Source organism: Hippocampus guttulatus, chromosome 14 (genome assembly GCF_054856545.1).
Source record: "Hippocampus guttulatus isolate MCC_2025c chromosome 14, RoL_Hgut_1.0, whole genome shotgun sequence".
NCBI lineage: Eukaryota > Metazoa > Chordata > Actinopteri > Syngnathiformes > Syngnathidae > Hippocampus > Hippocampus guttulatus.
This window is the reverse complement of record NC_141274.1, coordinates 17,298,199-17,370,287: the sequence shown is the minus strand read 5'-3', so window position 1 is coordinate 17,370,287 and position 72,089 is coordinate 17,298,199. Positions and strand designations below refer to the sequence as shown.

Here is a 72,089-nt window from a genome sequence, read left to right as displayed (position 1 = left end):
GCTTCCTGATGAAATCTGAGACTCACAGGAGCCCGAATCGATTTGTGTTGCGTTGCGATAAACTGAAGAAAAGACGACGTGGTGTTGGGTCTTCTTCCACCTTATAGAGAGATAAAAGAACCTGTGTCCAAGGAGGGCCAAAAGCAAATTGACAGCTCCCCCTCCTCTACAGTACGCTACAATACACACAGCAGCTTTGAGGCTGTGACTGCCACATTGTTTAAATTGTATTTTTTTCTGTCCTATGGAGATGGATATTTCATATAAGACACTCAGTGAAAGTAGTCTGTTTGTATTTACACTACAGCAACAGCTGTGAGTCTCAGGTGCCAAATTGTTTACATTTTCTTTGCACAAAACCCAATTGTGAAAGGGCTTAAATAAGTTGTTTTACACGTTCTACTGTTTATAAGGAATAAAGTGTTATACTTTTTGCAATACCATACTGAATTCCATCTTTTTTAAAACTTTTTTTCTTTGCTTATTTGCATCATGTTTAATTGCACAATATCGCAACAAATTGCATTGTATCGTATCGGATCGCATTGATTTGAACTAAATATGTATCGCGTCGTATCACATCGTGAAGACAGTGAAACGTATCGCATCGTGTCGCCAGAAAATTCCATGTATCGTTTAAGTATCGCATCGCGGGTAGTGCATCGAGATGTGTATCGAATCGTCCTCAGTGCTGAGATTCACATCCCTAATACACACACACACACACACACACAAATATATGTATATCAGTGTCAGATGCTGGTCTGTCAAGGAGGGGAACCTCAATTTCGGCCTACATCATAAAATGTGTCCGTTTATTTATACGTGAATTCTACTCTCCGTTCCTTTTCAAGAAAATGATCTGTGACCCTGTGGTGATATATGTCAGTCTGCGAACACAAGCAACTACAATAAAACCCACCAAAAATAAAAGATTAATTTGTCGCTAGTCGTTTTCAAGAAAGAGAGTGTCGCATAGATGATTAGAAGAAGTCTCCCGTTCAACTCAGAACAGAATGAGAATTGAAAAATGCTCCAATGGATGCCTACACTAAAAGATCAGTGATTGGCTCATTTTGCTGTCAATCAAAAGAGCTTCAGATTCAGACAGATAATCCAATCATCATGCAGAAAAGGTCAGTGTCCGCAGAGCGTCCAATGGGCGGGACAAAACCAGCATTTATCCAATGACTCGTCTCGTTTCAATGCATTGGGACGACCCTCGAGACACGCAGCGTCCGCGTTGCTGACGCTCAGCGTCCACATAGTTTAAAGCACAGTGAAGCTGCGGGAATGAATGACAAGAGAGTTGCATTGTAATCAGCAATAAGAAGCTGATTCGGAACAAAAGTTGAGCGCGTTGTTGCGCATATTTAGTCAATGACATGTACACACAATTGTATGTACACACATATATTTGATCACTTATTTTTTGACATAGGGGAAGCTGAGCTTCCCTAGCAGTCTTAGAGCAATCGCCTCTGATATATATACTGTGTGTATATATATATAAATTTAATTCCTCGTCTCACCCCCCTTCGGGTGGTGTCCGTCCCTCATTCAGCTCGGGTCCTCTACCAGAGGCCAGGAAGCTTGAGGGTTCTGCGCAGTATCCTTGCTGTTCCCAGCACTGCACATTTCTGGACTGAGATGTCCGATGTTGTTCCCAGGATCTGTTGCAACCACTCATCTAGTTTGGGGGTCACTGCCCCAAGTGCTCCGACCACCACAGGCACGACTGTCACCTTTACCTTCCAGGCTCTCTCCAGCTCCTCTCTGAGCCCTTGGTATTTCTCGAGTTTCTCGTGTTCCTTCTTTCTGATGTTTCCATCACTTGGGACCGCTACATCCACTACAACGGCTTTCCTCTGCCCTTTATCTATGATCACGATATCTGGTTGGTTCGCCATTACCATCTTGTCAGTCTGGATCTGGAAGTCCCACAGGATCTTCGCTCTGTCATTCTCCACCACCTTCGGAGGTGTTTCCCATTTTGACCTTGGGGTTTCCAGTCCATACTCCGCACAGATGTTTCGGTAGGCTATGCCAGCCACCTGGTTATGGCATTCCATGTAGGCTTTCCCTGCCAGCATCTTACACCCTGCAGTTATGTATTGGATCGTCTCAGGTGCCTCTTTGCACAACCTACACCTTGGGTCTTGTCTGGTGTGGTATATCTGGGCCTCAATGGCTCTGGTGCTCAGGGCCTGCTCTTGAGCAGCCAGGATGAGTGCCTCTGTGCTGTCCTTCAGGCCAGCCCTCTCTAGCCACTGATAGGACTTCTTGAGATCGGCCACTTCAGTTATGGTCCGGTGGTACATCCCGTGTAGGGGCTTGTCCTCCCATGATGGTCCCTCTTCCAGCGCCTCATCTTCTGTTCCCCATTGTCTGAGGCATTCTCTGAGTACGTCATCCGTTGGGGCCTTCTCCTTGATGTATTCATGGAGCTTGGATGTTTCATCCTGGACAGTGGCTCTCACACTCACTAGTCGCCGGCTTCCTTCCTTTCGGCTTGCGTACAGTCTCAGGGTGCTGGATTTGGGATGGAACCCAATTGGGATATGTATATATACTGTATATATATTGTAATGCCCTTCAGTAGCGGAGAGAAGGATGCTCGCAGTCGCTGATACTATTCATCATTTTTAATAAACAAAATAAGTAATAAACACACACATTCAAAGGAGTTGCTGTTAGCTACAACTCACACCCATGCGCTCCTCACTCAGACTAACTACGGGAGCCAATATTCCCCCAACCTGGCTCCTCCCCTCTCTATGACGTCACACAAATACAAGAAACAGATATTACACTGCCTTCCCCTTTATGAAACCCTCGCCCCGAGGGTTCAACAAAAAAAGTCCTCCAGCCTTCGTCTCCGTCTCTGTGGTCGGCCTGGCTCTGAGTCAATACCACCTTCAGCTGGCTGGCTCGGGACAACATTGGTGGGATCTGGGGAACATGGATCCACCACATGTTCTGAATTGGCGGATGAAGCGGACCCCGCCTCAAATACAGGAACACCGCTGCCCCGGTAGGGGGCCAACTTGTCCCGATGTAGGGACCTTTCTGCCCCTGGGGGGGACTGCCACCCGATAAACTACCTCCGCCACCCGCTCAAGTACCCTACATGGACCGTCCCAATGGCTGTCTAGCTTGGGGCAGCGCCCTTTTTTTCTTTTAGGTGTATACACCCAAACCAGTTCCCCAATCTGGAAGTTCCGCCCCTTGCTCCGCACGTCATAGTTTCGCTTTTGACGTGCACCGGCTTTCTCCAGCTGGTCCCGTGCGAACGCGTGCGCTGCCTCCAGTCGATCCTGCAGTCTCCGGGCATACTCCAGCCCCGGCTGGTCCTCTGAGCTGCCGGGAGGTCTTCCAAACGCCATCTCTGCCGGTGTCCGAATTTCCCGGCCCAGCATCAGCAGAGCAGGAGTACAGCTCGTGAAACTTTGGACCGCTGAATGATAAGCCATCAATACCAGCGGAATGTGCTGGTCCCAATCACGTTGGTGTTTGGAGGTGAGGATGGCGAGCTGCTGCTGCATGGTGCGGTTAAATCGTTCCACAAGACCATCGCTCTGCGGATGCAACGGGGTGGTGCGTGTTTTCTGCATGTCCAGGCGTTTACAAAGAGTAGCAAAAACTTTGGACTCAAAATTTCTACCTTGGTCACTGTGGAGGATATCTGCAGTCCCAAACCGGCAGAACATGCCCTCCAGTAGCGCATCCGCCACTGTCTCCGCCTCTTGGTCTGGCAGTGCGTATGCCTCGGGCCACTTAGTAAAATTGTCCATCGCACATAGCACGTAACGGTTCCCTCTGTTCGTCATGGGGAAAGGGCCCGTAATGTCCACAGCAACCCTCTCCATGGGCGCCCCAACCCTCTGTTGCTGAAGCGGTGTGTGTGATTGGTCTTGAGGTCACTTGTAGGCCGCACACTCATCACAGCGCCGGCAGAAGTCCTCTACGTCGATGCTGACCCCAATAGAACCCTTGGCGCAGCCGTCGGAGGGTCTTGGTGCTGCCAAAGTGTCCTGAGCCGGTGCTCCCATGGCATGCTCTCAGCACCATCTCTTTAAGAGCTCCGGGCACTACCACCTGCCATCTCTCTTCCCCGGTGGCTGGTTTCTTCCAGGCACGCTGCAACACGCCGTCCTTCATGCGTAACACAGCAAACTTGCTCCAAAAGCCTTTGGTGGCAGCGGAGAGTCCCATCACTCCTTCCCAGGGTGGCCTCCTGCCACTCTGGACCCACTGTCACACAGGGTTGAGATCACGGTCCTCTTCCTGCTTGGCAGCCCACTCTGTAGTGTCCACAGCCTCCAAGGTGCAGCATGACGGTCTAGCAGCAGTCGCTTCCCCACGCAGCTCCAACTCCCTGGCATCCCACCGGTCGCAGGAGCTGCAACCACTAACAGAACATGGCCGCCGGGAAAGGGCGTCCGCATTGCCGTGTTGAGCCCCAGCCCGATGTACCACAGTGAAGTGGAACGCCTGCAGCTCCTCCAGCCACCGTGCTACTTGGCCTTCGTTCCTTGAATGACATCAGCCACTGTAGTGCGGCGTGATCTGTCCTGATGGTGAAAGGCACGCCACACAGGTAATACTTGAAATGGCGTGTAGCCAAAACAACTGCTAGCAGTTCACGTCTGGTAACACAGTAGCGTCGTTCACTCTTGTTGAAAGTGCGGCTGAAATAGGCCACCACTCGCTCACCTTCCGGCGCCACCTGTGACAACACCGCCCCCATGCCGACATTACTTGCGTCCGTGTCCAGCACAAAAGGCAAGGCTGGATCTGGCAGGGTGAGAACAGGAGCGTTCATGAAGGCTCTTTTTAGGCTGCAGAACACCTCCTGACAATCCGGCATCCAGTTGGTTGTCTTTAAGGAGGTGGAACAAGGGCGCCTCGATGCAAGAGAATCCCTTCACGAACCGTCTCTAGTACGAGGCCAGCCCCAAGAAGCTTTTCAACTGCTTCTGGTCCCTTGGTACTGGCTAATCTTTAATGGTGCGGACCTTCTCCTCCAGCGTGCTGATGCCCTCACCGTTCACTCGGTGGCCCAGGAACTCCACCTCCCGCTGCATAAAGTGGCACTTTTCTGGGTGCAGTTTCAGCCCAGCCGCTGCAATTCTTCCCAGCACCAGTCTCAGAGACTCCATTGCAGTCTGAAAAGACCCACCATGGACGAGGACATCATCCAAATACACCAGGCACCTTTGCCTCGGAATGTTTGAGAGCACTGTGTCCATCAAACGCTCAAATGTTCCTGGTGCATTGCATAGTCCAAAACTCATGACCTTAAACTGCCAGTGTCCTCGGGTGGTGCAGAATGCCGTCTTGGGTCTGGACTCCGTGGTGATGGGGACTTGCCAGTAGCCACTGCGCAGGTGGAGTGATGAGAACCACGCGGAGCCTGAGACCAAATCCAATGTCTCGTCTATCCGTGGGAGCGGGTAGCAGTCCTTTTTTGTCACCTTATTGAGCGGCCTGTAGTCCACACAGAACCGTGGTCTGGTGCTCTTTTTCCGGGGGACCATGACCACGCCAGACGCCCACGGACTATCGGAGGGCTCTATGATCCCTGCCTCGAGCATGGCACGGATCTCCTGATCCGCGGCCTCCTGCTGGGCCAGAGGCAGGCGTCGGGGCCGAACCTTTACTGGTCGCGCGTCACCGGTGTCGATGTGGTGCTCAACCAAGTGAGTGAGGCCCACCTCATTCTCACTGAGGGCAAAGATGTTCTCAAAGTCCCACAGTACCTGCCACAGCTGCTCCCGCTGCTCGACATCCAAGCCGTCACAGTTCTTCTCCCAAATGGATAGCCCCGGTCCGGTTCTCTGTTGGCCGACCCAACAGAGAACCGGTTCTCTGACGTGGCTGGGCTGGATGTCATTGGCCCCGCCAGTGAGCAGTCCATCACGGGGCGAGTGGACTCTACCCGGTCTACCGTCGATGAGCAGTCCATCACGGGGCGAGCGGACTCTACCCGATGTACCGTCGACTGTCGAGGAGTCAGCGCTGCTGCTGCCTTGGACAGGCTGGGTCGGGTCATCCGCACATCTGTGTTCTCCGCTGCAGGGTCTGCATTGTTGACGGCCACCCCCGGAGTACCCTGCCTAGACGCCAGGATCAGCCCTACATGCTGACCACTCGGCAGGGTAAGCACCCCAGCTCCCAAGTCCACCACACATTTCGCAGCTTTTAAAAAGTCCCGTCCAAGAATGAGTGGGTTGTCGACACACCCCCCAGGACGAACAAAAATGTCCCTTTGCCTCTCATCTCGGCTGTTTCACCGGTCACGGTCCTCAGTTTTGTAAAGGTCGATGTTAAGACGGTCCCCACTGGAACAACGTCAGGCCTCACAATTGTGGCTGAAGACCCAGTGTCCACCAGGGCTGTACAGGAAACGTCCCCAATCTGCACACAAACATGACCCCACGTCCGTCCAGCCCACCGTTACAGCTTTCTCTCCGAATGCGGGTTGCAGTTCCCGGTTAACAACTGTAGGGGTCCTCGTTGTCGGGCCTACACGGACCCTTTTCCATTTCCCTGCTGGTTCAATATCTTTGGGCAGCGCCGCAGCAGATGACCTGGCTGTCCACAACCCCAGCAGACAGCGGGGCGTGCATGATGCCCGCTTCTTTCCTCCTGCTGTGCTGGGCAGGTCTTTATTGCGCACACCAGCTCCTCCACCCACGCTGGCCTGGGCTCCTCCCCTTCCGACAACGAGGTGGCCAAAACGGGGAAGGCTGATGTCTGTAGCGCCCCCTTGGTTGCAATGTCCCACTCTGTAGCGAGAGAGAGTGCCTCTCCCAGGGCTGCCGGGTGGGCAAGTTGGACGTGCAGGCGCAACTCATCCGGTCTGAGAGCTTGAATGAACTGATCGCGTATCAGTTCATTTTGGATCTCATTTGGCATTCCAGCATATGCGCGCCGACCCAGGCTCTCGATCTCATGAGCAAGACAACGGAGCGGCTCACCGGGATGTCGATCACGCTGCTTGAACTCACAGCGGAAAGAGTCTCTCAAATTAAACTCCCCAAAGCGCCTCTGCAAAGCACCCACCAGGGCGCTGTAATCGAGTCTCTCTCCGGGGCTCAGCAGCAGCAGACACGATGTAGCCTCCTCCGTCAGCGAAAACGCTAACTGCACCGCTTTCACCTTGTCCGACCAATCCGCTGCGTCGGCCACCAACTCGAACTGTGCTCTATAAGCCTCCCAACTCCCTTTCCCGGAGAATTTAAGAGCTTTCATGGAGGGCCACGCGAGCCCAAGGGCGCCGCCATGCATGTTTATGTTCGCTGTGATGGCGGCGGCACCTGCCGCTACTTCATGGCGTAACCCCGTTTTGGCGGGCCCGCGCTCATTTTGGCGCGAATCACCAGCTTCATGACGACGCGCCCGTTGCAACTCGACTCAGGCATATCAATCACGCACGGTACGGCTTCATCCTTTACCGTCCGCCGGGTAACGGGATCGCCGCACGGAATGGCCTCTTCCTTCACCTTCTGCCGAGTACCGGAGTCGCCGAACATCCTTAGGCAAAAACGGGAGTGCGACGGGTGAATCCAAAACTTCTGACACCAATGTAATGTCCTTCAGTAGCGGAGAGAAGGATGCTCGCAGTCGCTGATACTATTCATCATTTTTAATAAACAAAATAAGTAATAAACACACGCATTCAAAGGAGTTGCTGTTAGCCACAACTCACGCCCATGCGCTCCTCACTCAGACTAACTACCGGAGCCAATATTCCCCCAACCTGGCCCCTGGCCCCTCCATGTATATGTGTGTATGTGTGTGTGTGTGTGTGTGTGTGTGTGTGTGTGTATATATATATATACACACACACACACACTCTCTGGATAGCTCAGAGCGGCTGGATAGCTCAATTGGTAAGGCATCGGTTTGGCATACGGGAGACGGTGGTTCGAATCCCGCTTGGGGCAAAAAATGAGCACATAACACCATCCAGTGTGGGTCCTTGGGCAAGATCCTTCACGCTAATGCCTACCTCATACAATGATGAGAGACAGTAAAATGAATGACATGCCCGCTCAGACGTCGCCCGGCCAAACAAGGTCTGCGTCAGGTGCTGGGGAACCAGAGCACCTTGATGAAAAATGGGCTACTGGAACAAAGCGGAGATGGGCGAGGTGCGATAACATGGCTCTGTTGGAATGCTACTACTCAAGCAACCCTAGTCAGAGGGGTTACATGCAGAGAATGTGGGCTAAATGGTTACTTCGAAACCCACAGTCACGGTTGACCACGAAACAACGAGTAGCTCAGTGTTCCAACATCCACAAACGGCAACTGCTGTCACAACTTGAGATTGATGAGGTACAATGCAGGTTCTATGGTGAAGGGCCCCAGGCTGCCAGATCAGAGGAGGAGGTCATACCAGAGAAGTATGCAGATGATGAGATTGGGAGGCCAGCCCCAATGAATGAAATGCTGAGCGAGGCAGCAACTGACCTGAAAGTTAAGATCATGGCGAGAATGAAAGCTGGGCAACCTAGAAACCGATTGCAACGGCTATGTGAAGGACCACCTGAAAGTCTCATGGAAAGTGTGAATGCAGCACTGAGGGCGATCCCTACCGTAACTATCACGGAAACCAATGAGCTGATATATGCTTCAGCATCAGTGATCCTTGAGATGCTTGGCTATAAGAGCAACCATGGAAGCCATGAGATACGTTACCCACCATGGAAAAGACGGTTGGAGGCTAAGATCAAGGCGGCTCGGAAAGATGTGAGTCAATTGACTGAGGCCCAGAGAGGTGTGATGAAAAGGCCGATACCCGAGAGGTACATCCAGATGACCATACCTGAAGCACTCGAAACTGCCAAACAAGCCTTGTCCAGCCGCCTAAAGCGGTACACGAAAGAGAATGAGGCCAGACGAATAAACAGGCTGTTCGCAACACAACCTGCGAAAGTGTACGCCCAGTGGCAGGGTCCTAACAACAGAGCTGACCCACCAAGACTGGAAACTGAAAGGTACTGGAAAGGCATATGGGAGAAGGAGGTTGCACATAACAGCAGTGCACAATGGGTGGTGACCCTGAGAGAGGAGCACAGCAACCTACCTGAACAGAACCCAGTTACCATAACAGTGGCAGACATACAGGAAAGAGTCTCAGAGATGAAGAACTGGACAGCACCAGGCCCGGACATGGTCCACACCTACTGGCTAAAGAAACTCACAGCACTCCATGAGCGCCTAGCAGCACAAATGAACCAGCTGCTGAGGGATGGGACTCACCCAGGATGGCTAACCGAAGGGCGAACGATCCTGCTCATGAAGGATCCCTCAAAGTTGCAGTCCCATCCAACTATCGGCCAATAACCTGTCTCTCCACAACATGGAAGCTCATGTCAGGCATCATTGCGGCTAAGATAAGTGGACACATGGATCAATACATGAGCGAAGCATTGGTAGAGATACCAGAGGAGCCAAACATCAGCTCCTGGTTGACAGAACAGTCGCACAAGACTGCAGGTCCCGACGTACCAACCTGGATTAATTACAAGAAAGCCTATGACTCGATGCCACATACATGGATCACTGAATGCTTGGAGTTGTATAAGGTGAACAGGACCCTAAGAGCCTTTGTTGCGAACTCGATGAGGATGTGGAAAACCACACTTGAAGCCAATGGCAAGCCACTTACCCAAGTGTCCATCAAATGTGGCATATACCAAGGTGATGCACTCTCCCCACTGCTGTTCTGCATAGGACTGAACCCCCTAAGCCAAGTAATCACCAAGACAGGCTATGGATACCGCCTCAGAAATGGAGCTACAATCAGTCACCTCTTCTACATGGATGACATAAAGCTGTATGCTAAGAGCGAAAGGGACATAGACTCCCTGATCCACACAACCAGGATCTACAGCAGCGACATCGGGATGTCATTCGGGCTTGAGAAATGTAGTCGGATGGTGTCTAAGAGAGGAAAGGTAGTCCGCACTGAAGGGGTCTCACTCCCTGAAGGAACAATAGCAGACATTGAGGACAGCTACAAGTACCTCGGTATACCACAAGTCAATGGCAACCTCGAACTGGCAACAAGGAAAGCGGCTACAGCCAAATACCTCCAGCGAGTGAGGCAAGTCCTAAGAAGCCAGCTCAATGGCAAGAATAAGACCCGGGCAATAAACAGCTATGCCCTGCCAGTGATCAGATACCCTGCAGGAATAATAAGGTGGCCAAAGGAAGAGATTCAGACCACGGACGTTAAGACCCGAAAGCTCCTAACCATGCATGGGGGGTTCCATCCCAAATCCAACACCCTGAGACTGTACGCAAGCCGGAAGGAAGGAGGCCGGGGACTAGTGAGTGTGAGAGCCACTATCCAGGATGAAACATCCAAGCTCCATGAATACATCAAGGAGAAGGCTCCAACGGATGACGTACTCAGAGAATGCCTCAGACAATGGGGAACAGAAGATGAGGCGCTGGAAGAGGGACCATCATGGGAGGACAAGCCCCTACACGGGATGTACCACCGGACCATAACTGAAGTGGCCGATCTCAAGAAGTCCTATCAGTGGCTAGAGAGGGCTGGCCTGAAGGACAGCACAGAGGCCCTAATCCTGGCTGCTCAGGAGCAGGCCCTGAGCACCAGAGCCATTGAGGCCCAGATATACCACACCAGACAAGACCCAAGGTGTAGGTTGTGCAAAGAGGCATCTGAGACGATCCAACACATAACTGCACGGTGTAAGATGCTGGCAGGGAAAGCCTACATGGAACGCCATAACCAGGTGGCTGGCATAGTCTACCGGAACATCTGTGCGGAGTATGGACTGGAAACCCCAAGGTCAAAATGGGAAACACCTCCGAAGGTGGTAGAGAATGACAGAGCGAAGATCCTGTGGGACTTCCAGATCCAGACTGACAAGATGGTAATGGCGAACCAACCAGATATCGTGATCATAGATATAGGGCAGAGGAAAGCCGTTGTCGTGGATGTAGCGGTCCCAAGTGATGGAAACATCAGAAAGAAGGAACACGAGAAACTCGAGAAATACCAAGGGCTCAGAAAGGAGCTGGAGAGAGCCTGGAAGGTAAAAGTGACAGTCGTGCCTGTGGTGGTCGGAGCACTCGGGGCAGTGACCCCCAAACTAGATGAGTGGTTGCAACAGATCCCGGGAACAACATCGGACATCTCAGTCCAGAAATGTGCAGTGCTGGGAACAGCAAGGATACTGCGCAGAACCCTCAAGCTTCCTGGCCTCTGGTAGAGGACCCGAGCTGAATGAGGGACGGACACCACCCGAGGGGGGGTGAGACGAGGAATTTTTTTATACACCTGTATAAACTACCAAAAAAATCCTTATAAAGAGCAAAAAATCCTTATAACATACCAAAGCATTTTATATGTCAAAATAACGGCAGAAAAAAACCCACGAAATTTTCAATGATATTTATTGTAGATCTCCATAATACAATGTCTGGTTAATGTCTAATCATCATTCTACTTAGTAGCATTACTGTGTTCAGAGTTGTATTCCTGCGTTACTTTTTTGGAAAGTTGCCGGAAATGAAAGCATTCGAGTAGACTAGCACCATTCTGGGCAAAAGCAAACGGAACTACCTGTTAGGGGAAGAAAAAAACCCCGTAATTTTTTAGAATCCGTATGATTTGTGCGATACGGCCATATACGTAAGATTCACCACAAAATCCGTATGAACTATGGCTAAACCGTATGAGTTGACAGGTATGTGTATATACACAGTATATCTAGGACATTCCGACTTCCCACGTTCCCCAAATGCAGCATGAGACTGAGCGAAATCAGTTTTCACACTCCATTTCAGTTGGTGGCGGTAGTGGACCATTAAGTTGTTTACCAACCACCACAACGAATTCAAAAGAGGTAGAAGAAAAAGCGGAAAACGCAACAGCTATAGAAGAAGAAGAAGAAAAAGAAGAAGAAGAAGAAGAAACAACAGCAGCAGTCGCAGTCGAAGAAGCAGCAGCACGCGAAGAAGTCGTTGTACATCATCATGATATGATTAAATTCCGTGTCTTCTGCGACATATTCGCGCTAGGTTTATATCTTAACATAGCTGGTTTAGACAAGGCTCTACTGTAATTTTTCGCGAAAAAATGCGAAATTTGGAGTCGACAGCTATCCTACCGTGAAAACATAATGGATCACTGGTGTCAAGCTTAGACGTACACAATTTGAAGTTATCCATGTGTCGTTTGTCCTAGTGGGATTTTTTTCCAGTTAGTCAATCAGCGAACGGAGACCTGTGGGGGTCAACATCTAACATGAAATTCACAGAGCATCTTTCGGCTCACATCACCCCGGAATGGAGAAAACAGTATATTCAGTATGAGGTAAGTCTGCAATGCAAGCTAACTTAAAGCTCATACTGTAAACGATTTTTTTGTTTACAAATGATGGAAATGTTTCATTGCAGGTTCTGTTTCGTTTAATTGTTGTATGTTTCCATTTGAAACGAGACGTCAAGTGTCTCTGAAATGTTGTTTGTTGCTTTTTTGTATTGTCTTCATCTGTCAGCAGAGCCCCAGCGTCAGTCACTCGTTACAGTAGTCGAAACACTTCGTCAATACATGTTGACTAATCATGTTATTGTTATTTGGTATATGGACGTGTTGTGTGATACAAACTTAACATATACGGCCTGAATTAGGCCTTTTATCACGCTAGACCAAATTTTGATTGGATTCTTGCTGATGCTGAGCATTTTGAGGCAGGGGGGTTTGTTGTCATATAGTTTTGCATTAGCCCCACTCTGAACGTTTTATTGGCATTTTTAATAGGTTTGAACGACGTGGGAGAATCCAATTCGATTTTTTCCGTCAGTGTTCTGCAATCATTTATTTCTAGGTCATTTTTTCCATATTTTTCAGCAAACAAAAGCTACAGAATAATCTTTATTGCAGTAAACAATATCAGCTGTGTTCAACGTTTATTAAAACACACAAGTGTCTACGAGAGTATCATCCTCCCTGAGAGAAAAAGAACTGCAGAAAGATGTCTCAAGATGACTTTGAGGCAAAAAAATCAAGAAGATTCATAGATTAATGGCTGTCGTATCTCCTGTATTTTCACAACCATACGGTGCTCCGTATCAAGATGAGCAGTGTCAGTTACGGGCGCTATTTCTGTATTTAACACGTGCACAATACCCATTGTAATATTGGACACAGACATGGAAAAACGTACGCTCGCTTAAAAAAATACAGTAGCATGTATATGCACTGCCAGCATATGTGTTTAGCAAGGCAGCTGGAGCAAAACTGAGTTCGGTTGTAGTTAATTGAAGTATTTGACAATGTGTTCACATTATTTTTTTGATCAATCCTCATCAACAAATCCATCAAAGTCCTCATCTTCTGTACCCGAAATGAACATCTGGGCAAATTCTCCATCCAACACACACGGTCCCGTCGTATCATTGTCAGAGTCAATCACGTTGCTGTGTGGCTCCTCAGAAATTATGCCGACTTTTGTGAAAGCTCGAACGACAGTACAAGCAGACATGTTAGCCATAACTTTCCCAGTCTTAGTAAAATTGTGTTTGCCATTGCTCTCACGCCACTCGTAACTTGACTTTGAACTCCCTGTTTATACTGATGTCCAGTGGGTGAAGTTTCTTCATCAAGCTTCCCGGAATGATGGCAAGATCAGAGTTTATTTACTGCACTTGTTTTTTCACAACAGCTCTGAGATGGCTGCGCATGGAGTCACAGATCAAAAGGGACGGTGGCACATGAAAAAAAAACATACGGTTTCTTTCCGTACACCTCACTCAGCTACTACTATGTGTATATTTTTCCCCAGACAAACAACAGTACCTTCTCTTGTTCTATTTCTCTCTAGCACTTTGTACGTGGTTGCTATCAACATCAATACAATACCATCTCGGAATCATATTCAATTGCTGATTTAAGGCGCTAAGAACCTGCACGTTAATAACGCTGTCATTTTATGATACAGCACAAGTCTCCGAAGTTGTCAGAGTGTAAACATCAACGTCTTTGGATGTGCACAAGACATGAGGTGCATTCCAGTGCAGTTGGACGTTTCCATCGCAGGCAGGAAAAACAGTATTTTTTATAAGGATGATATCTATAATATATTAACAAATTCCCTGTTACTTACTGCCAAATTTACCTGGCAGCAGTCGAATAAGGGTATTTTTTTTTCCACTTCAAGCACCGTTTATCATAGAATGCTATACATTTTATTGGTGAAAAGCAACGTCCATACCTTATTGAATAGCAACAACAAAAAAGTAACAACAGTCAAGGAACAACTGCATTCCTGATATTTACCACACTGAGGAATTACACCAGCGAAGTGTGAGTCTGGCTGGCTGGCTGGATGGATATTTTGATATAGTGATGACAACTCAGCTTTCATGTCAGGCCTTGATAACATTTGTCATGTTTGGACATGCTGCGTTCCCAGCGGCAGCGCACAATGTTTTGTTCACAGCCTTATGTATTAAAAAAAAGATCACTTCCGATATCAATATCGTATCGTAATTGCGATATTTGGCCAAGTATTGATTTGGATTGGATCGAACCTTACTTCTCGGTGTCGCTCATCCCTACTGCCGAGTTCCCCCCGCAAAGAAATTGCTTGAAACAACAAAGAAAAGTATGTGTGCATATGTCATGAATGAAAGCGTGGCTTAGCTTTGTTCAAATAAATGACCAGTCGCCTCAGTGCAAGTCTTACAGGGTGCGTGTTACTCGTTCGCCACACCGCCAATCATGATTTGAGTGACGTGATAAATGTTTCTGTATTCACCACTCCTTGGTGGAAGGCCCTAGGGTTGGATGAGCTTTGGATGTTCTTGGGCTGTCCTGGTTGACATGCATACGCAACATCGCATGACAGACAGCTGGTGCCCCCCCCCCCTCCCCAATTTTAGGGAAATTTTCTTGTTATTGGAAAGTAGAAAATTTTTCAAACGCCATTTCCAGTTGCCATTGCACTGCCAAATCTTTTTGGTGAGTATAAAAAGATTTTTGGTCTCTTTATAAACACATTGGCTAAACCCCGGTGGAACGAAAAAAAGATGTCTTGGACAAGACAGCGATTGTAGAAAAATATATATTGGGACAGAAAAATAAAAGAAAAAAGAAAAAAAACACAGATTTCTGGAGAGCGAGTCCGTCCGACCTCGAGTGTCGTGTCGTCTCAACTAGACTGTCTGTGTCCTATGTGTTGTGTTGTGTTATTTTTGTTATTTTGACTTCAAAATGGCGCCGCGTGAGTGGCTGCCTTTCCAGCAGCTCCTATATTTTGTTGTTCTACTTCTTCCTTTCATAACTTTCCTGCTGTGAATCGGGAATTTCTCCATTGCGAGACTAATAAAGGTTTTCTTCTTATCTTAACTTAGCTGTTGTCGAAGATCAAAGCCCTTTGATGTGTAACGTCCGTTGCGTCAGCACTGATTGGTTGAAGCCAAAAGACGCGCGCGTGCGTACAGCAGAGAGCAGCAGACTATCGACTGCTGAGTCGCGCTTCACTCGAGTGGTGTCGCTACAAGTGTTTCAAACAAAAACAAAGGTGAAAGGTCCTTTGGAGTAATACTTGCGCCTAGAACTATTTTAAGCATACTTTAGTTAGTTTTCTTAACGCAACCCACCCAGGCTCATAGATAGACCCACAGCAGTGCTTCTCAAATAGTGGGGCGTGCCCACCCAGGGGGGCGCAAGGCTCCGTCGAGGGGGGTGCGTTTGACCTCGGGGAACATGCTTTTTTATTTTTATTTTTTACTGTCCTTGAATAAAGTGCATTTGCACCTCCACTACATTAGGGAGCATTGGCACTCTCATTGGCAGAGTTTGTGCAGGGAGCATTCGAAGGGAGGAAATATGACGAGGCGTATGTAGCGCTTGGCTGCACTGTGACTACGGTGGCAGACGCGGAAAGATTCAGATTCAGATTCAGATTCAGGAAACTTTATTTATCCCCGTGGGGCAATTAGAGTTGTGCGAGAGCGGCTTATTATAGAGACAGTCAGAGCAAAGGAAAAACAGGATGAGAGTGGGGCTGTAGCTTAGCACTTGAGGTCTTGAGGTAGTGGTTCCAGCAACAAAATAGTATTGCACATCGAGCAGTATTGCACAGTAAGGACACAGTAAAGACAGTATTGCACAGTGAAAACTGTATTGCACCGTGAAAACAGTATTGCACGTCAAAGTATTGCACTGTAAACCCGTATTGCACAATGGAGTGTGTGAGTCTGTATGGTGGGGGGGGGGGGGGTCAGGATTCCTTGGAATAAGAGTTTAAGAGTTTAAGAGGAGAACGGCCTGGGGGACGAAGTTGGATCTCCTCCTCGCTGTCCTGCAAGCTGGGAGCCGCAGCCTGCGGCCGGAAGGCAGCCATTCGAACGCGGGCGCGGGAAAGAGAGCATGTGAGGGGTCCTTCATGATCTGAGCAGCCAGACCACGAATCTGCTGCTCACACACTGCAGTCAGAGGGCGAGAGGGAAGTCCGATGACCTTGGAGCACACTCTGCTGATGCTGTCCAGGCGGTTCTTCTCCTGCAGACTTTGGGAGTGGAACCAGCAGGCCATAGAGAACGAGAGGACGGACTCTGAATGCCTGGTAGAAAGTCAGGAGAATTTTCCTGCTGATGGAGAAGGAGTTCAGTTTCCTGAGCAGGTACATCCTCTGGTGGCATTTTTTCAGGATCACCTCGGTGTTGGAGGAGAACCTCAGGTTATTGTCCAGGATGATCTCCAGGTACTTGTATTCGGATACAGTTTTCAGTGGAGCCCCCTGGATGATGGTGGGGATTGTCGAGGCCAGCTCTCTCTGTTTTCTGGAGAAGGTCATCAGCATGCCCTTGGTCTTGCTGACGTTCAGTTCCAGCCGGGAGGCGTCGCACCACTCGACGAACTGCTGCTGGGGGGGACCATGGTGTTGCGTGGAGCCGGAGAGCAGAGACACTAGGACAGTGTCGTCAGCGAACTTCACCAGGTGGCTTTTGGGGTGTGAGGACCTGCATTCATCCGTGTACAGGATGAAGAGCAGTGGCGAGAGCACGCAGCCCTGTGGGGAGCCTATGGAGGTGGCGAGGAGGTCAGACAGGTTGTTGTTGATCTTGACTCTCCGTGTTCTGTGTGTGAGGACGTCCAGGATCCAGAGGATGACTTGGTTGTTCAGGGAGAAGTTCTGCTTGAGCCTCTGTGCCAGGATGTGAGGCTGCAGGGTGTTGAAGGGAGAGGAGAAGTCAGCAAACAGAAGCCTGGCCAGGGTGTTGGGGAATTCCAGATGTTTGTGGATGGTGTCGTTGATGAAGACTGGCATTGTTGACACCTTTGCCTGCCTGGGATGCAAATTGGAGGGGGTCGAGGCGTGAGCTGGTCTTTGTGAGGATGTGCTGCTTGACGATCCTCTCCATGGCTTTCATCACGTGGGAGGTGAGGGCCACCGGGCGGAGGTCGTTCAGGGTCTTGGGGTTATTGTTCTTGGGAATGGGGGTGATGGTGGAGTGCTTCCACAGTTTAGGGACGGTGGTGGTGTTCATGGAGGACTGGAATAAGAGCTGGAAAACGCACCCGAGCTGGTCAGCGCAGTACTTGAGGACCCGGCCACTGACGTTGTCAGCTCCTGGTGCACTGTTGATCTTGGTCCTCTTGAGGGCCCTCACAACGTCCTCTGTGCGGAATGTGATTGAAGAGTTGCTGGGCCGGAGGTGGGACCTGATGTTGGTGAGCTGCGTGGAGTTATCAGTCTCGAACCCGGTGTAGAAGGAGTTGAGGTCGTTGCCGAGGGAGGCTAGGCTGCTCCCAGGGATGAGGAAGGGGGCGGTGCTGGTGGTGGTGTTCACAGCTGCCATTTTCTTCAGGCCCTGCCAGGCTGCACGGAGGTTACCGCCATTAAGTTTCTCCTCCACCTTGCGCTTGTATTGCAGCTTGGCGATCTTGATATGTATGGTATGGACAGAGAGAGGGTGACCTCCTACAAGTACCTAGGTGTTCAGTCCAATAAACTGGACTGGTCTACTAACATGTACGCCCTGATTAGGAAAGGACAGAGCCGACTCTTCCTATTCAGGAAACTGAGGTCTTTTGGGGTTCAGGGGTTACTCCTTAAGACATTCTGTAACTCGGTGGTGGCCTCGGCCACCCATTATGGCATTATCTGCTGGTCAGGCAGCATCTCGGCCCGGGACAGAAAGAGACCGGTCAGGAGGGCCAGTTCTGTCTTGGGCTGCTCCCTAGACACTCTAGAGGAGGTGGGCAACAGGAGGATGCTAGCAAAGCTAAAAGCTATGATGGACAGTCCCCCCCACCCCCTCCAGCCCGCCCTGACAGCACTAGGTAGCTCCTTCAGCCAGAGACTGTTACACCCGCGTTGCAAGAAGGAGAGATACCGCCGCTCGTTCCTACCCACTGCTGTCAGGCTGCTGAATAAAAAATAAAATGGTGTGGAAAACAATCGTAATTAGCACAGCCACCTTATCTATATCTATATTTATATTGCACTTAATTGAATGGTGTACATCGAAACAGTAACATTCATTTTGTGAATGCGAAGAATTTGTTTTTCTTCTTTCTTCTTTCTACCCAATCTTGCTGCTGTAGACTGTCAATTTCCCCAATGCGGGACAAATAAAAGATATCTTATCTTATCTTATCTTGATGGCTCTCTTGACCTCCCTGTTGATCTCCTTTTTCTCCACCTCGGTGCCCGAGAAGAAGATGCACTTCTTCCTGTTGATGATCTCCTTCAGATCCTTGGTGATCCAGGGTTTGTTGTTGGAGAAGACGACAGTGACAGTGACAGTCTTGGAGGGGATGATGGTTTCCTCACAGAAACGGATGTATGAGGAGACTACATCCACCTGATGTCGTCGGAGGGGGAGAGAAGGTTGCACAAATCCGTAGACTCTAGGCACCCCTGGAGGGTAGTGATGCTCTCCTGCGTCCACTGTTTGATGGTTTTGGTTACCTTCTCTACTCTCCTTATGGCCGGTCTGTAGGCAGGGAGGAGCAGGATGGTGTGGTGATCCGGATGGCGGGCTTGTATGCTTCAGGGATGGAGCTGTAGCATTTGTCCAGCGTCTTCCCCTGGCGGGTGGTGCATGTGATGTACTGGTTGAAGCCTTTGAGGGATTTCTCTGGTTTGCAGTGGTTGAAATCTCCCATGATGAATTTGGGAGAGTCGGGGGAAAGGTGCTCCAGTCTGTTGAGCGTGCATCTTATGTGTTCGGTCGCCGTGGTGGGCTTGGCTCTGGGGTGGATGTAAACGATGATGAAGAAGAGTTGGGGAAATTCTCTGGGCAGGTAGAAAGGACGGCAGGACACAGCGAGGAGCTCGATGTCTGGGGTGCACAGTTTCTCCCTCACGTGGACAGTGGAGTACCGACGAGTGTTGAAATAGAGGCACACGCCCCCGACATGTTGTTTACCGGTAGCGTCTCCGTCACGGTCCAGCCTGATGGGAGACCCGAATCCATCGATGTGCATGGCTCTGTCGGTGTCATCCTTGCTGAGCCAGGTCTCAGTGAACGCTAGGATGCAAGTGCGCCTGTATTGGTCGCAGCTTTTTACCTTAAGCTTGAGCTCGTCAGTCTTATTCCGTAGTGAGCGGACATTAGCAAGAATGATTGCTGGTAGTGCCCGCTGTTTCCAGCCCTCGCGCTGCAGCCTTGCCCGGAGTTCTCCCTTCTTTTTTTTTTTTTTTGCTCCGTCTGTTTCTTTTCCTCTGGCTCTTAATGGCCGCCGAGTTGAGGTGCGCACCATGGACGCACATCGCGTCGGGGAGCCTGACGATGAGCGGGGGGACTGGCAGCGGGACGTCTCTGAGAAGCAGCAGCTGTTCCCTCGTGTAGATGTTGTGGTGAGCCAATATTAATGTGGAGGTGCAGTGTTGTTGTCGTTAGCACTGGCTTGGAGCACTCGCCATTAGCACCAGGCGAGCTGAAGGCGCTAGCTGTAGCACTCGCTAGCCGTTAGCACCGGGGCTAACGAACGAATGAATGAAAAAAGATAATCGAAAGGGGAAAGTGCGGAATTAATAGCTCGAACAGTCACGCTGAGGTAACACGGGCCTGTGGAGCTAGGAAAAAGCAGGGAGTGGAGGTGAGAAATGTGGAAGAAAAGCAAGAAAAAAACTCTCCGGACGTGGACCGGTCGACCACAGCGCAGCGACCCGGAACCGGTGTGATTACTGTGTCTAAAAATGTTGGTAGTGGGCAGCATGAAGCCAAATAAATTAAGGCGTCACTTAAAGACTAGAGCTGTCAAACGATTAAAATATGTAATCTAATTAAAAACGCAACTGTCATAATGAACTCAAATTAACTGAAAATTAATCGTGATTACTGACGCATTTTTTATCGTTTCTGAATTTCCTTTTATATATTTTTTGTCCTATTTTTCCCCATTTTACTGCTCTAATCAACATGAATCATGAATCAGTTTTCTATGTGCAAAATGCAAATAATTAATGAAATAACATTTTTGATTTTCAATTTTACATGAACATTTTTCACTTGGAGCAGTTATTCACACATAATCTCTCACACAATATTACTGTCCATCAACAACAGTGAAAAAAATATTTTGTCACACAACAGCTGCTTTAACAGCTCTTTTTATGGAATCAAAATGGAGCAATATAAAATTATAACGTGCACATCTAAGGTAAACTAGTACTCAGCCTATAGTGGATTTAAGCCATGGTTGCATACTTCGTTTTTCTCAAGTTTGCTTTGATCACAGCAGTCAGGCTATGTTGATTCTGTTGGTCCTTCTTGCGCGGAAGTCTCTGTATGGTTTTGTGGGGACATCATTTCAGATGACTACACTTGGTTCGATGACAACACTGGAGACGTTTTATTTTCACTGTGGTCGCTAGGTCGCTACCACTGCACCGCTGAACTCTCGACGTGCCTCAGCGCACCGTCGCTGTCAGACGAACGCAGAGAAGCTCCACCCCCATTATTTATATGGACACGGAACACGGTAACCTTCCACACAAAATAGTTCCAAACAAGTAACAATCGTGCCAGTGGCATACATCGAACTCAACAGAATGCCTGCTCTTTATTCATCAGAGGCTCATCAACCTCGTCTCTTATTTCTCTCCCGAAACATTGTCTTCTCTCTCTTGGTGTGTACCTTAGCCTTCTCCGCTGCGTACAATTTCTGTTCATAGCTTGTAATGGAGGCTCTCGCTGGCAATCCGTAGTGGAGTCGTTCGAGCAATGCAAATGATTTCAGCTTGAGTCTGGCTGTGGACAATGTTGACAGGCTTGCATGCAGTAGCCATACATTTAGCTCTGGCTTCAGCAAATGTGTTCTTCGTCGTGTTATCCATTTTCTTCGCTTTGAAATGATCCATAGCTGTCTGTCTTAGACAAGGGGGCGGAGTGCTCACATCAGCTGTGTGCATGGTCATTAAGTTGTATTTCAGACTCAACGTGCTATGATGATAGCTCAGTTTACTGCAAAACATCCAGGCAACTTTGGTCTTGTCAGTGGAACTATCTGGCAACTTTTTAAAAGTAAACTTTCCATTCATAAACTCTTTCAGTATCCGTTTTCAGTGTCTTGCGCTGCCGTGGCTGGCAAAACAGACATGGGCGTGAACCTGTGCAGCGTGCTTGCTGTTTTGTTTCTGGTTTATTTATAGAGCAACGTAACATCCGCTGTCACGTATGCCGCTTTAATCTCGTGAGAAAAAAAATGAATCCTGTTAAAATTCATTTAAATCAATGCCGATAATAACGCACTAAACTGACAGCCCTATTAAAGACATTACACACCAATCACGCTGATAAACCGCTTGAGTTTTTTTCAGCGAAAACGTGCCGAATGTTGCCAACAATCATGCCGCTTTGTGACTGCTAATTCAGTAAACTAAAATACAGGTCCCGGCTACACATTGAGCAGGAGCCAAGAGTTGCTGTGTCCTGCCTCAAACCTCATTTCGAAAAGCTACATTGCAAAATGTGCTTATTGTAGCCATTAATCCAAACCTTTGATTAAAAAAAAAATCAGCACACATTATTTTATATATTTTTGTTTTGCAGGTTAACGTTTTTTTTAAAATATTGTGCCCCTGAGTTAATGTTGGTGAAGTTTGAATGCATTATTTTTTGAGTTGATGTAATTTTATTTTTCAATATCGTATGGTTTGACATGCTCAAAAATGTTTACAGTTTAATCAAGGATTTAATTTTATTTTTGAATTTTAGCTGCACTTGAAATCTTTTCTGTTACAGTTAATAAAGCTATTCTTTGTTGTAAGTTGGTCCATATTTCTTTTTTTAATTCTCTTATAGGTGAATAAGAATGCAGTGTTATGCAGAGGTATACTTATAACAATTTTATAGACAAATTATACTATTTAGAGTCGCATGGAGGGGGGGCGCGAGATGTCTTCTTCTTCCTGGATGGGGGCATGACAGAAAATAATACTCACTGACCCACAGCAATGGACTGAACAATGAAAATGCTTTTGTGTGTCCATGCACTGTTCACATTCAGGCAAACAATTGTTTGGGTGGCCAAAAGAATCGAGCACGTAAATGTTCTTGCAAAGCAAATTAATTTCACGCTTGTGTCGACGAGCGTTCTTTGTTACAAACACGCTGAAGACCTCCGTTTTCTCCGCCCTTTTGCTTATAATAAAAGGTTTGCATAAAGGTAGGTGTTATTGATTGATTAATCAATAACTCTTGCTGTTGTTCATGAAAACATTCAATTAAAAATATAAGTGTACATGGATGGAATCCTGTTAAAAAAAAACGTTCAAAATATATGAGTGCATGGATGGAGTCCTGTGGAATGGTTTGCAACTAACAATGCTGCAGATGGCCTGCCGATATAATGCGCCGAGTAGCCGACAACACATCAGAAGTACCTTAGCAATGACAATGTAGGACACCAGTCCACTACTACGTGTGCTCTGAGTGCTAACGGGAATCCATGGGCCAAGTAGATAATTCCTATCCTGCGCAATTTACAGCACGGCACAGCATCAAATTTCAAAGAGTAACGCTGCGCTAATAACATCAGGCTATAAAACTTACCATTCTTCCGATCTCGATGTGTCTCGTCTCCACTCCATGTCTGGCCGTTTTGGCACAACATTTTACACATCCTGAGCATCTTGGTCGGACATGTATGGTCCAACATACATCTTGCCAACAACCTCCTCTTTTTCCAACTCTTCAAACACCTGTGTTTGTATTTTTATTACTGCAGTTTTTAAGGCCAGGGGAAACTGCCCTGATTGAAGAGAATTATTCACTGTGAGTGAATACATGTGGTGCTGGGCAATCAAAAAGTTTTGGAAAAATTGTGAAGTCAGCATATCAGGACAGCGGGTTGTGGATCGTAACTCGAAAACGATTCCTTTGAAAGTTGTGTAGTTTAAAATGTTCAAAATGAAGATAGAGAACAAGATGGCAAAAGTGACATTGTCAAAACATATTTTCCGGAGAGGGAGCCATTTACTTTTTGTTTGACTGCAACATTTTATCTGTGACAAAGGCTGCAAAGTCCTTGCATGATTTGTTTTTTTTGTTTGTTTGTTTTTGGACAGCAGTTCAGAACGGACTGATGCTGTGGGGGATTGTCAGTCTCTCTAAAACAGTGTACGGGCATTATTACTGTTTCTCTTGATAAGACGAATGATTGTCTTGCATTTTTCAATTCCTGGTTGGAAATGTGAAGACTTTATATACTGTATGTCATAATGAAACTGCATTTTGGTTTGTCTAGCATTCTCCCTTTTTGAGCTTTAACCAGCGCAGCATTTTTCCATGTGACCTTTTCCTGACTGACAAAACTTTGGTCTCAATTGAGGCTATGGAATCCATTCCAGTCAAAACTTCATAACAGAAGGAACATTTACAAGGTCATGAATAGAAGCTGAGTGCAGGCTTGATGATGCTGCAAAAGCATGAGTGAATAGTGCAGTGGTTCTTAACCTTCTTAGAGGTACCGAACCCAATCAGTTAATCTGCACATTCACCGACCACTTCATTAATGAAAAATAAATCTATATATATATTTTCAAATTCAAGATATTAAAAAAACATTTATTAAAAACGGAAAAAAGTAAATAAAATTTCAAGACATAAGTATACTTTTTTAAATTGTACAACATACTATCACGACTGTCTCTATAATAAGCCGCTCTCGCACAACTCTAATTTCCCCATGGGGATAAATAAAGTTTTCTGAATCTGAATCTGAACGACAGTCACAAGCTGACGACTGAGCAAACTAAATTTCCTGGAGCACTGATTGGACAAGCAATGTAATGTGATCGTCTGTCGCCAGTGATGGCCAAACGGGCGTGTCATAATTAATTAATGGAAGTCAAGATGGCGCCCGAGTAGGCAGCCGTCGGCAAGTGCTCTCATGAGCCTTGCTTTTTTTGTTGTTTTTGTGTTTGTTTTGTCACTTTGTGTTTGTTGTTACATCGTGTGGACCTGATGTGGACTTTTTTCAGCATTTTTTGGAAAGGACACTTTGATCCTCTCCTCTTTCATCTATAACTGCTTCAGACAACAAAGTGTATGCAGAAAAGTGGTGAAGATTGCACGACTGTCTGTGTCTTATGTGTTGTGTTGTGTTATTTTTGTTATTTTGACTTCAAAATGGCGCCGCGAGAGTGGCTGCCTTTCCAGCAGCTCCTATATTTTGTTGTTCTACTTCTTCCTTTCATAACTTTGCTGCTGTGAATTGGGAATTTCTCCATTGCGAGACTAATAACGGTTTTCTTATCTTATCTTATCTTATCTTAATTGACATGTTGACTGGGTGTGTCTTACCCTCCATGGCAGAGGCTCCGTCGAACCCCTGAGACAGATTCACTGAACACCTAGGGTTCGATCGAACCCAGGTTAAGAACCACTGGAATAGTGTGAGTGAACAGGTGCTTTCATCAATATAACACTTTCTGATTTCCTCTGCTCCACTTTTGCTCAAATTAGCAGACTAACTACCGGAGCCAATATTCCCCCAACCTGGCCCCTCCCCTTTCTATGTCATCACACAAATACAAGAAACAGATATTACAATACTTTACCTGACCTAAGATCGATTCAATTTCGATTGTAGAGAAAAAACACAAGAAACAGTGGCAAAAACAGAAAGTGTAGACGTATTCAATGTCATGATGAAAGCAGCATGTTCAGAAAAGGAGAAAAACAATGAATTTCAGAAGAAGGTCGGTGGGTCTACTTGTTACCAGCAAGTTGTGTCTCGTGTGCCAAAGCGATACTAACAGGTTTTGAGTTCTGAAACAGTCAGAATGTTTTATGGTTATTTTGCTTAAAATTTTGATGAAAAAAAAAAGATTAAAAAAAAAACCTTTGTCCTACCGAGCGACCCTATGCTTAAATTTCGTGTTACCTGAAACACACTATCTTTTTTGTTTGGCCTTACACATATTGCTTGATGGGAAAATTTGGACTGAAGAGCAAAATATTCAAACTATGGTTGTCAAACTTCCGATTAGATATTTTCTTGCATTGGAGGTTGTTACTGAACAACTCCTTTGTTATGAAACTGAGGTTTGGAATGGTGGACTCGATAAGAACTGCTGTGCTGTTATTTGATCTAATAGGAACGACTCTGGAAAACCTCCTTCATCTTTTACCTACATAGATGTCAATTGACACACACATTGGGCCCAGGCTTTTTCTTGGGAAAGACTGTAGTATTTGCCTTGAAACCCAAACCCAGCGCACATCAGATATCAGAACTGAAAATATTTTTTACTGCAGCTTTGACGTTAACTCTGTCACTTATATTCTTGTGTAAGTCCCCATTTAGACTCTATCCCCGAATTTATCTTGACTGATGCTTGGTTTCAATAATTTAATCTACAGTAATTATTTTGGCTGACTTTACTATGATTTTTGCAATGTCTTAATATATTGTTTCTCTTTCTGTCATGCTTTTAATGTTTTATGTATTTTGAGTTGTCTTCGACATGAAATGTGCTGTATTAATAAACTTACCATGCCTTAAAAAATATAAGTATACATTATTTATAATGTATTCTGTATCTTCAGGCTTTCAAAGAGATGTTGTATGCGGCTCAGGACCAGGCCCCATCCATTGAAGGTATTTTCTTTCTCACTCTCGCACTGTCACTGTCACATCTGCAGCACAATAATACTTTTTTGTGTGCCAGTAATTATAATGTGAAGGCTTTATAGGTTATTTTGACTAAATTTAAGTGTATGGGACACCGTTTTGACCAGGGATGAGAATTTTCCGCTTTTTGGCGGAATTCTTTTTTTTTCCAGTCAAAATGGACTTATTTTATATTGTTCCATATTCGTAAAAAAATTCTGTGGGTGGGGGGGGGGACTTCGGCAGATTCGGGGCTCGTAATGTTTACAAGTAACGTTTGCAAGCATCCATTTTGAATCCCGTTTTTTATCGCGAAGCGTTAGTTTGTCGTTACTTCCTATATGGGCTAAAACCAATGTCTTACTTGTTGTGATTGGTCGCTATATCGGCAAATGCAAATCACAACCAATGCGTGTTCGCCTTCCTAAACCCCTTTCTCGCAAATGCCGAATGTTATCGAGACTCGCGACGAAGCTAAAGTGCGTCAGATAGATGCGAATCTGAAAAACACGTTTCGATGGGACTGGTTGGATAGAAAGCTGACGGTGTCCCCAGTAGGAAACAGTAAAGAGGAACCATTGTGCTTGTGTCGGGTTTCGTGAAAAAGCTCGATGTCGCCGGTAAAGCTCTGTGTACAGTGTGTGACGATGTCATTCTATACGGATCGAGAGGATGGAAAGCTTTACAGAGTCATGCAACCTCGGTGAAACACAGAAAACAGACATTTCAACTGAAAAGTAACTACTCGATCTCAGGCGCTTTTCGACAGCCTGGAGCATGTGTAAAAACAAGAGGAGTTGGCTAAAAAGAGAGTGGAAAAAGACGGAGAGGACCAATAAGCTTTTAGCGCTTGCTAAAAAGCTTAAAATGAAGAGAAAATAAAGTATTCTACCTCACGAAACTGTATGTTGTTGTATATACTGTAAATAGACTTTATATAATAAAATACATTCACAACCCATATATCGTAAACAGTGTGGGACTTCACTATCACTGTATGAGGTAAGAATCAACAGCTTTTTATCACATTTACACAACACTTTATGAATACAAGTAATGAACAAATCTTAAATATGGCAGGGAATGTGTTTCCTTTTTTAGTTTTCATTTTGAGCAGCAAATTTGAAGTTACATGTTGGTGCTCACCAGGAATGCATCAGCAAAATTGCATAAATTTTCACTTGAAAGAATAGTGAACAATCTTGGGATTTCTTTCTGTTAAAGTTTCAAATAGTGTGTAAATTGAATACACTTCATCTTCAGCATGTTTAGGCCCCGCTCCCGTCCCGGCCATGCCCCTTTATGCTTTTTTCATCACTAGCCACTCTCATCCCTGGTTTTGACACATTTTTAACATGTTGTATAAAACACTGTAATAAGAAAAGCTTTATTCGTCTCGCAATGGAGAAATTCCCGATTCACAGCAGCAAAGTTATGAAAGGAAGAAGTAGAACAACAAAATATAGGAGCTGCTGGAAAGGCAGCCACTCACGCGGCGCCATTTTGAAGTCAAAATAACAAAAATAACACAACACATAGGACACAAACAGTCGTGCAATCTTCACCACTTTTCTGCATACACTTTGTTGTCTGAAGCAGTTATAGATGAAAGAGGAGAGGATCAAAGTGTCCTTTCACCAGTGGATCAGAGACGTCATGCTGAAAATGTGCACACGTCTGCTACAAGCTAAGTTTTGAAAGCAAACACAAAGCTGTAGCGTCCATTGACGAAAAAGAGATTGGCTCACATCTCCTGTCCCATGTAAATCCACTTCAATTCCAAGCCGCGACTCCCAGTTCCACATCCGCATCGGCGCTCCGCGTTAACGCTCCTTTCTTCTCATCGTCGGCTCCTCAAGACTTACATCCATCCAACCGCAGACTGTTCCAACAGCACCGATCTCTCCGCTGAACAAAGTGGGGCTGTGAAAAATGCTGCCCATAACAGGCGCAAGACACAAGCGCGGGACTGTCCAGCAACGACAGTCAAATGGCGCCGACATTCTTCCCAGGCAAAAACAGTGCTGGTATACCCATGCTGCCGAGAAGGCGCAACCAACAAGCACAGAGTTTCCTCCTTGATGAATGTCGTGGCCAAAAAATGCTGCAAAAAGTCCACATTAGGTCCACACGACGTAACAACAAACACAAAGTGACAAAACCAACCAAACAACAACAAAAAAAGCAGGGCTCATGAGAGCACTTGTCGACGGCTGCCTACTCAGGCGCCATCTTGACTTCTATGTCAATAATAGCCATGTCAAAATGAATGTTTCCTCATTGATAGAGCATTTCATGCATTTTGAATTACGCTCCGAAAAGTTTCCCCGCTTGTCGCGCTCCACTGGCAAATCAGCAGGGCTGGCCGCAAAAAGAATTCATGAAGTGCATTCGGTTTGGAACATTCCACAAGTCAACAAGCTAACTGGGAACAGGTGGGTGCCATGATTTGGGTATAAAAGAAGCCTTCCTGAATTGCTGTTCACGAATAAATTTTAAGAAATGTAATAATCTCAGCATCTAAGATCCAAAATATTATCAAAAGGTTCAGGGAATCTGGAGGAATCAGTGCATGTAAGGGCAAAAAGCAACATTGAATGCCGTGACCTTCGATCTCTCAGGCGGAACTGCATCAAAAATTAATATCAATGAGGAAAGGTAATCACCACATGGGCTCAGGAACACCTCAGAAAACCAATGTCAGTAAATTGTGTTTGGTGCTACATCCATAAGTGCAACTTAAAACTACTATGCAAAGCAAAAGCCATTAAACAAAAACACAGAGAAACTCAAGCAGCTTCTCTGCCCTTGAGCTCATGGATTGATGCAAAGTGGAATAGTGTTCTGTGCTCTGACGAGTCTACATTTCATTTCAAAATTCCATCCATCCATATTCCGATCCGATTTATCCTCACAAGGGTCGCGGGGGTGCTGGTGCTCCCAGCCGTCTTTGGGCAGTAGGCGGGGGACAACACCCTGAACCCGTTGCCAGCCAATCGCAGGGTACACATAGATGAACAACCATTTGCGGTCACACTCACACTTAGGGACAATTTAGAGCAGGGGTGTTCAAACATTTTGCCAAGGCGGCCAGATTTTACATAGTAAAATGTGTGTGTGTGTGTGTGGGGAGGCGGGGGGGGGCAACCTTGGCTGACGTTCTTTACATTGAACAACATATTTAAACAAATCATTTGAAGCATGCATATCACATGCAACTGAATATTCCTGTTCCTCTCGTTTGGGTTTTCAGGCTCTGGAGGACAAGTAGTTCTTCGGTAATGTTCATTTCAATGTCCACTCCCCTCAAAAAAATAAGTAAATGTGCAGTGTCCGAGATGTTTGTGCTTTCGCTGCAAGCCAGCAAAAATAAATAAATAAATAAATACAAATAAAAAAAGTCAAACTCTTTTCCTCCATCTCTCAATTGTCTTTTGATGTACGATGACACTTCTTCAATCCTGCGTGCTTTGGCAAACTCTTGCTGCTTCCCAGGACAGATTTTCTTCACCATAGTCATCGTGCAGTCTTTGATAAATTCACATTCTTGAAAGGTTTGGAATGCTTTGCGATCAGCGCTGCTACCTCGTAACTCGCCACTGTGGCATTCTCATTTGACTCTTGGGCTCTTGCGAAATACTGCTGCTGTGAGATTAAACTAGCTTCAAGCTGCTTTAATTTCTCAGTGCGTTCCTTCCCTGTAATCTTGTACATGTCAGCGTGTCTCGTTTGGTTATATCGTTTGACATTATACTCTTTCAAAACAGCCACTGTCAAATGAGGCAGACACAGTTGTTGCGTATTTCAGTGAATCAAGTCCAATTTCCATACATCCTTGAAGCGTCATCCCTCGCAGTCAACTTTGGGGGGGTAAAGTGTTACATGGGGTGATGTCGCGTAGAGTGCTGCTGCCCTCCAGTGGCTAAATGAGTAATATCAGTTAGTGTTTTCGCTCTAAGATTTGTGCATGTGCATTGCACACAACCTGCACGGGCCAGACGTCACTGATTTTATGACAGAGGCCGAGGGCCGGATGAAATTTGACAACTGGCCGTATTTGGCCCCCGGGCTGGACTTTGGACATGTCTGATTTAGAATGTTCCATTAACCTTCCGTGCATATTTTTGGAATGTGGTGAGGAAACCAGAGTACCTGGAGTAAACCCACGCAGGCCCGGGGAGAATTTGCGAACTCCACACAGGAAGACCGTAGCTCGGATCGAACCCTGCACCTCCACACTATGAGGTCGATGCGCAAACCACTGGACCCACCGGCCCGCCACACACATTTCAAATTGTTTTGGGAAATTGTGGATGGCCTGTCCTCCAAGGCAAAGAGGAAAAGAACCATTGGACAGTTCTGGAATCAAAGTTCAAAATCCAGCATCGGTGATGATACAGTATTGGTCTGTGTTAGTTCCCAGTGGCATTGGTAACTTGCACATCTGTGAAGGCACCAGTAATGCTGAAAGGTACATGCAGGTTTTGGAGCAACACATGCTGCTATCAAGCAACGTCTATTTCACGGACGCCCCTGCTTATTTCAGCAAGAATAACGCCAAACCACATTCTGCATGTGTTACAAGAGCGTGGCTTTGTAGTAAGAGTGGAGGCACAAGACTTCATGCGGTCTGTACCTGTGTTCCATTGAAAATGTGTGGTGCATTACGAAGCATAAAATAGAACAGCAGAGACCCTGGACTGTTGAACAGCTGAAGCTGTCCATCAAGCAAGAATGGGAAAGATTTCCATCTACAAAGCTTCAGCAATTAGTGTCCTTAGCTCCCGAAGGTTTATTGAATGTTGTTAAAAGAAAGAGTGATGTCAACATAACCCTGTCCATGCTTTTTTGGAACCCGTTGCAGCCATAAAATTGACTATCATTTCATAATAATAAAAAATGATTATTGCGTAAAGTAATGTTTATCATTTTGAACATTAAATATATTGTCTTTGTAGTCTATTCAATTAAATATCGATTTAACATGATAGTCAAGTCATTGTATTGTGAATTTTTGTTTAGCACAACGTCCCAAGTTAATTGGATTGCATTTGTAGTTACCATAGTATGATGTAATCCAATATTTAACTGCATTTCATTGTTCATACAAACCTGAGGTGGTCTTATCGACAATCGTTCAAACTGAAAATGTACTTTTGGACCGGAAAAAATGTTTATTTATGTCGGGTGTGCCTTTGTCTTATCTGGAGTGTTGACAAATGTTTCTTTTCTCTTCATGTAGTGACAGATGAGGACACCGTTAAAAGGTATTATGCAAAGTTTGAAGAGAAGTTCTTCCAGACATGTGAAAAAGAGCTGGCCAAGATTAACACATTTTATTCAGGTAATATAATTATGTATACATTGACATAAATTGTGCATAATACTGACTGGTCTGACAAGTTTTCCACATAACTGTTCCACAGAACATTTCATTCTGTAAACTTTTATCCCTCTGTTTTATTTTCCTCTGCCTTCCAGAAAAGCTGGCTGAGGCTCAGCGGAGATTTGCGACTCTACAAAATGAATTGCAGTCATCATTGGATGCCCAGAGGGAGATTGTAACGAATGGGCGGGGTCTACGAAGGAGGAAAACAGTCTTTACCCTATCACAGCAAGAGAGATGCAAACACAGGAATATAAAAGACCTTCAGCTGGCCTTCTCAGAGTTCTACCTCAGTCTGATCCTGTTGCAGAACTACCAGGTGTTGAAACACAAACGACACACGAAAATGTTTTCTTTTAGACTGTGTCTTCTTTATTATGGTGTTCAAAGACACCATCATAAAATGTCAATATTTAGTTTATGTTTGAGCAAGGATAATAACGAATAGTTTCCAAATGTATGGGACAAAATACTTTGAGTGGAAGTTTTGAAGTTGAGCAGCATCTTCTCATGATGCTTGTCAATTTATCTCATCACATTCTTGCTTACCCTGAGTTTTAAGTTCTTTGTTCCAGTGAAATAATCATAAAGGCAGCACGGGTAAGGTTTTAAGTGACATTTTTACTTCATTAACTGCCATAAGGGCATCAGTGGAAGTTAACCTAACTCATAATACAGGGTGGGCCAAAAGTTTCCATACATATGGTTTTTAACACTTTTTTTACGTTTTAAAATGCCCTAACTCAATTACCAGTTGTTTGATGCCATCTACTTACACAGAGTGTATAAGTACAAACCTAGTAAAACATTTTCCTAGTGCTCATGTGGAAAATTGTGAGAGTGAGACGGGTAGTGTTTGTATTTTGCCATTTGTCCGCTGCATGTGCTATGTGCTACACCTGTTAGCACATTAAGTGGCAAAGTGTGATTTGTGGGGGCTTAACACCACTCAAGTTCTGATCGGGGAGGTGAGAACTTATTCCTTGAGGTTTCTTCCTTCAGTCTCCTCTTCAATGCATGCTCAGTTTGGTTAAGATCCGAGGATTGACTTGGTCAGTCATAAGACCTTCCACTTTTTTACCCTGATGAAGTCATTTTTTGTGTTGGCACTGTTTTGGGTCATTGTCTTGTATGGTGAAGCTTCTCCTGATTAATTTGGATGCATTTTTCTGTACATTGATTGACAAAATGATTTTGTTGATTTCACAATTCATTCTGCTGCTTCCATCATGAGTTACATCATCAATCAAGACTCGTAAACTCATTCCAGGAAAAAAAAACATGCAAGCCCATTATTATTTCATTCCCTCTACCATGCTTCACAGATGAGGTTGTTTGTTTTGGCTCAAAATCAGATCTCTTCTTTCTCCATACTTTGTTCTTTCTATCACTTTAGTAGATTTTGCTCTTGGGTACATTAGTTCATAAAATTTTTGTGGCTCATCTTTGGTCTTCTTCGCCAAATTCATTCTGGCTTTTCAATTGTTTTTACTAATGAGTGATTTGCATTTAGTCGTATGGCCTGTATATTTCTTGAACCATTTTTTTTAACAGTGGATTGTATTAACTTCACCCCTGCCCTGTTGTCTTTGAGTACTCACAAATGTTTGTCATCAACTGCTGTTGATTTCATTGACCGACCTGTTCGATGCACAGTTTCATTTGTTTTCACACCATCCATCCATCCATTTTCCGAACCGCTTGATCCTCACTAGGGTCGCGGGGGGTGCTGGAGCCTATCCCAGCTGTCTTCGGGCAGTAGGCGGGGGACACCCTGAATCGGTTGCCAGCCAATCGCAGGGCGTTTTCACACCATCAAAATTAAAATATCCTTTAATTTGTTCCACACTGGGGAAATTTACAGTCTACAGCAGCAATTTTGGGGGGTAGAAAGAAGAAAACAAAGTGTTTGCAAGCACAAAAATAAATGTAGATAAAGAGAGCTGTACACAGTTCAATATAAGTGCAATGTAAATATACGGTAGATATAATAATAATAATAATAATAATGCATTTTATTTAAAAGCGCCTTTCATGCCACCCAAGGACACTGTACAGACAATAAGAAAATACAATGTAAAAATTAGTAATATATATATATAAGCATATATGCAACTGGTATAAGGTGGCTATGCTATTTACAATTGCTACCGGTTTTTCACGTACCGTATTTTCCGCACTATTGGGCGCACCAAAAAGTCTTCCATTTTCTTAACCCTGGAAAAACCATGGGGTCAAATTTGGCCCCTATAAATTCTGCTACTCAATTGCTGCCCTTAAATCCCAAAGGGTCAGATTTGGCCCTAATCCTAAATTAGGATTAAAGCATTGAATATTTGAAAAGAAAACCCCATATATTTTGGTGTTCAGTGAACATATAGCAGTCATTTAATGTATAATTCATCATTTTCCAAAGAAAAAAAAGGTTCTTGGGTTCTCCAGGGTTAAAAGCTCACCGCGCGGTTTAAAATCCGGGGTGTCTTTTGTATGGTCATTACGGTAATACGTCGACTCCAAGATGGCTCGTTCCTGGAGACATACTTCTAATGTTATAACTTTCTGTTGGTTCAGTGAACTGTGTCGCTGCTTTATTAAATAAGTATGTGTTGCAGCTCCGAAAAAAGGAGCGCTGTGGTGTTAATTTTTTAAAACAGTATCAACAAATACAGGTATGTCTTTGTCTGTCTCCGTGCTTTCTTCCGTTCGACTCGAGAGGTGTTCAAGACCGCCACCGAAAAATGTAAATTAATTCTTACTTCAATGAAACCACGAAGAAAATCAAGCGAGGAAATCACAAAATAAATTCTGTAGGGGGGATATGGAATTTATTTTGTGATTCCCTTGCTCGATTTTCTGTTTTGATGCATTATTTTCAATTTTCGTAGTTTCATTTAAGTACAGTAATAGTTAATTTACATTTTTCAGAGGCGGTCATGAACGCCTCTCAAGTTGAACAGACGCCTCTCGAGTTGAATGGAATGAGCGTAGCACCATCTAGTGGACGCATTGTAGATTGCGCCTTTTAGTGCGAGGCGTCTAATTTATGAAAAAGAATTACAAAATAGCCATTCATTGAAGGTGCTCCTCATAATCCAGTGCGGCTTTTCGTGCGGAAAATACAGTATTTTATTTTTTATTTAGCAGCCTGACAGCAGTCGGTAGGAATGTGTGGCGGTATCTCTCCTTCTTGCAGCGCGGGTGTAACCGTCTCTGGCTGAAGGAGCTAGCTACCCAGTGCTGTCAGGGCGTAGCATCAATTTTCTTGGCAAATAGTGCTTTACTTGACTCCGCAGCAGTTCCATAATACACTCATAAATATGTATTAGCAATAGTAATATGGGCTGCTTTCTTCACATGGGTACTGCTGGCTCTGGAGCAAACCATATAGCCAAGAAGAACCTCCAAAGAAATGCATGGTAATTATGGGACCAAGAATTTTCAGCCCGATAATAGGAAAAAAGACCTTATTTCTATCGGTCCGATGATATGGACCGATAAAATGTTATTAATATTAGGCGGTATTTAAACCAATATTGAAGGTCACATCTGCACCGCAGAACCTCAATGACCTGAGGGCTGCCCTTCAAAAAGAGTGGGATGCCATGCTTCAGAAGACAATAATTCGACTTCTGAAGAACATCAGACGTCATTGTCAAGCTGTAATTGATGCTCACGGGCACATGACGAGCTACTGAGATGTTGAAATTTTTTGTTGTGGTGTACCCAATGTTGTTGTTAACTCCTTCTACTTAAATTTCCTACTTCAATGATGTCATATCACTGTAGCTTGAAGTTTTTACATTTTTTGGAACTGGGAATATTTACTTAGCAAATCAATTTATGATCCATATGCGCCCCAAGATTTTTACTTGCACCCCGAACAATTTCAAGCTTCGGGCCACTGTGCTCCAAGTGAAAAAAGTTAGTCTGGAGCTTATGTTATGTCGTTTCATGTCAGTTTAGTGCATTTTTTGTCGAAATTTGTGTTACTGCTAAAAAGCTGAAGCATGTTTGAATTGCTGCGGAAATATTGTTCGAATGTGGAATACAAAATTTGAAATGGCTTGGATCAGTCGAGAAATGTGTAAGGGCTAGGATTTCAAAGTCATCAAAAGTAGTAAATGTTTGAAAGCCACAATTGCTGTGTGGACTTGCCTATGTGGCAGCGGACACATCTGCAAGCACAAATATACTCCATCCCCTCTGCGTAGACAACTGCACCAAGGGAACAATTCGTTGCCACTTATCAGAGACTTCCTGCTATTAGTTAATTCTAATCAATGCATGCAACAAAACTCGGTGTAGCTTTGCTTACCTTTCAACTTTGATGTATTAGTTCTCTCCTCCATGGTCAGACTGCTAATGAATGCCCCTTGAGTGAAGCCAACACTGGATAACATCACCATAATCCCTATTTAATTGTGGTCTTCGTGCAGAAAGGCCTACTCACATTTGTAGAAATAGGAACATATCGAAAGTTGGCTAATTTCACAATTGACGGATGGGCAGGAATTGTGGAGATATATTTTTCCATATGTCCATTTTAAATGTTTTTGTGCTTACATGACAAGTCCATTAACCAGTATTTCTCTCTCTATGTGCATGTTTGCAGAACCTGAATTTCACAGGCTTCAGAAAGATCTTGAAAAAGCATGACAAGATTTTGGATACATCACGGGGTGCTTATTGGAGAGTTGCCCACGTTGAAGTCGCTCCATTCTACACTTGCAAGAAAATCACACAGCTTATATCTGAAACTGAGGTAAGCAGACTCCATATTTCACGACTGTAAAAAAATTGTTTGCAAGGATTTTTCAGCCACAATGCAATAATTGCATGTATACAGTTGTGATGAAAACATTTGAAAATGTCCTAAAACCTTAAAATCCATATATAATTGTATTATCATGCATTGAGAACACCGCACATTAAAATCAAAGTCAATGATTCTCAACCATTGGACTGCTTTGTTGGTACATACATGAGATTCCAGATGTGCTTGATTTGTATTCAGTTCTGGGGAATAGGTGAGCCAATCAGTGGCATGCTTTCATCATCCCATCACTGCTGACACAGTCCAGCCACATGAAGCTGGACACTAGAAGAATCCAGAGTCCACTGCAACACCTTCGGTTCTGGCAATGGGTTTGAGGAGCTCATCCCTAAAAATGTCTTAAAATAGCTTGAGAAATGGTGACAATCTAAGACAACCAGAACAGTTCAATTGCAATCGATTCATTGCCTTAAGAATAAAATGACTTGGATGAATCAGAATATTCACAGGCATGTTAAAGGGCGGCCCGGTAGTCCAGTGGTTAGCACGTCGACTTCACAGTGCAGATGTACCGGGTTCAATTCCAGCTCCGGCCTCCCTGTGTGGAGTTTGCATGTTCTCCTCGGGCCTGCGTGGGTTTTCTCCGGGTACTCCGGTTTCCTTCTACATTCCAAAAACATGCATGGCAGGCTGATTGGTCACTCTAAATTGTCTCTTGGTGTGAGTGTAAGCGTGCATGGTTGTTCGTCTCTGTGTGCCCTGTGATTGGCTGGCAACCAATTCGGGTGTCCCCCGCCTACTGCCTGAAGACAGCTGGGATAGGCTCCAGCACCCCCCGCGACCCTAGTGAGGATAAGCGGTTCGGAAGATGAATGAATGAATGTTAAAGGAGTTGTTTCCTGTAGAAAACAGTAATCAATTTGGTGCATTTGGTGCAAACATGGTCATGTTGGAGAAATTCCAGGAAAAACAGTAGCGAATCAGACCGCATGGCTTGGTCTGTGAACACAGGCCCAACTTGTGAATTTCAGACTCTCATGGAGAAACATGCACTTGAGTGGCTTGTTGGATGACAATTAGTTTCTGGCATTGCTCTCCTTGTTCCTTGGAGTAAGTAACTGTCCTATTGCTGGGTTGTTGTGGCCTCGACAGCTCAATGTAGAGGTGAAGGGCTCTGCGGGTATACTGGTTTGTCTCATTCGGGGTGTTCACACGGCACACATTTGCTCCGGTGCTGCACCGATGTATTTTGTTGCGATATATTTTACACCGGAGCAAATTTTGTGGAGCGGTCACACGTACAAAGCCGCTGAGCGTGTTAGCACCGGCGCAGCGGCCGTGCAGCTCCACTTGCGGTCACACGGCAGTTTCAGCAGCGGAGCAAAACAACAGAAAACAAAGAGCTGTCGTGTTGGTTCTTTTTAAAACATACACAACTCAAGCAACTACTGTACAGGCACGTCCTTCTCCTTCTCTGTCTCCGTGCCTTCTGCTCGAGAGTGACTGCCCCTGAAAACGTAAATCAACGATGACTTCAATGACACTCAGAAAAGCAAACATGTAATGCGCCAAACAGAAAATCAAGAGAGGAAATCACAAAATAAATTCTATGGGTGGCGGGGGGTTGTGAACACACGACAAAGGAACAAACTACACATACAACCCCGAGACAGTCCAGTCTCCTACAAAAGGAAAGATGGCGTTTGGGGACTATCCCCCGCACCGTTCTAGTTGAGATGGTATAACCCAAGAGGTGCCGCTTGCTACTGTTACCAGCCATGTCTTGTGTCGTTATTAAAGAAACACATGACGGAAGTACAACAGAGCATGAAAGCAAGGCATTCTCGCCATATGTAATCAACTCTTCTCATGCGTAGTGAGGCTACACCCCCCGCAAACGAGCATTTGCTCCGGAGCAAATATTTAAACCACCTCCCTGAGGTGGGTTAAATTTGCTCTGGAGTAAGCCGTTTTCCGGGGCTACACCGGTGTAAATTTGCAAGTGTGAACGCTCAACTGGGGCAGAGCTGGCGCAGCACCGGAGCAAATCTTGCCGTGTGAACCCCTTTACTCTAGGTACTCTGTTTGAGCAGTCTACATGATTTTCAGTGAAAGGTGAGCTGGCATTTTGAGGGAGAGTGAGAATCTGATGAAAATTGCTGCTGTCTTTCAGGCATTGGTCACAACAGAGTTGGAAGGTGGTGACAGGCAGAAGGCCATGAAGAGACTAAGGGTACCTCCCTTGGGAGCTGCACAGGTGAGACACGCGCACGGCTAATATGTTTTATAATCTGGGTAAGGCTGCAAAGTACATTTTACATTAAAAAAATACATTGTGGTCAAAGGTTGGACAAACATTTCCTCCCTTGTGATGAAAGAAGTATGAAACACAAATTTTGATGCCCAGCCCTTGTCAAATAGTATTTCAAAAACTTTTTTTTTCCTTTACATGTTGTTGTCCCAGGTCTTAAGATGGTATAGGCAAAGTCAGTCAGATCAATCCTGTAGGTCAAGGGTGCAAAATTATGACTCCTGTCATGTGCAAAAAGGAGCCACAATTGGGGTGGAGTACGTGTAACTGTGATCATGTTTGACGTTCAACACTGGGGTGGGACACTTGTTCTATGTTCTGTTCTAGTTCAGGGGTACAGTACAGTTTGTTGAGAAACAGCAAGACAGTGTGTGTGTGTGTGTGTGTGTGTGTGTGTGTGTGTGTGTGTGTGTGTGTGTGTGTGTGTGTGTGTGCACGCGCGCGCGCGTGCGTGCGTGCGTGCGTGCGTGCGTGCTGTGATGTGAGAATATGTATACTGTACAGTGATCCCTCACTTATTGTGGTTAATGGGGGCCGGGACCCTGCCCCGATAAGTGAAAAACCGCGAAGGAGAGTTTGCTTCCCACCCAGGAATTTTTGTGTAAATGAATGTGGGTAGCAGCATGTTTAAAATATGTAAGTTGCTGTCAAACGATTAAAATATTTAATCGTGATTAAAAATGCAAATGTAATAATTAACTCATTAATTGTGATTACTCACACATTTTTTATTGTTTCTAAATTTCCTTTTATAGTTTTTTGTCCTATTTTTCCCGTTTTAATGCTCTCATCAACATGGAGTCATGGATCAGTTTTCTGTGTGGAAAATGCAAATATTTACTGAGACAATTTCGATTTTCAATTTTACACGAACATTTTTCACTTGGAGCAGTTATTCACACATAATCTCTCACACAATATTACTGTCCATCAACAACAGTGCAAAAAATATTTTATCACACAACAGCTCCTTTAACAGCTTTTTTTAGGGAATCAAAACAGAGCAATACAAAATTATAAAGCGCACATCTAAGGTAAACTAGTACTCAGCCGATAGTGGATTTAAGCCATGGTTGCATACTTGGTTTTTCTCAAGTTTACTTTGAACACAGCAGTCAGACTATGTTGATTCTGTTGGTCCTTCTTGCACGGAAGTCTCTCTATGGCAGGGGTGTCCAAAGTCGGTCCTCAAGGGCCGCTGTCCTGCCTGTTTTCCAGCTCTCCCAGGAGCAACACACCTGATTCAAATCATCAGGATCGTTCTAATGCTGCTTCAGAGCTGGCTGATGAGCTGATCATCTGAATCAGGTGTTTTGCAAACGGGAGAGCTGGAAAACAGGCAGGACAGTGGCCCTCCAGGCCCGGAGCTGGACATGTCTGCTATGGTTTTGTGTAGACATCATTTCGGATGACTCCACTTGGTTCGAGGCACGTTTTCTTATTTTCAGCGTGGTCGCTACCACTGCACCGCTGAACTCTCGATGTGCCTCAGCGCACCGTCACTGTCAGACGAACACAGAGAAGCTCCACCCCCTTTATTTATATGGACACGGAACACGATAACCTTCCACACAAAATAGTTCCAAACAAGTAACAATCGTGTCAGTGGCATACATCGTACTCATCAGGCTACCTGCTCTTTATTCACCAGAGGCTCATCAACCTAGTCTCTTATTTCTCTCCCGAAACAGTGTCTTCTCCCGCTTGGTGTACCTTAGCCTTCTCCGCTACGTACAATTTCTGTGCACAGCTTGTAATGGAGGCTATCACTGGCAATCCGTAGTGGAGTCGTTCGATGCAATGCGAATGATTTCAGCTTGAGTCTAGCTGTGGACAATGTTGACAGGCTTGCATGCAGTAGCCATACATTTAGCTCTGGCTTCAGCAAATTTGTTCTTCGTCGTGTTATTCATTTTCTTCGCTTTGAAATTATCCATAGCTGTCCGTCTTAGACGAGGGGGCGGAATACTCACATCAGCTGTGTGCTTGGCCATTAAGTGGTATTTCAGACTCGACGTGTTATGATGATAGCTCAGTTTACTGCAAAACATTCAGGCAACTTTGGTCTTGTCAGTGGAACTATCTGGCAACTTTTTAAAAGTAAACTTTCCATTCATAAACTCTTTAAGTATCCATTATCAGTGTCTCACGCTGCCATGGCTGGCAAAACAGACATGGGTGTGAACCTGTGCAGCGCTTGTTGTTTTGTTTCCGGTTTATTAATAGAGCAATGTAACATCTGCTTTTACGTGTTGCCGCATTAATCTCGTGATAAAAAATGTTAAAATTGATTTAAATTAATGCCGATAATAACGCTCTCAACTGACGGCGCTAGTAAACAGTAATTATTCTTTACATACTTGAGACAAAAACGACAGCAGTACATATATTTACTTCAATCTTTAATTATAAAACCTTATACAGTAATTAACATTCATCAGCATTGCCTTCTGAGAGAGACAAAGAGTTAGTGGCGCTCTGACGGTGTAGCCGCGGTTGGCCTCCAGCTAGCTTCTGGCCAACTATTCCCGCACAGCCGATGTGTTTATGATCAGATAATTAATCGGTATTGATAAGGAGGAGGCAAAGAGACACGTGCTGTTTTTTTTTGGACTAGCCCAATCACTCCCCCTTCCCCCGCCGCGCTCGTAGCAAACGCAACAGAAGAGAGTATGCCAAAGAGAGGCAGGCAAACGATAGAGTCAACAGCGTGATGAAACACCGATCAGAGTCAACAGCGTGACGAGACACAAGGGAAGATGTTTAGCCAATCAGCTCATGGGATAATTCCACTTGTGCTGTCATTGGTCGACATCGCACCGGGAACATAAACCGCGATGTACTGAAGCCGCAATAAATGAAGTGTAATATAGCGAGGGATCACTGTAATAAATTCCATGGTACTTTCTATGGTCCAAATCCATTAAGATGGAGTACTAACTTTATAATTTATGTCAATAATTCCTTCCTCTTTTTGTGTTTTTATGTTTTTTGTGTTCTTCATACTATTTCTTACAGCCAGCTCCTGCTTGGACCACCTTTAGAGTTGGCCTTTACTGTGGAGTTTTCCTCGTCTTACTGGTCACTGTCATCATTACAGGTATGACACACACACACTTTGATCCTATTATATTTGTTGCGGTGTCTAAAGAAGGTTTGAGCATACAATCCTCGACTCATTTTACACTCTTTTGGTTTTTGACCAGTTATAAAGCATACTCAATTCTGGCTATGCACAGGCTGACAAATGAAAAAGCTAACATCAATTCAGCGCAGGGACCGCCCACAAGACCGAAGTTGAATCTTAACCACAAGTCAGGAATTGCAAACTAAACTTCAAAATTGCAACCAAAATTTCAGAACTTGGAACCAAATTTTAAAAACTTAAAAAAAAAAAAAGTTGTATAGTTTTATGACGATACAATTGTTTAAGTTATGAAAATATTGGTCTTCTTTGCAACTTTTTTAAAATTACAAATCCATAATTTTTGTTTGCAAAGTATTTTTTTTTCCAGGTCAATTTTTTTGTTTGTTTGCAAAGACACATTTTTTTCTCCATTTGAACCAATCACGTGATCGTCAAAATTGTTTGTATTTTTACTGTAATTGATGTGTTACAAATTAATGTGGCCATTTCAATGAGCATTTTGACAAACATTTTTGGCAAATGTTGTCACACTGCAATTTTACTTTAACACTCGAAAGAAGTAGATTTTTTTTTGGTGTATACTTTTAAATCCATACCCCTTTTTTCAGGAGCTGTCATGTTTCCCATCGCTGACGTTTGGCCAATGATCAGAATCTACAGAGGAGGCTTCCTGTTAATAGAATTCCTCTTCCTCTTAGGTAATCACAAATGCGCACACACACACACACACCCACTTGCTTCAAGTAGAATTGAAAGTACAAATTCATGTTTTAGCAACACAAATGAGTGTTTTTTTCTCTCAAAGAAAACACTTGTGCTTCGAAATGTTCAAATATGCGATTTGAGATAATATTGTGACCACAGTGAAAGTTAGATATTTCACGACAGTTTTTTGTCGGCTTTCACTCGGGCTTCACGAGCTACACTTTCGCCAATGCAATACACGCCAATGTGTAAAGTTTTAAATATTAAATTGTGCAAAAACTGTAAATACCTGTAATGAGGAAAAATAATGGCCTGTGTGGAGTGAATTTTTGGACTGTTGAAATTGGAACGGTGCAAATTGGATGTATTATGTGGGAGTAAATGCACGTCAAAAAGTTGGGAGAAAAATAGTCATCAAGAATCACAATAACATTAACGCAATAAAATTGAAGTTTGGAAGTGTAGAATAACATGTATAAATACACTGAGTAACAGTTAATTATGAAGTACTGATTGTAAATGTTGTCAAGAACAAATCTGGGAAAATGTCACATACTGAGACAACTTATTCAATTTCTGTATATTTGCAAATGTTTTTACATATCACATTAATCTGTGTCTAAAACGAGTCACTTTTTATATGCATTGAATGGAGAATGTGTGGGCGTTAGATGTAGACTGATTTTACGGAAACAGAACGGCGAGCCTCATAGGCATATTGCTAGTAAGGTACATCAGCTTGAGTCTTCTCACATGCATTTTCTTGTTTTTTAATTATGTTCTAGGTATTAACACCTATGGCTGGAGGCAAGCAGGAGTCAACCATGTGCTTATATTTGAACTCAATCCCAGAAACAACCTCTCCCATCAACATCTGTTTGAGGTTTGAACAAGCACACGTGTATGATGAATGTCTCAGTAACCTTGAGTATAAGTGAAATGCAGAATATTGATTGATTGTATTGAAAACATAGTACCGATTGTTTCACAGCAGATGATGTGCCATGGTATGGTACGTCAAGTAAAGAGAATGAACCGATGCTGTGATGAAATATAACTTCACAGTTTTATTTTAGCATGCATGTCGGGAGGGGTGGTGCTGAATGTATCTTCTTGTCAAGTCAAATTTATTTGCATACAGTAGCCTTTAATGAAACAAAATAGTCAGTTGACAAATATTAACCACACCCCCTTCTGTAGGGTGAAATAAGTAATAAGAAACAATGGGAAGGGGCCACAAAATTGGGGGGAATGATCCCCCTTCCAGGATTACGTCATTGCCCAGTGGGCAGCAATTTACACATAATGTGATACTATTAAATGTTAATCGCAATATAGCATGAGTGTCCACCAATGTTCCCTCTAATTTTTTTTGTCTCTGAGCAAACACACAAACTGACCAAGCGGTCCCATGGACCACTGTGAGCAACATGCGCCATGCAAATTGTGGTCACGCAGTATCATATGCATCATATACATTCAAGTTGCATGTTTTAATTAATTATCAAATTATGGATACATTGGTAGGAGAATGTTAGAGATGGAGCTACCAGGTAGGAGACAGAGAGGAAGGCCAAAGAGAAGATTCATGGATGCAGTGAGGGAAGACATGCAGGTAGTTGGAGTCAGAGTAGAGGATGCAGAGAACAGGGAAAGATGGAAATTCATGACTTGCTGTGGCAACCCCTGAAAAGGGACAAGCCGAAAGGAGAAGAACAATAATAAGAAGTAGTTTCTATCAAATTACTTCTTTATTAAGTGTGTTTGTCCGCTTTCAGTGAAAAACTCAAATGTCATGTAACCAAAAGTGTAGCATATTAACATAGCTGTTTTAACAATGGTTTGTATAAATTATGGCAAAGCATGAACTGCAATGTCCTTACTGAGGCACCATCGGAGGTTCGCAGAACCATTCTCTGTATGTCCACTTCATGCTTGGAGTAAAACTGAGTTATTGCCTGAACGATATCCTGAGCAGTGCATGTTGTCAGCTGGACTATTCCACCAAACACAGTTTAATGATTGAAACTATTTTTTCTCTCTGTATTTAATGTAAATGTATAAATGTTTTTTTTTTCAAATAACAAAAATGGACATACGTGTTTTTCACTGGACAGCAACAATATGTATTACGTATGTATGTTTGTGCATGCATAACTGTGACACTAGTTTCTTTGGCTGATTTGGTCTTTTTGTCTTCAGATTGCAGGCCTTTTGGGGGTGTTGTGGTGTGTCAGCCTGCTGTCATGTCTGTTTAGTGACAGCATTCCAGTACCGATGCAGGCCAATCCTTTGGCTCTTTATGGCTTCTTCATTGTCTTTCTTATCAACCCATTCAAGACCTGTTACTATAAGTCACGCTTCTGGCTTCTCAAACTTCTGGTAACGTCACTCATATTGACAATCTGCAAATGTTGAATGTAAAGGAAAACAAAACAAAAATGAAAGTTTAGATTTGTGTAACTTGGATTTTGATATGCTTATTGGTTTGAAATAATTAACAAGAATATATAATGAAAAAAATTCCATATTTTCTTCCACAGTTTCGGGTAATGACTGCACCATTCCATCGTGTTGGCTTTGCTGATTTCTGGTTGGCTGACCAGTTGAACTCTTTGGGAGTTGTTTTGTTAGATATAGAGTATATGATCTGTTTTTATAGTTTTGAACTTGACTGGAGAAAACACGATGGACTCATCAACAGTGAAGGTGGGACCGCTCTTTCAGTTGCAATAAAATAATGAAATTGTATAGCAATCAAATATCTGTAAGCAACCAAATCTTATTGTAACAAGATTCAAATGTCATCCTGCTCAGGTAACGATGTGTGTAATACCTACTCCTATGGCATCCGTGCAGTGGTTCACTGTCTTCCTGCTTGGTTCAGATTCATCCAGTGTCTTCGTCGTTACCGGGACACGAAAAGGGCCTTCCCTCACCTGGTTAATGCTGGGAAATACTCCACTTCCTTCTTTGTTGTAACCTTTGCTGCCCTTTACAGCACACATAAAGGTATACTTAGTAGACAGTTTCACATAGATTGATGTGGACAATAAACAGTAGGAGACCAACCACTGCTTACACGTGTACCGTTTCATCAGCTTTCTGTATACTTTTTTACTTGGTTTTTGTTGCGACCTTAAAAGAAATCTGGATTGTTCAAGGGCTGGGGCTGCACAATATATATAAAAAAATATCAGCATCACGACAATGGGACATGAAATATGTATATCGCAGACGCATGATAAATTAGCATAGTGGTACCTCTACTTACGAAATGAATGTGTTCTGGTCTGGAAGAAAATTCTTTACTTGAAAATTTTGTACGTAGAGACGCGCTTTCCATGTAAATGCCCTAATCCATTCCATGTCCCCCAAAATTCTGACATGAATGTTTTATAAAGCATAAAAATGCATCCAACTATGTAACAAATACATGTTACAATTACATTATTGCACAATAAATGAGAGATGTGCATAATGTAAAAAAACAAAGAATAGAGTAAAGAATAAAAATGATGGTCATTTAACTTTTAATTGCGTCCTCATCGTTTTTTGCCTTCTTTAGCTGCCTGGCGTTTTCTAAAGAAATGATTCAAAGACGTTTCCTTTTGTCGGCTTTTAACAATCCTTCAAAAATGTCCGAGGCAAACATCAGCATAGTGAGCGATCACCCGACTGGTGAACACTCTTTCTGGGTGATTCACATTTACGTAAAACCAGCGGAACACCTCATGGCCTGAGGGGCGAATGACGAAGATGCTGCATAGACATATCTATCTATCTACACGCCGACACATTCGGTAGAGATCCCTCTTAGCCAATGAGATGGCAGAATGATGCTCGGTAATAGCCAATGGCAGAGCAGTTATAAGTATGTTGCTCCATGGAAACTCGGAGCTGCGAGTGGCAGCCCATACTGTATTTTTACCTTTCGTATCTTGAAATTAATTTCGTAACAAGAGGCAATATTTTCCTGTTGAGGTGTTTCGTAACTTGAAAATTTTGCATGAAGAGACGCTTGTAAGTAGAAGTACCACTGTAATTATGGAATTCTATGCTTTTCGGTCACTTTGATCAATCAGATGCAACATACAGTACCACTGAAAATTCATTGCCCTTCATTCGATTAGGCAGTTTGTATTTTAATATTAATAGTGCAAATATCAATGGCATCTCAGTCACTGGAAAAAGTTTAAGTCGATAATAATGACATACCTTGAGGAGTGCGGACTTGACTTATAAATGCAAGTAAAGGTTGTCTGTTGGCTCATAACGATAAACCTGTAATCATAATTTTCGTTTAATTATGATGATGTATATTATAATTTGATTTTTAGCTGAAGTGATACATTGAGTATTTTTGTAAAGCTAAAAAGAAGTCAATTGACTGGATGATTTATTTGTTTCCTTAAATGAATGAATATGAAAAGAGAGAGATTCTATGCTAAAATCTAACCTTGCTTACTGAATCTTGGTCTTCAAATAACAAAAATATGCATGTGTGCTTTCTGACAATCTGACAGACTACTTTTGTTTGTCCTGCTTCCTCAGCTCAATCATATGATGATGCCAAGATCTTCTTTTACTTGTATGTCACATGTTTGGTGGTCAGCTCATTTTACACACTAGTCTGGGATCTGAAGATGGACTGGGGCCTTTTTGACCGGAATGCTGGAGAAAACACCTTTTTGAGGGAAGAGATAGTCTACCCACACAAGGTATATTCACAACTATAACCCCTTCTGTCTTTGGACATTGAGCACCTTACTTCAGTTTGTTGATGCAGTAACTTTTCCTGTGTTCATGTTTTCATGGTCTGTGTGTTTCTGTAGGCCTATTACTACAGTGCCATTGTGGAGGATGTACTATTAAGATTTTCATGGATTTTAACCATCTCCCTCAGCACAATCACCAGTTTTCATGGCATCTCTGACATCCTAGCAACTGCACTAGCCCCGATGGAGGTCTTTAGGTATGTAGCTATGCATCCATGTTGTGATATGTTAATGGAACTATTCTTAGTGTGCCTTCAAACCTGTAGTTTGCTTTTGCTCATGCCAATCAGTTGATGATTTGGGAAACGTTATTTATATATATATATATATATATATATATATAGACGGTGGTTCGAATCCCGCTTGGGGCAAAAATGAGCACATAACACCATCCAGTGTGGGTCCTTGGGCAAGATCCTTCACGCTAATGCCTACCTCATACAATGATGAGAGACAATAAAACGAATGACATGCTGGCTCAGACGTCGCCCGGCCAAACAAGGTCTGCGTCAGGTGCTGGAGAACCAGAGCACTTTGATGAAAAATGGGCTACTGGAACAAAGCGGAGATGGGCGAGATGCGATAACATGGCTCTGTTGGAATGCTACTACTCAAGCAACCCGAGCCAGAGGGGTTACATGCAGAGAATGTGGGCTAAGAAGATAAGATAAGATAAGAAAACCTTTATTAGTCTCGCAATGGAGAAATTCCCAATTCACAGCAGCAAAGTTATGAAAGGAAGAAGTAGAACAACAAAATATAGGAGCTGCTGGAAAGGCAGCCACTCTCGCGGCTCCATTTTGAAGTCAAAATAACAAAAATAACACAACACAACACAAAGGGCACAGACAGTCGTGCAATCTTCACCACTTTTCTGCATACACTTTGTTGTCTGAAGCAGTTCTAGATGAAAGAGGAGAGGATCAAAGTGTCCTTTCACCAGTGGATCAGAGACGTCATGCTGAAAATGTGCACACGCACGCTAAAAGCTAAGTTTTGAAAGCAAACACGAAGCTGTAGCGTCCATTGACGAAAAGAGATGAGTTCACCTCTCCTAAATGGTTACTTCAAAACCTACAGTCACGGTTGACCACGAAACAACTAGTAGCTCAGTGTTCCAAAATCCACAAACGGCAACTGCTGTCACAACTTGAGATTGATGAGGTAACACGCAGGTTCCATGGTGAAGGGCCCCAGGCTGCCAGATCAGAGGAGGAGGTCATACCAGAGATTGGGAGGCAAGCCCCAATGAATGCAGATGATGAGATTGGGAGGCCAGCCCCAATGAATGAAATGCTGAGCGAGGCAGCAACTTACCTGAAAGCTGGGCAACCTAGAAACCGATTACAGCGGCTATGTGAAGTACCACCTGAAAGTCTCATGGAAACTGTGAATGCAGCACTGAGGGCGATCCCTACCATCACGATCACAGAAACCAATGAGCTGATATACGCTTCAACATCAGTGGTCCTAGAGATGCTTGGCTACAAGAGCAACCATGGAAGCCATGAGATACGTTACCAACCATGGAAAAGACGGTTGGAGGCTAAGATCAAGGCGGCTCGGAAAGATGTGAGTCAATTGACGGCGGCCCAGAGAGGTGTGATGAAAAGGCCAATACCCGAGAGGTACATCCAGATGACCATACCTGAAGCACTCGAAACTGCCAAACAAAGGCTCCAAGTCTCGTCCAGCCGCCTAAAGCGGTACACGAAAGAGAATGAGGCCAGACGAATAAACAGGCTGTTTGCAACACAACCTGCGAAAGTGTACGCTCAGTGGCAGGGTCCAAACAACAGAGCTGACCCACCAAGACTGGAAACTGAAAGTGGCAGACATACAGGAAAGAGTCTCAGATATGAAAAACTGGACAGCACCAGGCATGGTCCACACCTACTGGCTAAAGAAACTCACAGCACTCCATGAGCGCCTTGCAGCACAAATGAACCAGCTGCTGAGGGATGGGACTCACCCAGGATGGCTAACCGAAGGGCGAACGATCCTGATCATGAAGGATCCCTCAAAGGGTGCAGTCCCAAAAGATGGTTTCCTCTTCCTTGGGGGGGCATGACAGAAAATAATTGAGAACCACTGGGTTACATGCAGAGAATGTGGGCTGAATGGTTACCGTATTTTCACGACTATAAGGCGCCATTAAAAGTCTTAAATTTTCTCCAAAATGGACAGGACGTCTTATAATGCGGAGCGTCTAGTGTATGCGCCGAGTTCCAAAGCCTGACTGAGAGCACCTCTGGCCGACACGCTGTTTATATAGAGAAAAGGCGGAGTGAGTGACGGCATGCGGAAGTCCGCCAATGAGTGGAGGGTGGGCGTGTAAGAGGACGCTAAAGGCTCGTCCCTAGCAGGTACCAGTCGCCAATTAGTGAAGGGTGGGCGTGTAAGAGGACGCTAAAGGCACGCCCCTTGCAGGTACCAGTCGCCAATGAGTGAAGGGTGGGCGTGTAAGAGGACGCTAAAGGCACACCCCTAGCAGGTACCAGTCGCCAATGAGTGGAGGGTGAGCGTGGAAGAGGGGAAGAGAAAAACGTGAGTACATTGTAAATTGGCTAAATAAAGTACAACCGAACTCAGTTTGGCTTCCGTAGCCTTTTTAAAAACGTGTTTTTAGTGTGCGTGCATGCATGCATGGCGTATGTTTAAGCTGGCGTATGTGTTACCATGCCTGGCTGCGCCCAATAATACAGTGTGTTTTGTGTATGTGTCAAATACAGAAATAGCACCCCTTACTGACACTGCGCCCAACAACACGGTGCGTTGAATGGTCGTGAAAATACGGTACTTCAAAACCCACAGTCACGGTTGACCACGAAACAACTCGTAGCTCAGTGTTCCAACATCCATAAACGGCAATTGCTATCACACCTTGAGATTGATGAGGTACAACGCAGGTTCTATGGTGAAGGGCCCCAGGCTGCCAGATCAGAGGAGGAGGTTATACCAGAGATTGCGAGGCAAACCCCATTGAATGCAGATGATGAGCGAGGCAACAGCTGACCTGAAAGCTAAGATCATGGCAAGAATGAAGGCTGGCAACCGAGACACCGATTGCAACGGCTATGTGAAGTACCACCTGGTAGTCTCATGGAAATTGTGAATGCAGCACTGAGGGTGATGCCTACTGTAAAAATCATGGAAACCAATGAGCTGATAAACTCTTCAGCATCAGTGACCCTAGAAATGCGTTACCCACCATGGAAAAGACGGTTGGAGGCTAAGATCAAGGCGGCTCGGAAAGATGTGAGTCAATTGATGGAGGCCCAGAGAGGTGTGATGAAAAGGCCGATACCCGAGAGGTACATCCAGATGACCATACCTGAAGCACTCGAAACTGCCAAACAAAGGCTCCAAGCCATGTCCAGCCGCCTAAAGCGGTACACGAAAGAGAATGAGGCCAGATGAATAAACAGGCTGTTCGCAACACAACCTGCGAAAGTGTACGCTCAGTGGCAGGGTCCTAACAACATAGCTGATCCACCAAGACTGGAAACTGAAAGGTACTGGAAAGGCAAACGCGAGAAGGAGGTCGCACATAACAACAGTGCACAATGGCTGGTGACTCCGAGAGAGGAGCACAGCAACCTCCCTGAACAGAGTCCAGTCACCATAACAGTGGCAGGCATACAGGAAAGAGTCTCGGATATGAAAAACTGGACAGCACCAGACCCGGACATGGTCCACACCTACTGGCTAAAGAAACTCACAGCACTCCATGAGCGCCTAACAGCACAAATGAACCAGTTGCTGAGGGATGGGACTCACCCAGGATGGCTCACTGAAGGGCGAACGATCCTGATCATGAAGGATCCCTCTAAGGGTGCAGTCCCATCCAACTATCGGCCAAGAACCTGTCTCTCCACAACATGGAAGCTCATGTCAGGCATCATTGCGGCTAAGATAAGCGGACACATGGATCAATACATGAAGGAAGCACAGAAGGGCATTGGTAGGGATACCAGAGGAGCCAAACATCAGCTCCTGGTTGACAGAACAGTCGCACAAGACTGCAGGTCCCGACATACCAACCTGTGCACAGCCTGGATTGATTACAAGAAAGCCTGTGACTCGATGACACATATATTGATCACTGAATGCTTGGAGTTGTATAAGGTGAACAGGACACGAAGAGCCTTCGTTGTGAACTCAATGAGGATGTGGAAATCAGAATCAGAATCATCTTTATTTGCCAAGTATGTAGAACACACAAGGAATTTGTCTCCGGTATAACACGCTGCATTAGTATCATCGTAAACAACAAATCATTGAACCATTTTAGAGTAACCAGTAGCAGTATTTGTAGTACAAGAAGAGTGACTACGTCAGTGACTGTTTAAGGAGTTAATGGCTAGAGGGAAGAAGCTGTTTAAGTGTCTACTGGATTTGGTGCGCATGGATCTGTAGCGTCTGCCTGAGGGGAGTAGCTGGAAAAGGTGGTGGGCAGGGTGCGGGGGATCCAGGAGGATTTTCCGTGCCCTTGTCTTGATTCTTGCAGTGTGCAAGTCCTCAAGAGTGGGTAGGGCGGTGCCAACGATTTTTTCTGCCGTCCTAACTGTCCGTTGAAGTCGGATTTTGTCCTTTTTTGTGGCAGCCCCAAACCAAACCATGATGGAAGAACACAGGATTGATTCGATGACTGCCGTGTAGAACTGTCGTAGCACCTCCTGTGGCAGGCCATGCTTCCTCAGCAGCCTCAGGAAGTACATCCTCTGCCGGGCCCTTTTCAGGATGGAGATGGTGTTGACTTCCCACTTCATGTCCTGGGAGACTGTGATTCCCAGGAACTTGAAGTTCTCGACGGTTGACACAGGGCAGTTGGATAGTGTGAGGGGCAACTGTGGAGAAGAATGTTTCCTGAAGTCCACGATCATCTCTACAGTCTTGAGCGTGTTCAGCCCGAGGTTGTGTCGGCTGCACCAGAGCTCCAGCTGCTCCACTTGTTGGCGGTATGCAGACTCGTCGCCGTCTTTGATGAGACCGATGACCGTGGTGTCGTCTGCGAACTTTATGAGTTTGACAGCTGGATCTGTTGAGGTGCAATCGTTTGTGTAGAGAGAGAAGAGCAGTGGAGAGAGGACACATCCCTGTGGGGCTCCAGTGCTCGTGGTGCGTATTGATGATGTTGTTGCTCCCAGTCTCACCTGTTGTGTCCGTCCCGTCAGGAAGCTGAGGATCCACTGGCAGATCGTAGGGGACACACCGAGGTGGAGAAGTTTGGGGGTGAGGAGTTCCGGGATGATGGTGTTGAATGCAGAGCTGAAATCCACAAACAGAATCCTTGCGTAGGTCCCTGTGCTGTCGAGGTGCTCGAGGATGTAGTGCAGACCTATGTTGACTGCGTCTTCCACAGACCTGTTTGCCCGGTAGGCAAACTGGAGAGGGTCCAGCAGGGGTCCGGTGACGTTCTTTAGGTGGTTCAGCACAAGGCGTTCAAAGGACTTCATGACCACAGACGTCAGGGCGACAGGCCTATTGTCGTTCAGTTCCGATGTTGCCGATTTCTTGGGAACTGGGATGATGGTAGACTGTTTGAAGCAGGATGGGACCTCACACAGCTCCAGGGATCTGTTGAAGATTTGTGTGAAGACCGGAGCCAGCTGGTCAGCGCAGACTTTCAGGCAGGAGGGGGACACTTTGTCGGGCCCCGCAGCTTTCTTGATCTTCTGCTGCTTGAAGAGCCGTCTCACGTCCTGTTCGTGGATCTGTAGTGGAGAAAAAGAGGGTGGGGGGGTAGGTAGAGTGGTTTCTGGTAGAGGTGGGTGTGTGTGGGGAACTGGGGGTGACCTTTTCAAATCAGCAGAAAAACATGTTTAGTTCATTAGCAAGACCCTTGTTGTTCACTGTTTGGGGGGGATGGCATTCTATAGTTAGTGATTGCTTTGAGGCCATTCCACACAGATGCAGAGTCGTTAGCAGAGAACTGTTTTTTCAGCCTCTCTGCATAGCTTCTCTTAGCGATGTTAATTTCCTTTGTCAATTGGTTTCGGGTGTGTTTGTACAGTGCCCGATCTCCACTTCTAAATGCGGCCTCTTTCTCTTTCCTGAGTTGCCTGAGTTTGGGAGTAAACCATGGCTTGTTATTGTTGAAGGAGCGGAAGGACTTCGTTGGTACACACATGTCCTCACAGAAACTGATGTATGATGTTACAGTGTCTGTGTATTCATCCAGTGTGCCCGTTGAAGTTTCAAAGACGCCCCAATCAGTGCAGTCTAAGCATTCTTGTAGAGCTAGCTTTGCTTCATCTGTCCATTTTTTCACAGTCTTAACAACCGGTTTAACACATTTGAGTTTCTGTCTGTATGTAGGTATTAAGTGGATTAAATTGTGGTCAGAAAGACCCAATGCTGCACGGGCGACCGATCGGTATGAATTTTTGATTGTTGTATAGCAGTGGTCTAGAATGTTGCCTTCTCTGGTGAAACAGTCGATGTGCTGCTTATATCTGGGAAGTTCACGGTTAAGATGTGCTCTATTAAAATCGCCCAAAATGATCAGGGGTGACTCTGGGTATTTTAGTTCGAGTTTGTTTACTTGTTCGGCTAGCGTTTGTATCGCCGTGTTAGCGTTAGCTTGTGGCGCAATGTAAACACCGACTAGTAAAAAGGAGGTGAACTCACGTGGCGAGTAGAATGGCTTGCAGTTTAAAGACAGTGACTCCAGGTCCGGGCTGCAGTGTGCGTCGAGCTTCGTGACATCAGTGCACCATTCTTTGTTGATATAGAAGCAAATCCCGCCACCTTTCGATTTCCCTGATAGCTCCGTGTCGCGGTCGGCTCGGAGAAGGCGGAAGCCGGGTAGATGTAGCGCGGAATCCGGGTGGCGGTCACTGAGCCAGGTTTCAGTGAAGCAGAGCGCAGCAGAACGTGCAAAGGTTTTGTTGGTCTTTGTAAGGAGAAGAGGTTCATCCATCTTGTTTGGCAGAGATCGTAGATTAGCAAGATGGATCGATGGGAGCGGGGTTCGAAATCCGCGCTGCCGGAGCTTGACGAGCACGCAGGCTCTCTTCCCCCTCCTCCGGCGGCGTTTCCATGCTCCGTACAGCGCAGCCGCTCCGCTCGCGATTAGCTCCGAAAAACCTTGTGGATTTTCGTGTGCTGGTGAAAAAAGACCGAGCATAGACTCCCCAATGCGCAGCAACTTTTCCCTCGTGTAAGTAAGCCGCTCAGGGTGGCCAAAAACTAACGAAAATGACAAAAACAGGGATAATACTAGGGAGCGTGTGACCGAGGCTGCCATACCTGTCGGCGCCCGAACGTGTGGAAAACCACACGTGAAGCCAATGGCAAGCTACTTACCCAAGTGTCCGTCAAATGCGGCATATATCAAGGTGATGCACTCTCTCAACTGCTGTTCTGCATAGGACTGAACCCCCTAGGCCAAGTAATTGCCAAGTCTGGCTATGGATACCACCTCAGAAATGGAGCTATGATCAGTCACCTCCTCTACATGGATGACATAAAGCTGTATGCTCAGAGCGAAAGGGACATAGACTCCCTGATCCACAAAACCAGGATCTACAGCAGTGACATCGGGATGTCATTCGGGCTTGAGAAATGTAGTCGGATGGTGACTAAGCGAGGCAGGGTAGTCCACACTGAAGGGGTCTGACTCCCTGAAGGAACAATTGCGGACATTCAGGACAGCTACCAGTACCTCAATATACCACAAGCCAATGGCAACCTTGAACTGGCAACAAGGAAAGCATTGTTTTTAATCTTATTATTGATATTATTTGTGCGCACATAAAATAACACAGGAGGTTACATTCAATTGTCATGTTGGCAATCGTGCATCTCCAGTATAAGTTCATGTATGTAGCTGTAGGATGCAATGGCAGCTGTTCTGATGCTGGAATCTTCGAAGACAGTGTGATCTTCACAGAAGAAGGAAGAGGGAGCAGCAGCGAAGATATCCTTTATTTGTCCCACACTGGGGAAATGTGCAGTCTACAGCAGCAATTTTGGGGGGTAGAAAGAAGAAAAACAAAGTGTTTGCAAGCACAAAAATAAATGTAGATAAAGAGAGCTGTACACAGTTCAATATAAGTGCAATATCAATATACATATAGATATTCATTCATTCATTCATCTTCCGAATCGCTTTATCCTCACTAGGGTTGCGGGGGGTGCTGGAGCCCATCCCAGCTGTCTTCGGGCAGTAGGCGGGGGACACCCCGAATTGGTTGCCAGCCAATCGCAGGGCACACACAGACAAACAACCATGCACGCCCACACTCACACCTAGGGACGATTTAGTGATCAACCAGCCTGCCATGCATGTTTTTGGAATGTGGGAGGAAACCCTGCACTGTGAAGTCGACGTGCTAACCACCGGACTACCGGGCCGCTAGATCTAGATATATATAATCATATATGCAACTGGTACAAGGTGGCTGTGCTATTTACAATTGTTACAGTTTTTTCACATATTTTATTTTTTATTTAGCAGCCTGACAGCAGTCGGTAGGAATGAGCGGCGGTATCTCTCCTTCTTGCAGCGCGGGTGTAACAGTCTCTGCCTGAAGGATTACCCAGTGCTGTCAGGGCGGGCTGGAGGGGGTGGGAGGGACTGTCCATCATAGCTTTTAGCTTAGCTAGCATCCAATACCTCCATCTGAACCCTGCCTGGCGATAGTCATCCAGTCCCCTAGTTCTTTATGAGGGATGATATTTTTATGAACCTCATCTTGGAATTTTTCAGGAACCCCGTGACTTTAATATCTGAAAAACCTAGCATATAAGCAATGAAATATACTGTATATTAATACTACTTTCCAATGTATTGCTATGTCTATATATTAAAATCACCATACCACCAGAGTACAAATATTCAGTAGTTCGCAACCTTTTGTGGTTGGGACATGTTCTACGATGAGTATCCCCTCCCGCATACTTGCTGATTGTTCTCCAAAACTAGAACATCATTAATTAATTAACTGAAACTTATGTTGTTTAATTTTCATAATTTGGACATGTAATTGTTAAGATGTGTCTTCTTTTTGACGCAAATTTTAATAAACCTAAATATGCTATCCAAATATATCAGGGATGAGATCTTTCCGCTTTTTGGCGGAATTCCGCTTTTTTTCCAGTCAAAATGGACCTATTTTATATTGTTCCAAATCCGTAAAAAACTCTTGGGGGGGGGGGGGTGCGGACTTGTCTTCAGCAGATTCGGGGCTCGTAATGTTTACAAGTAACGTTTGCAAGCATCCATTTTGAATCCCGTTTTTTATCGCGAAGCATTAGTTTGTCGTTACTTCCGATATGGGCTAAAACCAATGTCTTACTTGTTGTGATTGGTCGCTATGTCGGCAAATGCAAATCACAACCAATGCGTGTTCGCCTTCCTAAACCCCTTTCTCGCAAATGCCGAATGTTATCGAGACTCGCGACGAAGCTAAAGTGCGTCAGATAGATGCGAATCTGAAAAACACGTTTCGATGGGACTGGTTGGATAGAAAGCTGACGGTGTCCCCAGTAGGAAACAGTAAAGAGGAACCATTGTGCTTGTGTCGGGTTTCGTGAAAAAGCTCGATGTCGCCGGTAAAGCTCTGTGTACAGTGTGTGACGATGTCATTCTATACGGATCGAGAGGATGGAAAGCTTTACAGAGTCACGCAACCTCGGTGAAACACCGAAAACAGACATTTCGACTGAAAAGTAGCTACTCGATCTCAAGCGCTTTTCAACAGCCTGGAGCATGTGTAAAAACAAGAGGAGTTGGCTAAAAAGAGAATGGAAAAAGACGGAGAGGACCAATAAGCTTTTAGTGCTTGCTAAAAAGCTTAAAATGAAGAGAAAATAAAGTATTCTACCTCATGAAACTGTATATTCTTGTATATACTGTAAATAGACTTTATATAATAAAATACATTCACAACCCATATATAGTAAACAGTGTGGGACTTCACTATCACTGTATGAGGTAAGAATCAACAGCTTTTTATCACATTTACACACCACTTTATGAATACAAGTAATGAACAAATCTTAAATATGGCAGGGAATGTGTTTCCTTTTTTAGTTTTGATTTTGAGCAGCAAATTTGAAGTTACATGTTGGTGCTCACCAGGAATGCATCAGCAAAATTGCAGAAATTTTCACTTGAAAGAATAGTGAACAATCTTGGGATCTTTTTCTGTTAAAGTTTCAAATAGTGTGTAAATTGAATACACTTCAGCTTCAGCATGTTTGGGCCCCGCCCCCGTCCCGGCCACACCCCTTTCCGCTTTTTTATCACTAGCCACTCTCATCCCTGATATATATATTTCAAAGGGAGGGACTGGCAACGGAAAACGCTTGATCCTCTCTGACGTTCCGCTTAGTCCTCTGTACCTTCAGTAGCATTTGGTCCACTGACCTGAGGCATTGGGCAGGTACCTAGAGGAGGATGAACTCAAAGAGGTTAGGTGGGGTGAGGCGTTTAAAGATTTCAACACAAAGTAATTTTTAGATGAACTCTAAAAATGTACAGGGAGCCTGTGAAGGGGTGAAGTTATGTGCTCTCTGCTACAAGCTTCAGTTAGGGGGCAAACAAGAGTATTTTGGACCAACTAGAGACGTTTGAGGAAGGACTGGCTGTCTCCAAAATAAAATGCATCCGTGCGCGCACGCACTCACGTGCACACACACACACACACACACACATACTCCATCCATCTATCCATTTTCTGATCCGCTTTATCCTCACAAGGGGTGCTGGAGCCGTCTTTGGGCAGGAGGCGGGGGACAACCTGAACCAGTTGCCAGCCAATCGCAGGACACACAGAGACGAACAACCATCCGCGCTCACACTCACACCAAGGGACAATTTAGAGTGTTTCATCAGCCTGCCATGCATGTTTTTGGAATGTGGGAGGAAACCGGAGTATCCGGAGAAAACCCACACGGGCCCGGGGAGAACATGCAAACAAAGGGCTTCACATGCCCACAGTTGACAATATTGATGACATCCCCTGATATTACTTCCTACGGAGGCAAGGGAAAACTGAAAAAAAAATCTCAAACCTTAAATGGGAAACCTTGCACAGTGGCACCATTAGTTTCAATGTTATATTTACCGTATGTAGAATGTCACTAAGCGGAATCATGTAGACCAGGGGTGTCCTCAAGGGCCGCTGTCCTGCCTGTTTTCCAGTTCTCCCAGGAGCAACACAACTGATTCAAATAATCAGGACCGTTGTAATGCTGCTTCAGAGCTGGCTGATCACCTGAATCAGGTATGTTGCAGTCACGAGAGCTGGAAAATAGGCAGGACAATGACCCTCCAGGCCTGGAGCTGGACATGGCTGATGTATATGCTAAACAATAGCGGACCGTGTACTGATCTCAGCAGGACTTGAGATGTAAACTTACAAAACAAAGTAGTATTGCCATGAATTCCATGGTGAGTTGCGAGGCAAGAACTAAACCAAGAAAGTGTTGAGCCTGAAATTAAAACACATTTCAAGGTGTTCTAATAGTATGTTACTATCAACTGTGTCAAAACCGGCACTAAGATTGAATAATCCATCCATCCATTTCCCGAACCGCTTAATCCTCACTAGGGTAGCGGGGGGCGCTGGAGCCTATCCCAGCCGTCTTTGGGCAGTAGGTGGGGGACACCTATACAAACCCAATTCCAATGAAGTTGGGACGTTGTGTTAAATGTAAATTAAAAACAGAATGCAATGATTTGCAAATCATGTTCAATATATATTTAATACATTACAAAGACAAGATATTTAATGATCAAATTGATGAATCTTGTTCTTTTTAGAAAAGTTATGTTCAAAAACGTGTTTTTTTTTCAGCCTCTTTAGGGTTTTTTTCATTCATCCATCCATTTTCTGAACCGCTTTATCCTCACAAGGTGAGCTTTAGCTTTACCAGTGGTCATGCTAGGGCCTATCCCAGCTGTCTTTGGGCACTAACCTGAAGCGGTTGCCAGCCAATCGCACACAGGGCACACAGAGACGACCAACCATCTGTGATCACGCCTAGGGGCAATTTAGAGTGTTCCATTCACCTGCCATGCATGTTTTTGGAATGTGGGAGAAGCCAGAGTAGCCGGAGAAAACCCACGCAGGCCCGTGGAGAACATGTAAACTCCACACAGGAAGGTCGGAGCCGGAATCTAACCCTGCACCTCTGAAGTTTTTTTTTTTAAATTGACATTGCGAGTTTTTATTCAGCAATGTGAGCTTTTTTTTTTTAATAATGCTGCCAACTTCACCACAATATTGTGATAATTAACATACTCTGAGGTTCATATCGTGATATTGTATGTGACATTTAGATATTGTTAGATCCGTATAAGTAAGTGTGGATAATGTGTGGTCTCTTCTGCTCCCCTCAAGCTTTAACTTGAGATAGCAATTTTGCATTAGCCCAGGATCACCACATTGACATCATGGAATACTGTAACATTCAGGATTTTTCTATTCCAGGCGGTTTGTATGGAACTTCTTCAGACTGGAGAATGAACATCTGAATAACTGTGGTGAGTTCAGAGCTGTCAGAGACATTAGCGTGGCTCCACTAAATGCTGATGACCAGACTCTGCTGGAGCAGATGATGGATCAAGAGGATGGAGTCAGGAACCGACAAGGCAAAAAGAGCTGGAAACGGAGCTATAGCATGAGTCTACGTAGGCCAAGACTTGCATCACAGTAAGTTTTCCAACACCAACAGTACAGTTGCTGAAATAAATTATCAACATGCCAAATTGTAGTGAGGCTTGTAGCATAGTTAATCACATTCACTTTGGGCCATATTCTGCTGTTTGCACGATATTATTTTTGCATAAGTTCCTTATTTTTATTAATGGTTGAGCAGTGACCGCTGCAAAGTTTCAATTGTTTTTTTTTTTTTTTACAAATTAATAATAATTTTGTATTATTATTATTATTAGGGCCCAAGCAGTGACCGCTGCAAGGTCCCTGTTGTTTTTTTGAAATTATTATTTATCACAGTTTTTAGGACGTAAGAATGCACAAAAAAACGCACCAAAGTTTGCACAGTTATCATGCCTGGTTAAAATGTTAATATTTTCAAGTTTGGAAAACTAAAAATGTCATTATTTTTACATTTTAATGATTTGCACGGAGCCCATTGAATTAATCCGTCTGAAAATTTGTCAGAAAATTCTCAAGACATTGGTCATGCTCTCTGCCAATTATTGTGACTTTTTGGCAAACGGGGTGTGCAGTTTGAGCGTCTAAATCAGGGGTGGGCAAACTACGGCCCATGGGCCGGATCCAGCCCGTTGGTCTTTTTGATCCGGCCCGCCGAAGATTGGTGCACAATTAAGGTTTGATTGCATTCATTTCGTTTGTACTTGTAATGACAGGTATTTCAACACCAGGTGGCGCAGTTATTTCAAGTTGCAGATCACAGGGAGGGAGGGGAAGACGAAGAAAGAGGGAGAGAGTAATGACCATGGCAGGGAAAGTGATATGTACAGTATCTGATTAAACGAAGCGGGTAACAAAGTACGAAACATTCAGGAGACGCCTGGAGTCGGAAAGACTCAAATCTACGAGACTTTGAAAAACAAGGAAGCGATTCTTACTCAGTCCGATTCTGGCAATTTCCATGCTCAGAGTGAATTGCTTGCGGCTTGAGTGAATGAACATTTCCTAGAATGGTTTGATTGTTATCATGTTAAAAACTATACGCAAACTGGACCGCTAATAAGAGTCGGAGAGCAGTCAAATGTGTAGAGCGTGAACAACAGGGGGCTCAGTACACATCCTTGAGGAGAACCGGTGCTGAGTGTAATGGTGGAGGAGAATGTTATATTATTACTGGCATACAAAGACATTGTGCTAACTTCTTTATTTTCTATTTCTAACTTTTGGCCTGGCTCTCCACAATATTTTCTGCTTCTCATTTGTCCCCCCCCCCCCCAGGAAAATAATTGCCCACCCCTGGTCTAAATGTACACGAAAACTTATAACGCTTCGCATACACATCACACCTGGCAAAATTGTCATTGTTTTATTAGTTTATTGTGGAATTTTCTAAAAACTGCTCACTAGCACCCCGTAGAGTTTTTTAACGACCCAGCCGTGGTTGTATGTTTCACCTCGATCTACGATAATTTGGTGGTGCATCTAACAATCCAAGTCTTACAAAAAGGTCTCTTGAAGCATGTGCAAAATTCCGCCATTTTGAATTTACTTTCAAAGTGGGTGTCGGCCTTGACGACAGCAGCTGCTCTAACTTGACCCACTTTATCATTATCTTCTGAAGATTTCTCCAATTTGATGGTAGTCCACATATGAAGAAATCTATGAACTTGTTTTTCATCATAGTGATAGCGCCGCCTACTGGCTAAAGGCAACATGTTTTATTCTTGAATTTTTTTCCCAACGGATTAACAAGATGTTCCCCATACATGCTGGGAATGATGTTTAGGCCTTTATCATGTGGCAACACGATGTTTGTGAATTTTCCCAAAACGCTGTTGCCATGGAAATGCGCAATTCACCAATAAAACAATGCTGATTTTGAGTGTGTAAACGTGCATAAAAACTTTTCTAACTTTGCACTCACATCAGGTCTGGCAAAATTGTCAATGTTTTCTTAGTTTTTTTTTTCTAAATGGCTCTCAAGCACCCCCTAGAAATTTTGTAAAAACTAGCTCTGGGTATGTTTGCTTGGGATCTACGAAAATTTGGTGGTACATGTAAATTTGGAGCCATATGCTAAACCTAACAGAAAGTCTGCCATTTGGACAATTTGGCGTCACGTTGACTACAAAGCTTGAAGAGTCTGACTTATCCGTGCAATTTATAACCTTCCTATTTGTTTTTCCCCCTCCAGATCCAAGACTCGTGACACCAAAGTTTTGATCGATGATACAGATGATGACTCCTGACATCAGGCCACGCCCCTTGCCTGGGTCCATAATTTATTCAGAGGAAATGCTTCCTCCTAACCAAGGATCTACCCAGCAAGTTGGGCGTTGAACTCACCTGAGTTTTAAGACTCTCATGCCTCTGGATGAGCCTCAATGCATGAGCCTCTGCACAGGTTCAGAACTATTTCAAAAGAGAGAGCAGAATTGAGAGTGCAAGCAAAACTGTCACTGAATACTTTTACCTATCATTTACCTTCACTCATAACCTTCAATATTCTTACCTCATCCGACAAGAGAGTGGAACTACTACACTTGTAATCACCAAAACCCCAGATGTCTTAAACTACACCCGCTCCTCAACATTCCTCTCCTCCAACCCTCCAGTTTGGGATTGACAATCCAGGTTTTTGGAACCTAAGCAGACTAACATGCGCTGTCTGTGGCCCACATGGATACACTGCAAAAGTGGATTGAGGTGTATAAATTTGTTTAGGAAATGTTCATTCCAGTTCCAGGAACACCATCTTCCCAGCTTTCTAAACATCCGGTGACGTGTGAAATATTTACATAGTTATTTATAAGTGTATTAGTCAAAATGTCTGTTACATGTTGATTCTGTGACTAGGCAAATTTATTTCGAGATGCGTACTCTGAATTCAAATATTTACCACCATAATTCTTTAGCTTAACAAATGAAAATGTGTCACTTTTGTGGTAGTTCTTAACTATTATTATTTTTATAGCGCCTCTCAAGGGACCCAAGAACGCCAAATATATGTAACAATCGGTTCATGTGTTTATCATTATCTGCAGCACAATGCAAGGCCAAATGTGATATTGGGCTCGACATTCACGCTCATCCCAAGTCTGACATTTTCTAACTGTGCGCATGGGCGGGCTAAACTTGGTTTTGGTATTTTCGCAGACGCATGCAGTTAGAAATGGGTGTCTTGCGCCATTGTGGGTGTGAACACAGCCAAATTGCTTCGCAGCCAGTGGAAGCGGCTCCTCTCATTCCCTTTAAAATCTGTGTGTGAGTGGTGCATTTTCTTTGGCATGACAGAAGCACAATCTGATTTCCTGAAGTCCATGCAGGAGGTCGAAGTGTGCAAAGTACATCAGTGAGGAACTGCAAGCAGACGTCTATGGACGACGATGTAAAGATGGCCAGGGCGGTCACTCGTGTTGGGCATCAATAACCGTGAAGCGAATAGAACTGGGACAATCATTGCAGTCCTCTCAGAATCGTTCCAATTTTAAAATGTTAGTTTGAAATTTCAATTCTGAGTTAGCTGCGTGGGAAAGGCACGAACAAAGGAGGACCTAAGGAAAATGTGTGCATGTGTACTGTGTGCAACCCCTCCCACTGCCAAGGTGCATGACAGCTTGTCCCTGCTGGCTGGTCCTCTTGGTCAGCCCTGCCGTCCGTTCACCACCAGGTGCCGAGGACATGCGTGCCACAGTGGCAACTCTGGACCCGCGGCATTAACTTTCTGCAGGCAGCATGACTGAGAACTATATGGATCACAATATTCGGCTAAGTGCATCTATGCTATTATTAGGCCAACAAGTTAAACTGGAACTAAAATAGTGAGTAACAAACATGCATTTACCCAGCTAATATTTAACTTATAGCATACACAGCAAGAGCATAAAAATAAAAAATCAGATTTGTATAGTGCTTCTCTGATAACTCAGACGCTTCACAGCGGATAGATTATTCATGTAACAGGCAACATAGTGTATGATTACATCAACTGCTAAGATTACATTTTCCTTGGTTGCCCTTCAAATGCAGCTTCATGTTTTTCAAATACAGTCATACCTCGGTTTTCGACCATAATCTGTTCCAGAAGGCTGTTAAAAAGCAATTTGTTTGTTCGAAATCCGAAACTATTTTATTAGACTATGATTAGGGGCTAATACACAATGCAGAAATAACAAAAAAACAGTCAGATTTGCGTAAATCACAATAAACACGTCTGCTCACAATGAACGTTACACAAGGAAGCGTCACTTCCTTGTGTAAGGAAGCCGAGAGGAGTCGAGTGGCGTATTTGGGTTTGCCCAGTTTTGTCTAAACCCAGTTTTCGGTCGTAATCCGAGACGTAAAAATCTCAAATTTTCTGGTCGAAATCCGATTTGGTCGAGAACAGAGACGTTCGAAAACCAATGTTTGACTGTGCAGTACAGTTTTTTATGCCTCGGATTACGATTGAAAATCGGTTCTCGACCAAACTGAGCGCACATGAATGCGCCACTCGACTCCTCTCGAAGTGTAGCGTTCCATTGTAAGCAGACGTGTTGAATAAAGATTTTTTTTTAAAACCGTCTATTGTGAATGGACATGTTCAAGAACGATTTTTTTTAAAAAGCATCGTGTTTGTTGACATCTACGCAAATCGGAATGTTATTTCTGCATTGTGTATCAGCCCCTAATCATGGAATCAAAGAAAACAAGTGGAAGTAGTAAAGCTGGTGGAAAAAAAGAGAAAAGTAGTGCACAAAACTATTGAATTTAAGAAAGAAAAAATGAATCAGGTGTGCGTGTGTTTGTATGGGCTAAGGAATTCGGCATGCCGAAATCTACGATAGCAGCATCCTAAAAAAGAAAGCCCATCTTAAAGTCACTGATGTGGCTAAAGGATCTCGTGTGTTTAGCAAACAAAGGCCACAGATATTAGAGGAAGTGGAGAAACTTTTGCTTATTTTCATAAATGAGAAACAGCTAGCAGAGGACAGTCTTAGCCAAGATACAATTTGTGCCAAAAGCAAGACAATTGTATGGAGATTTGATAAAAAAATGATCCTAGCATTGCCCCTGAAGAGTTTGATTTGAAAGCAAGCAGATGGTTCGAAAAGTTTAGGACAAAAAGTGGGATTCGTCATGGGGAGGCAGCCAGTTCAGACAAGGAAGCTGCCGAAAAGTTTCAAGTTGAGTTTGAAAATCTCATCAAGGCCGAGGAATATCTTCCTCAGCAAACTTTTAATATGGACGAGACTGGACTTGTGTGGATAAAGTGGTTCAGAAAATGGATGGAGGGATGTTACCTCATACCGTAGTGTAAGGTTGCAAAGAGAGTCCACAGTTACAGCCATTACTTTAGGGTTTATTAGTTCAAGGTGTAAAATAATGTAATCTATAATTGTCATGATGAGAGAGAGCGAGAGAGAGATGTTACAATGTTAATGTTTGTTAAAATTGTTAATAAAACATACAAAATGTTTGTACAGTATTTTGCATATTACCTGCTCTCTTATTACATGTGTATACAGTTTATGGTGTAAAATAGTTTAAAAATGCTTGAAAAAAAAGTTGTTTTCCAGACTTGGAACGGATTATTGTTGTTGTTGTTGTTGTTTATTGAACATAAAACATATACAGTAATTATTTGACAGAAAATAAGGTAGATAAAATAGTAAAAAGAAAGAAATCAATCTTCATTCAACACAGTTATTATGTTCAAGGGAGTAGGAAGAAGTAAAAAACTTATCTAGTCCTACCCCGTTATGTGTTTATATCTAATAAATCATTTTTATATCAATCAGAAAAGAAAGAAAAGTCTCCATTAAGGCTCATACTTTACTCTTAACCGTAATATTTTTTTTTAAGATTAAAATTTATTATATTGATTATAATGGGAAACATGGTTTCGGTTTTCGAACAGCCTTCTGGAACGGATTATGGTCGAAAACCGAGGTATTAATGTATATAGGTTTTTTTCTTTTTAAATCAACACTCTGTTAGCCCAGTGGTTTTCATTAATATACCTCATGGAGAGCGATATGGAAAAATCTGTCACAGTATAGGCCATTTGCACAAATCTAGATATCAATCTAAAAATATATCTAAAAAATAAATAAGAAATCAAAAATAATGTTTCAGACAAATATTGAGCAAAAAAATAAATAAAATGAACACATGAGCGCTACCGTAATGTAATTTTGAGATTCATTGTGCAGATCTCAAAAGTGAAAATCAAAACATCTACATTTATATCCATACATTTTTTGAATTGCTTCTCCACAATATTAATACATACTGAGAATGTTCCAGCTGATGTACGGGACCATCACAGTCATTTCCTGTTAAACTGTGTGTTTTGCATTATTTTGTTTTAATTTCACTCCAGCCCCTAAAATGTTTGCTGTTGAAAGTTGGATACGCGCCGCTTTATCTCGGTTCCAACGAGAATTCTGTGAGCTGTACTCAGTTACCGAAGTTCTTCATTTCGGTGTTTCACAATAACATTAGGTTTGCGAAGCAATTAGCTTGGCTTCTTTATCTTACCTACGTTAATTATACTCCTCATAGTCCTTTTGTGAGAATGATACTTGGAAGAAGTGTAGCTTATTCGTCACCATGGAGTCTGGGATTACTGACAGAGGAGCAAAATTGCAGCATGTTTATGAGCAGCAGTGGCCGACCGAAGCTCATTGCTAGTTAGCTAGCTGCTGTGTCCAAAGTAGCACCGATCTTGCCTTTGACCTGCACACCACCCGTACGCCGTCTCAGTCGTTCAACTATCGGAATAACTTCAAAAATCTGTGCTTTTTGATAAAGACAAAACTTGTGCTCACATGAAAGCAAAATATACTTGAACTGACCTTCCTGTCGGTCAGTCAGAGGAGCTTATGTAGGAAGTGCCGGCTTATTCTTCTAAATGGCTCCTGCAAGAGTCTTTTTTTTTTTTAATCAACTCCAAAGCCAGCAGGATCGAACAAAAAGAAAATTGTCCACTGTTTCAGTGTGACCCTCGAAAGAGTCACAAAGTCTGAACACAGTTTATTGGAACAACAAAAAGTCAATAATTTCACTCTCAACATTACAGAATAAGAAAATCACAAGGCGGCTTAGAAGCACCAAAATATTTTTACATTACTTTCTTGCTAAACAATTACAGCATTTACTCAAATGGATACTAAAGAAAAGCCGCAATTCCTCCTGGTGAGAACTGGAACAAAGTCTATGTAAAACAAATTTAGTAGCAGATCTCCCATTTCGACCACAATCAATATAAAAATGTAACTCTTGTAAATACTCAACAATTCACACAACTCTGACAGCCTGGTGGAAAACATACAAAATAACAAAATCATAACTGGTTCGCGTGTCGGGCTCACAGTGCAGAAGTGCAGGGTTCGATTTCGGTTCCAGCCTTCCTTGATGGAGTTTGCATGTTCTCCAAGTGCCTGCACGGGTTTTCTCCGGGTACTCTGGTTTCCTCCCACATTCCAAAAACATGCGTGGCAGGCGAATGGAAGGCTCTAAATCAGGGATATCCAAAGTCGGTCCTCAAGGGCCGCTGTCCTACCTGTTTTCCAGCTCTCCCAGGAGAACACACCTGATTCAAATCATCAAGATCGTTCTAATGCTGCTTCAGAGCTGGCTGATCATCTGAATCAGGTGTGTTGCAAGCGGGAGAGCTGGAAAACAGGCAGGACAGTGGCTCTCCAGGCCTGGAGCTGGATATGTCTGCTCTAAATTGTCCTTCGGTGTGAGTGTGAGCGCGAATGGCTGTTGGTCTATATGTGCCCTGCAATTGGCTGGAAACCAATTCTGGGTGTTCCCCACCTCCTGCCTGATGACAGCTGGGATAGGCCCGCGACCCTTTTAAGGATAAGTGGCTCGGAAGATGGCCGGCAACGCGGTTTACTTTCAAAATTGGCAACAAATGGAATCACCCACCCCCATCAATATTTTTTCTTTGACTACTAACACAAATCTACAGTTAATACACGATAAAACTATTAACAGGTATCACATCACCCAGGATAAAATGTTACAATGCAAAAGACGTTTTTTCATGTTTTTTAAGAATCCAAGCACTCATTCCCAGGTACCGTACATCTTAAAGTATTTATTTATTTGCTTTTTTTTTTTCACGTGGAAGGGAAATAAAGGGTCTGAAAGTGGCTTGCACTGAATGAGTTCAAATCAGATTAGTAGATGCAAACTTTTGTTCACAATGTGCACAAGGACAGATCAACAACGACACGCATGCCACATGGGCCTGTCACCCAGTCTCTGAAAATCTTTCTGAATGTTTGGACCACTACATTCCACTTTCCACTGGTCTCTCTATTGCAAAGAAAATCTTTCACTCTAATATACAGGTCCTTCTCAAAAAAAATTGCATCTTGTGATAAAGTTCATTATTTTCTATAATGTACTGAAAAACATTATTATATTATCATATATTTTAGATTCATTACACACAACTGAAGCAGTTCACGCCTTTTATTGTTTTGATTTTGGCAAAAAAAGGAAAAACCAAAAATTCCTTTTTCAAAAAAATTGCATATCATGAAAAGGTACTCTAAAGGAGCTATTAACCTAATCAACTGAATCAACGAGTTAACTCTAAACACCTGCAAATGATTCCTGAGGCTTTTAAAACCTCCCAGCTTGGTTCATGACTTAAAACTGCAATCATGCAGGGTTCCCACGGGTCCTTAAAGTTCATAAAAATCCATAAAAATTTGTAAATTTATGTTCTTAATTTTCAGGGAAAGCTTCTCAAATCAATAAAAATCCTTAAAAATTAACCTATGGTGTTCATTTCATTTGTTTGTCATTTTCCCCACCCTTCCAAGTAATAGTTTTGTCAGAAAATGCGCCTGGTGCCCTTCCCCTCAAACCCTGCTGTCGGGCTACATGCCTTCCTGGTTGCCACTCTGCTTTTCCTGCCATCTCCGATCAGTTCCGATGATGATCATGTGATCACTTCGGGCCAATTTGACAAAGTATGTTAAATAAAGGGTTAGCTAATTGCCCTGCTGAATGGAGAAAAAGTCGTTAAAAATGGCTAAATTAGCCTTCAAAAGTCTTTAAAAGGTCCATAAATAAAAATAAAGTGGAAGAGTGGGAACCCTGTCATGGGTAAGACTGCCGGCCTGACTGCTGTCCAGAAGGCCACCAATGACACCCTCAAACAAGAGGGTAAGACACAGAAAGAAATCTCTGAGCGAATAGGCTGTTCCCAGAGTGCTGGATCAAGGCAACTCTGTGGGAAGGAAAACCAGAAGAGGTGATTGGACCGAGGATGATTGTAGAGAAGGGCGGATTCCAGACCTTGGGGAACCTGTGGAAGCAGTGGACTGAGTCTGGAGTAGAAGCATCCAGAACTACCGTGCACAGGCATGTGCAGGAAATGGGTCAAGCCAATTTTGAACCAGAAAGAGCGGCAGAAGCGGCACTGGATTGTTGCTCAGTGGTCCAAAGTACTTTTTCAGTTGAAAGCAAATAATTCGGAAATCAAGGTGCCAGAGTCTGGAGGAAGAGTGGGGAGAAGGAAATGCCAAAATTCCTGAAGTCTAGTGTCAAGTATCCACAATCAGTGATGGTCTGGGGTGCAATGTCAGCTCGTGGTGTTGGTCCACTGTGTTTTATCAAGGGCAGGGTCAATGCAGCTTGCTATCGGGAGATTTTGGAGCACTTAATGCTTCCATCGGCTGAAAAGCTTTATGGAGATGAGGATTTCATTCTTCAGCACGACCTGGCACCTGCTCACACTGCCAAAACCACTGGTAAATGGTTTAGTGACAATGGTATTAACAGTGCTCAATTGGCCTGCCAATTCTCCTAACCTGAACCCCAAAGAGAATCTGTGGGATATTGTGAAGAGGAAGTTGAGAGACACCACACCCAACACTCTGGATGATCTTAAGGCCGCTATCGAAGCATCCTGGGCCTCCATAACACCTCAGCAGCGCCACAGACTGATTGCCTCCATGCCACACCGCATTGAAGCAGTCAAGCTAAAAACGCCTTACTATACATGGTCGTTTTTTTCGGCTAAAAACGCCTAAATATACATGGTCGTTTTTTGGGCTGAAAACGCCTCACTATAAATGGTCGGTTTTTTTTTCGGCTAAAAACGCCTTACTATTCCATTGTCGTTTTTTTTTTGGGGCTAAAAACGCCTTACTATAAATGGTCGTTTTTTTGGGCTAAAAACGCCTTACTATAAATGGTCGTTTTTTTAGGCTAAAAACGCCTTACTATACATGGTCGTTTTTTTCGGCTAAAAACGCCTTACTATACATGGTCGTTTTTTTTTCGGCTAAAAACGCCTTACTATACATGGTCGTTTTTTGGGCTAAAAACGCCTTACTACACATGGTCGTTTTTTTCGGCTAAAAACGCCTTACTATACATGGTTTTTTCGGCTAAAAACGCCTTACTATACATGGTCGTTTTTTGGGCTAAAAACGCCTTACTAGCCATGGTTGTTTTTTTCGGCTAAAAACGCCTTACTATACATGGTTGTTTTTTTCGGCTAAAAACGCCTTACTATACATGGTCGTTTTTTTTCGGCTAAAAACGCTATACATGGTCGTTTTTTTCGGCTAAAAACGCCTTACTATACATGGTCTTTTTTTTCAGCTAAAAACGCCTTACTATACATGGTCGGTTTTTTCGGCTAAAAACGCCTTACTAAATATACATGGTCGTTTTTTTCGGCTAAAAACGCCTTACTATACATGGTCGTTTTTTTCGGCTAAAAACGCCTTACTATACATGGTCGTTTTTTTTTTCGGCTAAAAACGCCTTACTATACATGGTCGTTTTTTGGGCTAAAAACGCCTTAGTATACATGGTTGTTTTTTTTCGTCTAAAAACGCCTTACTATACATGGTTGTTTTTTTCGGCTAAAAACGCCTTACTGTACATGGTCGTTTTTTTCGGCTAAAAACGCCTTACTATACATGGTCTTTTTTTTCAGCTAAAAACGCCTTACTATACATGGTCGTTTTTTTCGGCTAAAAACGCCTTACTATACATGGTCGGTTTTTTCGGCTAAAAACGCCTTACTATACATGGTCGGTTTTTTCGGCTAAAAACGCCTTACTATACATGGTCGGTTTTTTCGGCTAAAAACGCCTTACTATATATACATGGTCGTTTTTTTCGGCTAAAAACGCCTTACTATACATGGTCGTTTTTTTCGGCTAAAAACGTCTTACGGTCGTTTTCTGGGCTAAAAACGCCTTACTATACATGGTCGTTTTTTTCGGCTAAAAACGCCTTACTATACATGGTCGTTTTTTTCGGCTAAAAACGCCTTACTATACATGGTCGTTTTTTGGGCTAAAAACGCCTTACTATACATGGTCGTTTTTTCCGGCTAATAACGCCTTACTATACAGGGTCGTTTTTTTCGGCTAAAAACGCCTTACTATACATGGTCGTTTTTTTTTGGCTAAAAATGTCTTACTATATATACATGATTGTTTTTTTCAGCTAAAAACGCCTTACTATACATGGTGGTTTTTTTCGGCTAAAAACGCCTTACTATACATGGTCGTTTTTTTCGGCTAAAAACGCCTTACTATACATGGTCGTTTTTTTTCGGCTAAAAACGCCTTACTATATATACATGGTCGTTTTTTTCAGCTAAAAACGCCTTACTATACATGGTCGTTTTTTTCGGCTAAAAACGCCTTACTATATATACATGGTCATTTTTTTCGGCTAAAAACGCCTTACTATACATGTTCGTTTTTTTCGGCTAAAAACGCCTTACTATACATGGTCATTTTTTGGGCTAAAAACGCCTTACTGTACATGGTCGTTTTTTTCGGCTAAAAACGCCTTACTGTACATGGTCGTTTTTTTCGGCTAAAAACGCCTTACTATACATGGTCTTTTTTTTCAGCTAAAAACGCCTTACTATACATGGTCGTTTTTTTCGGCTAAAAACGCCTTACTATACATGGTCGGTTTTTTCGGCTAAAAACGCCTTACTATACATGGTCGGTTTTTTCGGCTAAAAACGCCTTACTATACATGGTCGTTTTTTTCCGGCTAAAAACGCCTTACTATATATACATGGTCGTTTTTTTCGGCTAAAAACGCCTTACTATACATGGTCGTTTTTTCCGGCTAAAAACGTCTTACGGTCGTTTTCTGGGCTAAAAACGCCTTACTATACATGGTCGTTTTTTTCGGCTAAAAACGCCTTACTATACATGGTCGTTTTTTTTGGCTAA

General features: G+C 43.9%; 1 protein-coding gene across 2 annotated transcripts; it reads left to right on the top strand.

Moving 5' to 3' along the window:
• The first annotated feature begins 11,888 nt into the window (after positions 1–11,888).
• LOC147195555 (solute carrier family 53 member 1-like) lies at positions 11,889–65,320 on the top strand. 2 transcript variants are annotated; one of them, XM_086128596.1, is made up of 17 exons: positions 11,889–12,364; positions 26,065–26,116; positions 31,371–31,472; positions 31,610–31,833; positions 36,127–36,276; positions 38,462–38,545; positions 41,618–41,699; positions 42,356–42,445; positions 43,238–43,335; positions 44,655–44,834; positions 44,996–45,161; positions 45,270–45,464; positions 47,007–47,173; positions 47,288–47,427; positions 59,677–59,729; positions 59,801–59,898; positions 62,057–65,320. In XM_086128596.1, exons 1-16 carry the CDS (start codon positions 12,296–12,298, stop codon positions 59,863–59,865), a joined length of 1,917 nt encoding a protein of 638 aa, XP_085984722.1. In that variant the 5' UTR covers positions 11,889–12,295; the 3' UTR covers positions 59,866–59,898; positions 62,057–65,320. The 2 variants fall into 2 exon arrangements, with proteins under 2 accessions (XP_085984722.1, XP_085984720.1); XM_086128594.1 differs by having other exon boundaries at positions 11,890–12,364; positions 59,677–59,898.
• Positions 65,321–72,089: the final 6,769 nt, after the last annotated feature.

Coding starts and splice junctions, on each gene's coding strand:
- LOC147195555 (XM_086128594.1), top strand. CDS start 12,296: ATGAAATTCACAGAGCATCTTTCGGCTCACATCACCCCGGAATGGAGA. Junction 41,700..42,355: donor GGTCACTGTCATCATTACAG/GTATGACACACA, acceptor CCCTTTTTTCAG/GAGCTGTCATGTTTCCCATC. Junction 47,174..47,287: donor AGATAGTCTACCCACACAAG/GTATATTCACAA, acceptor GTGTTTCTGTAG/GCCTATTACTACAGTGCCAT.